General features: G+C 39.6%; 3 protein-coding genes across 5 annotated transcripts in view; all 3 read right to left on the bottom strand.

The window, feature by feature from the left end:
• LOC134211011 (GTPase-GDP dissociation stimulator vimar) overlaps positions 1–14,768 on the bottom strand; it is a 25,480-nt gene extending 10,712 nt beyond the window's left edge. The window contains exons 1-2 of one of the 2 annotated variants that reach the window (XM_062687531.1): positions 14,428–14,768; positions 3,081–3,986 (exon numbers count right to left, since the gene is read on the bottom strand). In XM_062687531.1, coding sequence (XP_062543515.1) covers positions 3,081–3,986; positions 14,428–14,434 — 913 coding nt within the window. In that variant the 5' untranslated portion in view covers positions 14,435–14,768. Of the gene's footprint in view, positions 1–3,080; positions 3,987–13,078; positions 13,110–14,427 lie in introns of those variants that run through there. The other variant, XM_062687530.1, reaches the window with a different exon arrangement.
• Positions 14,769–23,372: 8,604 nt separating this feature from the next.
• LOC134211012 (basic salivary proline-rich protein 1) lies at positions 23,373–50,742 on the bottom strand. 2 transcript variants are annotated; one of them, XM_062687532.1, is made up of 7 exons: positions 50,456–50,742; positions 50,183–50,396; positions 50,017–50,116; positions 49,773–49,878; positions 49,357–49,413; positions 23,922–24,448; positions 23,373–23,620 (listed from the first exon to the last, which is right to left on the bottom strand). In XM_062687532.1, exons 1-7 carry the CDS (start codon positions 50,589–50,591, stop codon positions 23,507–23,509), a joined length of 1,254 nt encoding a protein of 417 aa, XP_062543516.1. In that variant the 5' UTR covers positions 50,592–50,742; the 3' UTR covers positions 23,373–23,506. The 2 variants fall into 2 exon arrangements, with proteins under 2 accessions (XP_062543516.1, XP_062543517.1); XM_062687533.1 differs by lacking the exon at positions 49,357–49,413 and having other exon boundaries at positions 50,456–50,740.
• Positions 50,743–58,977: 8,235 nt separating this feature from the next.
• LOC134215266 (thymidylate kinase) lies at positions 58,978–60,245 on the bottom strand. Its single transcript, XM_062694488.1, has 2 exons — positions 59,938–60,245; positions 58,978–59,875 (listed from the first exon to the last, which is right to left on the bottom strand). Exons 1-2 carry the CDS (start codon positions 60,146–60,148, stop codon positions 59,328–59,330), a joined length of 759 nt encoding a protein of 252 aa, XP_062550472.1. The 5' UTR covers positions 60,149–60,245; the 3' UTR covers positions 58,978–59,327.
• Between the last annotated feature and the right edge of the window lie 11,844 nt (positions 60,246–72,089).

Genomic DNA, 72,089 nt, shown 5'->3' with positions numbered 1-72,089 from the left:
CATGTTTTGTTATTCTGTTCATGGTTTCTGCCCGGGTAATCATTCCATTAGGTATTAATAATCAAACTCCATAATTTCAAAAGTTAAATGTAAATATGTTACGTTTATGCAAGTCCTACGTCTACCCGCGGTCATGTCTAATTGTTATTGTTATTGTTCGTTTTTAAACGCTTATCCTTGACTAATTTGCTCAAAAAAGTTGCATTCGACGTGGAATCCGGTCTCATTGATTTCTATTGAAAATTGGTCAGAAGATCGGTTATTGGGTTCCAGAGGTTTGTAAGCGAAAATTTTCTCTAATGGAGAAAATTAGCATTTAAGCAAGATGGGTCTCTTTTTGTAAGTTTATTTCCTTTTTTCATCGGTTTAATAAATATCCGTGATAATAAAAAAAACAACTTGACTCACCGAATAGGGAAAGTGGAGCTAGATGCCCATCTTAAACGGGAACTCTTGTAAAACAGTACAATCAGGGTGGCCAGTGGATATTGAATTTCAATTTCCCAGTTTTCTCCCGATATTTTGGAAATTTTTGAAAAAAAAAATATACCCATATGAAGAAAAGATCAAAAATCCACGAATTTATTAATATTATAAATAGAAAAGAATTTTTATGTAAATAATTGCAACTGAAAAATTAAATGCAGAAGAGTAATTACTGCTCGTCAAATAACACTATTTTTTAGCGTTCTTAGTGTGTGTGTGTGTGTGTTTTTTTTTCAAGTATAGACTCATGACAAATTATTCAGAAATTGCGATTCTGCAGGAAAATATCGTGTAAAATTTCCTTCATGCAAAATCTTAATATTTCATTTGTCAGAAAAAAATCTCAATAAAAAGGCTTTTAAAATCATTCAATCCACTTTTTTTTACACAAATTTTAAATCGTAAAAAACGTAAAATCCCTGCATCGAGCAACGAATAACACCAATCATGCAAACGGTTGATCGAATCTACATAGTTTGGTTTAAATCGTACATGAGTTCTGAGATGTTCAGTTTTTATAAATTATCTTGGTTTTAAATTTTATAATTGAAATATAGAAAATGTTATCAAAAACTTGTATGTATTAAACATTTTAAATAGAATCATTCCAACTTTTTCAAATATCAACAAAGCTAATTGTTTGATTACTTTAGAAAACTTACCAACCATACTCCTAATATATTTTTAAATTCATTTTTTTTGTGTCCACCACTGTGCTATCAGAAACAGGACCTTTTAAGCTTAATTTGCATATTTTACTATGTATAACAAATGTGCGATTTTCAAACATCTCCCCTGTATCACATTTATTCAAACCACTCGACTATTTGATTAAAAAAATAATTTTCTAAAAACATATGAACAATATTCTATCTATGCATTAGTCAAACATCCATATTCATATTTTCGTTCGAAAATATAGTTCGGCCGTAAACAAGAATACGGATGAAATTTTTTTAAAAATCTTCTCTGCCGAAGCTAAACTTCATATGACGTCACAAATTTTTATAAAGTGTAATAGTGAATCAAATTTTCATCATCACAACTCTAGTGCATCTTGACGATCGTGAAAGACAAATTTGATTTTTTTGTTGAATACTATTTTTGAAAACGAAGGTGTTTAACAGCTTTTGTAATGGCTTCGAAAATGTTGCAATATTTGAAAAAATTAAAAGGAGTACTCAATATATTTATTTGGACAAATTGGACAACCTAAAAGGAATCGATTTGGATTAAGCTCGATTCAGCTTTAATATAAAATGTTGAGAATGTTCTATCGCTAAGTAATTTAATACAATAATAGGCTCGATTACACACGTGTTGTTTCACACGATCGAATGAAAATTCAGCATCGGTGATTACTGGTGAAAAATAAAACGATTGGTATATCCATAAAATTTACATTCTGTATACGGCAGTATACTATCATAAACTACGAGTGCCATAGATAATCGTAAGCTTTTTAATATTTGTTTAGTTAAGTCAGAAATTGCACTATACACCAGGTGCCCCGCCCCCGCAAATACGCCAGAAGCTGACTTATGATAGATCAAGTGTTTAATAGTATTTTAATAAATAATATCCAATGCGTTTTCTATTCAATTCAAACTCAGTTTAGTATTACCGGTCCTTAAACATTATCCGCTGATCGGGATATAAACCAGAATATGACCTTTGCTCATCAAAACTCATATATGATGAAAAGTCATATGGGACAGTTATGCGACTACAGGCAGTAGTAGGTGTTCATCAACAGATGCCTGCGGTACATAATTCGTGCCTGGTGGCTTCACAACTGGATTTCAAACAACGAGCTACATCGTCGTTGCCACCAGAGGTTGATAGCAACTGAAATTCGGGAACGGAAGTGGGCCTAAGTCGGCCACACCTTACGTAGGGGCGGAAACAAAATCAGTAAACAAGCACTAGACTGAAACCCAGTTGGACATTGCAGCAGTCTTAATGAAGAAATAAAAGAACTCGACCAAAATCTAACTTGGCAACATGTTAAGGCGATAGCCATGGACATCGCCCAGGATGAAGAACTTTGAAGTCGGCCCTTGCACCACTTGGGGTGTAAAGGAACCTATAAGTAAGTAGGTACCTAATTTAAAATTATAAGTCGATTCCCAACTAAACCAACTTAGATTCACTATTTCAAGAATTATTTAGGTTGCCAAAATGCGTTTTTCAGTTCATTACCATATATATGACATTATTGTCAATCATCCCTCGTAATGTAAATGTAAATATGATGCCCACTTGTGTCATAACACGTTGGCGATTGGGTTCGCCCTAGCAATAACCGAAAACAACATTAATAGCAAAGAATTAGACTTTTTTTAACGTGCCGAATATGGTACCTCTACAGTAACTAACATATGATAGGCATGAAAGAATTACCAAAAATAATAATTTGAGGCAGTTACATTTTATTGATATTCCATTAAAAAACCTAAGAGACTCACAAAATTGTACGGGTTAAACTTCTAAAATATATGGCATCCCATACTGAATGAATTTGATCCTGCTATACATAGATTACGCATTATAGCCGTCAATAATATCATCTTCAATCAAATCGTCATAGTTACCTCCGGTCAGTATAAGTACGATCAGATCACAGGCCAGCTTCATCAGCACTCGGGCCTCGTCCGTGTTGGCAAAGGTTTTGTACTTCTCCAGCAGTTTGTAGATCGTTTCGCACAAACCCTCCTCCGCCAGCAGCAACTTCACATCGTCGTTCTGTGCCTCATAGTGCAACAGTGCCAAACAAGACTCGGCCAAGTCCGGGTTCGTACACTTGGCCAGTATTTCCGCAATGAGCTTGTTGAGTGACGGTGTGAAATACAGGTCACTGATCTGCTCGGTTAAAATGCTCAACGGTGGCAGCGTGTTGAGCAGCAGGTCCTCATACTTGTCGACATCCACAACACAGCGTGCCAGAATCTTCTCAATTTTGCCGATCACATCCAGTTCAACAGCCCGTTCAGCAATGTCATCGGGTCCGAGAAGATAGTTGGATATCAGACCACACCGTACCCTCACGAACTGCTCCTTGTCTTCCTCGTCGGTATCCACATCCAGCTCCAACAGCGAGAATATGTTCACGTCTCCCTCAATCGATTTTATGATGCTCCGAGCGTCATCATTAGCGTAGCAAATGTTACCCAACGCTCGACAAACTTGAATGCTTAGTTCAAGTTTGCTGTTCTCACTTTCGTTGGAAAGGTAGGAGATTAGCTTCCGAATGATATCCTCTTTGGTGAACTTGTCACGCTGGGCTTCAGTTTTAGCCACCTCGGCAATGCACCGAGCTACCTGGACACGCACAGCCGGATTGTCCAATGAGAGCAAATCGAGCAGGTCGGCTTTGATGTCGTACTTATCACAGAGGTTGGTTTCCGCTTCGGAAATCTGCTTCAGTAAAGGCAGGGCCCTATCAGGACTTTTCTCCAAGGTGGCGTTCTTTAGACCGGCAATAATCTCATCCATGTCAGCTGTGGAAGAGGGAAATAGGACATTAGCTTTGGGTTGCAGTGGGTGGAGTCAATTTATAACGGGCGATCGATTAGACATACAGTGTAGCACATGATGCTGACAGTTCTTTGTACTTGGCCGCAAGCCAACAGAGGAAGAAGTTTAAAATTAAATTCTGGGTTGAATACAAGTTGGATATTCTGTGCGCTAGGGTGGTTGTAGATGCATCATAACGTTGCATTTAATTTGGTATGCTTCATTTCACTTGGTTTACTGGAGGGGAACAACCGTACTCTGGACCGAATTCTCAACACGTGAACCTTTTAAGAGGGAGGGACAGGGTTTGAAAAAGTCTACATTTGTCTATGTGATGGTGAAAAGGCGTGTGCAATGGAGGAATGGAGTCTACTTTTTTACCTTTCTCGTACAACAAAGTGTTACCGAAAGGCTATCATTTCATTCCAAAATCGAACTTTTTATAGAAGTCTTGGAGACCCATGATGTTATTTAACAAGCGACTCAGCTCCTCAGTCAAACATCCATGAGTCGATGTTCTTTGACTCGATATCGACTCATGGAAGCAACTATCATATTGAAAAAAATCTCTCTTCATGCAACTTTACAAGGATTTTCTATCCCATATCGCGGTATACGTTGAAAAATTAAAACGCCGTTGCATTTTAGTCGTGCATTTTTACATGCCACGGATACTTTGTCAATTATTTTCTGTAAACAAGCAGGAAATAAGGCCGGAACAAATAATCATTTCTTTGTTTGTCCCACTGACCTTTCGATAATGAAGGGGGTGGGAAATAAACAATAAAGGCATAAATTGTTTAAATCGAAAACTCATCCGTATTCTTAAAAAAATTTATGGAAGTACAAAATTTTATTATTTTTCCGGTAAAATTTTGAAATCACCCCTCAAATAAATAAATTTGGTAACGAAATTTTTAAGGGGGTGGTGACAGAAGAAATAATTAAAATTTGCGTGCGTTTGCAAAATTTGGCTGCAAAATGGTGGGTTGACATCAAGGAAGGAGCGCCCAACAAAGCTCTGGTCCCCACAAGTCCCTATCTCACGCTTCCACGGGTCGTCCGATGACAAAAGACCGCCAGCTAAGGGTTGTGTACTTAGCTGGTAATGCAGCCTGGGCACTGTTGTACTTCTGACATCAGCTAGAGTGAGAAGGTACGCCTCGAGCGTCTGTTCACCAGGAGGTGCGGCTCAAACAGCGTCTGCCTGGTACCCAGCGGCTGATTAACGAAATGCTGTATCGCATCATCTATACCTAAGGTGGCAGCCCCATCATCGCGATGTAGGTAACGCGACCCCGGTAAGGTAGCTTACTGAAGCCTCTCAAATACCACGAAAAATGGAGATAGAAGAAAAAGAGAATGTTATTTTTGGCAACCGACCCGGCAACGAAATAAGGACTATGATTGGAAACTCGGTACCTGGAATGTCAGGACCCTAAATGAACCTGGACGAGTGAGCCTTCTGGCTCGTGAACTGCAGAAGGTTGGAGTGAACGTGGCCGCTTTTCGAGAAGTCCGATGGCCTAGATCCGGAGAACGTAAATTCCGAGCCGTGGACCCCACGACCAACACTGCATTCAAGTATAACATCTATCACAGCGGCGGTGAAAAACAAGCAAATAATATGATGGGTTTTATAAAACGTTTCAGCTATAACTTTCATGACCCATACACAATTAAAACATTATATATTGCTTATGTAAGGTCGATACTGGAATATTGCAGCATTGTATGGTCTCCATTTTCAATAGTACACGAAGAAAGATTAGAATCAGTACAAAAACAATTCCTATTATTTGCTCTTCGTCAATTAAGTTGTACCACATTCCCTTCCATCATATGAGTGCACGCTGCAAGCTTATAAACATTCAATCTTTGAAAGAGCGTCGTGAAACTGCAATGGTTTCATTTATTAACGATATAGTTTCGCAGCGTATTGATTCATCAAACATTTTATCGAAATTAAATTTCTACACACCATCTCGACAACTGCGTCATCGACATACATTTTAATTAATCACTGCCGTACAAATTATGGAAAATTCGGACCTCTCAATCAGATGATGGCCATCTATAATCAACACTGCAAAACTATTGACTTTACAATGTCTCGGCAGAACCTAAAAAAATATTTTGTCACAATTCGAAACCTACACATCTAAATTTACATTAAATCCCAAAATTAAACACTACTTAACCAAACTATTTTTATTTTTATACACTATAATACCGTATTTATAGCATTAAGAAAATAAAGAAAAACATGTATATTGTATATGTACTAGTCTACGTCGGTTGACGAAATAAATAAATAAATAAATAAATAAAAAGCAGAGCATGGAGTTGGTTTCGTAGTGATGGGCAAGCAGATGAAGCGAGTGATGCGGTGGAAACCCATTAGCGAACGAATCTGTGTGTTGAGGATACGGGGCAAATTCTTCAATTACAGCCTAATCAACGTCTACGCACCGACAAACGATAAATCCGACGACGTGAAGGACACGTTTTATGAATGTCTTGATAAAGCCTATGGAGAGTGCCCAAAGCATGACGTGAAAATTGTTATCGGAGACGCTAACGCTCAGGTCGGTAGAGAGGACTTTTTCCGTCCCATAATCGGTAGGGAGAGCCTTCACTCCGCTACCAATGACAATGGTCTACGGCTAGTAAATTTCGCTGCTGCCAGAGGGATGGACATCAGTAGCACCTACTTTGCACGAAAGAACATCCGAAAGCACACCTGGAGACACCCAAATGGTGAAACTTGCAACCAGATAGACCATCTGTCATAAGACGAGTTTATACAATCCCATTGAATTCCACCACTTAATTGTATCTTGACAGATGCGTATTTCGACCTCGCCGGTAAGGCCGTCTTCAGTGTCTATTATGTGTGTCTATTATGTCGAAAATATGGGACAAGGAAATGCCTGCTAGCTGGTTGGACGGCCTCATTTGCCCTCTCTTTAAGAAAGGGCACAGACTGGAGTGCGCCAATTACAGAGGAATAACCCTCCTTAATTCGGCGTACAAAATTATGTCCCGTATTCTGTTCAACAGATTGAGACCGCTTGAAGAGTCCTTCGTCGGCGAATACCAAGCAGGTTTTCGTGAGGGCCGATCAACGACGGATCAAATGTTTACCCTGAGACAAATCCTTGATAAATTCCGGGAGTACATCTTGCAGATACATCATCTGTTTATTGATTTTAAGGCGGCGTACGATTCAGTGAAACGGAATGAATTATGGCAAATTATGCTTGAACATGGTTTTCCGGCGAAACTGATACGGCTGATTCGTATAACGTTGGACGGATCGAAATCAAGTGTAAGGGTTGCGGATGAAATATCGACGTCATTTGTTACCTTAGATGGATTAAAGCAGGGTGATGCACTCTCGAATCTACTGTTCAATATAGCGCTCGAGGGAGCGATTAGGAGAGCTGGTGTGCAAAGAAGCGGTACCACGGCTGGTAGCGATAAATGCCGTTTAAAATAGTGACTTAGTGACCAACGATGACGAAAAAAGTGACCAAATAGTGACTTTCAGATGCAGAAAAAGTGACCAAATAGTGACTTTTGTATGAAGTATTGAACAGTGAGCTGAGTTGCATTTGCTTTAGTTAATGTTTAGTTTCCAATCTACTACGAGTTACACAGTGGCAATGCAAATGCAACTCAGCTCATTAGTGATATGTATCATATTTTTTCCAAATCCTTATCTAGAAGGATTTCAGAAATCAAGAAAAGACAAAAATTAGAAAAGCATGAGGACTACTACTGCTGGCCGTGCCCATCTTCACCGTAACTAGGGAGAGTGATTTTTAATAATTAATAATAACAAATTTAAATCCCCAGAAGTTTGATCAGCAAGGAGTGACACTAATCTTCTTAGCAATGTCACTCCCCACGTCACCTTTTCATTTCGGTTGGTACGGATGTCCCCGTTTTCCTTTCGTGAATTCAAAACTTTTTGTTGATCATTATTGATCATCATGTTATTCATTACTGAATAATCTGATTGCCGGGGAGTTATGAATTATCTCCCAATTTCAAGCCTGCACGGTGGGCCTGGCCGTTTTAATATTTGTGTCATATTTATGATACGCTGCAAATATTAATGCTGATAAGAAAGTGCTCGGAAACAAAACCGACATTTCCAGGATGCTTTTCAATACTGACTGTGCATATGCTAAGACAAGACAAGATAACAAATTTAAATACATAAAGTGTCCATTTACCATTTGCCATTCGAGCCCCTGATCTCGGTTGCCCGTGAACCAATGTTACTAAAAAAATACCAGGACTCATATATAACATGAATTTTACCATACCTAAGTTTCGACCGGTGTCAAATCTGCGCCGACTGAAATCCAATTCGCGCCAACTACGCTAAAAATATCAATTTTTGTTATCACAATTTACTGAACGTTTTCTCTTCCAGTGCGCTTCATATAATAAAGGAGACTTTCAATACTAAGCTGGCTTGTCTCCAATTTTTTACATGATTTTACCACATTGACAAAGAGCAAAGAAAATATCAATAAGTATCACATCCCTTCTAGATGGTCCTGTTCACCTACGTTCCGAAACTAAGCAATCAAGAATGAAGCAGTCAAAATTATGTCTATAATCAACGTTTTATAGAGAAAATTATGATTGCAGCTTTGTTGTAATTGTTGATAATTAGACAAACTTACGTGAAAACTAGGTAATAAAATAATCTAAATTGTTTTTCGAAAAAAAGTTCTGTATACAAATTATTTGAATTCATATAAAATATGATAATTATTTGGATTTATATCCAGTGAGAAATAATTCAGAACCTAACAAAGTTGCTCAAGTTATGCGTAAAATGTGATAAAAATCTTGAATTTGATGCAATTACCTTTGGAAAACTTTGGAAATTTCAACAGAAGCTAAATTTTTGTGGAAATCTCAAGGATTTTTTTCCCAGAAATTGTGCGGAAACACTTCAATTCTTATGAAATCATTCTTTAGCAGTTCAAACGGAATTTTTAACAGAAATCCGATGGCGAATTTCAGCACAAAAGCTTCCGGAAATTCTTTCTTATCATAAATTCAAGGCGGAATATTTTACAGACATTCCTGTTGTCTTTCAGAAATTTCCGCATTTCCGTTAATTCTTGTAAAAACTTCGCCGAGAAATGAGAATCCATGAAAAAAAATCGTACGGAATAAAATCCAATATTTTTGTGTTTCAAATTTTTTTATAGACCCTGCTTCTTTCTAGATGAATGCTATGAAACCAATATAAAACCTCCAATAATTTAAGAAAAGGAGCTAACTCCCGACAAAAAAAAATGAAAAATGAGGGTATGTATCATGCCATGTGGTTCGTCGCAGAGATATCTCCGAATTATGTCAAAATTGACGTGACAAAAATGGATATTTAGAAACGATGAAAAATTACCACAAGTGAAGTTCTTACCCTTATAATGCTTGTTAAATGAGTGCTCAGGAGTATAATGCATTCAATAATGGGTCGAAAATATCCAAATAATTGGGTAAGCATAGACTTCAAACGTGGAGTCCCTTCTCAACAACAGCTTTATAGGTGCAATTTCTCAAATTTATATATTTTGCTAACAGATTTGCATTTGATTTAGTTGATGATAACGGTAGGTACAAATTTTTATTTTGAAGCAGTGCTGCAAAGTGTCACCGTACAAGTCACGCAAAGCGTGACAATAACAAAATCCAGGTCATGTGTCAAGTACTCAATTGTGATGCTCAATGTGGATCTCACATGCTTGGTGTAACGATCACCATGAAAAGTGACATTTTAGCAACTAGCGCTGGTCACTCACCATGTCTTCACTTCTTCTGCCTGTGATCACCAGCATGAATGATAGGAAAACTTTCCTGATGTTGTGGTTGTCATATCCATGTCATCTTGACTATCGTGATGATCACTTGACCTATGCGGTGTTTGTTTCGAAATCAACGCTCGACAGCAATGGAATAATCCACTTAGCGGAATTAATGGATTTTTGCTGTGATAAAATGCATGAAGCCAAAATAGAATTTCTTGGGAACATTTAAGTGTTCTTATTGTTTATATTGACTTTTGTGCAATATTTTAAGAGGTGCTATTAAATAAAAATACATACATAGTTTTTCCAAATTTGATCCAGACTATCTTTTTAAAAACGCCAAATTTTTTTATTGATTTTTCAAATGGATACAATTAAAAACGACGCATCCTACAAAAAAATGTTGTATGGGTGACTATCGCAAAATCAGTCAAATTTTCTAATGAAGATATCGGAAACAATTCAAATTGAGCCCTACACTGAAAAAAATCAGTTTCAACAGTTTCAAAAAATTAAAACTCGATTTGCGAAAAAACGCTTTTTTGATTTGTATGAAATTGTGTCTCAAGATAGGTGATTATGTCCCTACCAACCGTCCATACATCGCAAGCTTGCAACTTTTAAGGAAAAAGTTTTTCTAACAAAAAAATTTTCTTGTCGGAATTGATTTTTTTTCTCAGTGTCAAGGAGTGCCAGTGGATTTAACATATACATACATATATTTAAATATTCCTGTACAGTCAAGCAGAGTACAATATTTAGGTCGTAACTAATCGCAACGGATAAAAATACACTGAAAATAATTTCGACAAGAAAAAGTTTTTGTTAGAAAAACTTTTTTTCCTTCAAAGTGCCCAGCTTGCGATGTATGGACGGTTGGTAGGGAACATAATCACCTATCTTGAGACACAATTTCATACAAATCAAAAAAAGCGTTTTTTCGCAAATCGAGTTTTAATTTTTGAAACTGTTGAAACTGATTTTTTTTCAGTGTAGGGCTCAATTTGAATTGTTTCCGATATTTTCACTAGAAAGTTTGACTGATTTTGCGATGGTCACCCATACAACACTTTTTTGTGGGATGCGTCGTTTTTTGATTGTATCCATTTGAAAAAATCAATAAAAAAAATTTGGCCTTTTTCAAAAGATAGTCTGGATCAAATTGGTAAAAACTGCGTTAGAGCCATTCACAAATACGGCCCATACAAATTTCAGAACCTCCCATACAAAAATACGTTACGAGAGGGTGGGTGGGGGCTTTTCAGCCCCCAGGTCCATTTTTAGCGTTATGTAATTTGTAGAATGAACCCTTAATTTAACTATTGATTTATCCAATTTATCAATTAAAAACGACGTCAGTCCAATCAAACGACAACAAAATCAATCAATAACGGTGCTCACTCTGCACTTTTGACATCTGACCGACCTGATGCTCTTTATGGCTCTCAGTTTGTGGTTGGCAATCTGGGTGTCACGCTTACCGAAGGTACTCACGTGTCAGCTTCTACATGTCACGATGCCCTTGCAGTGATTGTCAGTAAAGAACATCGTTTTAAAAAGCGTGGTGGTTTTTGTTTTCATATCTGATCATCTGGTGATGGTCACGACATTTTGCAAGACTGTTTTGAAGTTTTTTTTTGCAAACGGCGGTGCGAAAATAGTGACTTTAGTGACCATTTTTGGATGCAAATAGTAACTTTTTAGTGGCTTGGTTCAAAATAGCCCTGCGGTACCATTATCACAAAACCGCATATGCTCCTGGGATTTGCGGACGATATCGATATTATCGGAATTGATCGCCGTGCCGTGAAAGAGGCTTTTGTGCCTTTTAAGAGGGAGACAGCGAGGATTGGACTCACGATCAATACCAGCAAAACGAAGTACATGGTCGCTGGCAGGCTTCGTGGAAGGCCGCGTACACGATGGCTTTCTGCAGTTGAAGAGGGCCTGAGGGCGCTCAATGTTCAGGGCGACTGGAAGCGATTGGCCCAGGATCGAGTCCAGTGGAGAAGGATACTCCATTCGGCGTAGGTTCATCGAAGAGCTGTAGCCCATCAAGTATCAAGTAAGTAATGTGGTTTTTTATATAATATATTTTATAATGCACGAGAAAGGCATCATCACTGCTAGGTGAGTAGGTGGATTAATTTGGGTTTTTTTATTAACCCTTCCGTTACCAGTGGATTTACCGAGTAGAAGAGAAGATTAGAGTTTGTCCGGCTAAGTTATTAGCATTTTTCTGAAGTGGGGTTTGAGTAAATTTCGTTTCCTTTACCTTTGAAAAGAAATAAATTCACCCCTACAACACTCCAGTAAAATGCTAATATCTTTGCCTAATAAACTCTAATCTTCTCGCGGTTTTCAGCATAACATTCTGTATTTAGTTCTACAAGAACTGAATGAGTATCATTGTTCTTAATCGTAAATTGTGCCGTCTAACTGCAAATCGCTGTTTTTGGATGTTTCTGCATACATTTTTCCATATAAACTTCCAACGAGTTTAGCACCACCCAAGCGTTGACCGATTTGGCTGAAATTTTGTCTAGAGCATCAGGGCATCAAATAAAACCGAATAATAGGGCGGCCCATCAATAAATTTGAAAAAGTGTCATCATGCGGCACAGCAAACTTCATGATTTTGAAAGTTATGGCATTCTATGATAGTTTTGTACTTCCTGGGTCATATTTGAACCATTTGAAGTCGGTAAACTGATTTACCGAGTACCGGTTACAAAGTAAATCTTGGTAAATAAGTAAAACATATCATGCGCACATCAAACTCCATGATCATGGTTATGCCTAATTATAAAAATGGGATATCCACACATTTATATATTTTTGCATACAAAATAATAGCCTATTCAGGTTACGCCATTTATTATAATAATTATTATATTAAATTAGAGAAAGACAATTTTATGTATGGGAAATGACATCAAGTTATTCTTTATCGTGATATCATAAACGGCGTATTCTGAATCGGCTATAGGTATGCATGACGGCCACCCTATGTACCAGATCCACGTCGTGCAATATCAACAATTTAGTCATGTGCAGTACGATAATTGATCATCTTCCTTCTACGGAGTTCCTGCCAAATAAAATCAAAGAACGGGTGTGAGTTCTTTTTATCAATGTGGCTATAAAACACAGTTAAGCCCCTCCCTCTTCCTCCGCGCACCACCAAAGCACACACAAATTACATCATATATTGGACATCAACAGACACAACTCACTCGGCACTTTGCCCATCATCGCAGACGCCGCCAACACTAATCACCATCGCAAACCAGATGTACTCGTAAAAGCTGACCGAACGTGGCGACAATCCAAACACCGAATCCTCCTCAATGATGAACCGGCGATGGTTGTTAAATTTAGAACTTTCGATAGTTTATCTTATAAAGGGAAAACGAAGTTAGTTTGAAGGATAAACATACGCATTTAATCTATGCACGCCAGCAACTAAAGCATATCAGCTACATAACACTAGTTCGCACAGTTTTTGAACCAAGTAATATGACTCACATAGCTTTAATCATTTTTACGTTGACGAACATAGGGTACCGGAGGTAAAGTTTGCCTTGGATGAAATATTGGCACACCACGTAAATTAATCAATAATTCAGCAATAATACATTGTTTTGTAGAGATATATTTATCACTGCTAAAAAAATGTATTAAGCATATTTTAGATACATTACGCTAGATTCACGCACTTAATAAACGCAATAAACTTGTGTAGAAAATCACTTTGACTCGGTGTTTTAGCAGCCACTTAGGCAGACAGGCTGTGTAAGAGTTTTCTTCTTTTATCCAATAAAGTAGTTTTCTGAATGGACTTACCTATTTTCGCACATTAGATGAACGGACAACAATCAGTCTGGTGGCATAATTTTGATTAGAGTTTCAATTTATGAAGATTTACAACGATAAATGTGCTCAAGCACAGTTTATTAGGCTAAGGTTTGAGTGATAAAAATCCGAGGATTCTGATTCTGGCTGGTTTCGATTCCTGGTCTATTTTCCTGTGCATAAAAATATCAACTTGGCTTAGTAACCGCGCAGTTAACAGTGAAAGTGTCAAACAAACACTAAGCTGCGGGGCAGTAATTTCCCAGTGGGGATGTAATTTCAATATGATTGATTATTCATGGATAAAATATGCTTCCAAAGCCCACGTTTAATATTTTGAATTTATAATTTTTATTCAAGTGTGTAAACTGGTGTATTCGGTCGGCGGGTAGGCGCTGCTGCGGAGTGTATGAGAGTTGCCGACTAGGACTCATACAACTCATCCCACTTCTTTCCGCGCCTAGTTGCTGTCGTCTCTATGTATCGATCCGTACTATTTCGTGCTCCACTGCTGTAGCAGTAGCACCTAAAGTGAACGATCTTGCAAGTGCTCATTGAAATGTAGTTGCACAAATAAGTCTGGGCAGATACCTCCACTCCATTAGCATAATGTTAAACTGCAGCTTTCTCCCCATTCTTGAATGAATACTTTGCATACCAAACAATAGTATGACATCATTTTCAATTAGAAAGGCAGGTGAATAGAAGAAGACGGGTCTGGAACATTTACCTTCCATTATTGTGATGGTGATTGTTTCTTAGTCTCGTGCAGTGGTTATTTCATTCATGAAAAGATTTCCTTGTGGCAATTTTAATTTTGGGAATTACTTTTTTGCACTATAGCAAACACTGGTACTTTAAACCTCAATCCTACAATGTCAGGAGCGTGGAAAACCTTAATTTTTCACAAATATTTTCGGACTTTATTGCAATCTACACACTATACTGAATGTATTGGCTTCCTAACTTGTTCTGGATGACTTTTCTTCAGTCGCATTCTTATTCACCCGCACCAGTAGTTCACATAGAAATATACCACCCCACACATTCAAAATGTAGAGTTTGTTGTGTACAATGTACAATCGATGCGATGCCGCGCTGCCATATTTATTTTGGTTTATTTATGTCATTGCGCACCCCGCACATGCACGCGACGTCTACTGTCACACCATCAGTGAGAAGCGCCGGCGAGAGTGTTCCAACAATGGGCTAACGAATAAATTTACACGACGAGGGGCTTTTCTATATGGGTTTTATTGAGGCATGATGAAATAAATTAGTCAATTGTGGACCCGCTAGGCATTCACATTTTGTCGTGGTTCTGCTAAACCGCCCTAAACACTTTTGCGACTAATATGTATCTTAATTGGAGTAAACCAATTTCAGCGTGTATGCGTCGATTCTTTATCTGGTCTACCTGGAGCATGGCTCCACCACCTTCATGGACCTGAAGCTGGTTGAGACCATACCGTTGTTGACTGGGAGCGATATCCTTCAGTGCACCGCGGTGTTACGCAGTGCACCAACTGTCTCAACTTGGGGCACGGAACCAGAAACTGCCGCATGAAGCCGCGCTGCAACAAATGTGGCGAACCCCACCCAACTGACGAGTGCGACAAAATGTAGGTGACCGATCCCAAGTGCGCCAACTGTGGCGACAAACACCACAAAGGGCTGCCCAGAGCGAGTCGAATTCCTGGAAATCCGGAAGAAGGCTTCCACCAGGAACCTTCCGAAGAAGAACCGTTCTCCTGTAGTCAACAAGGAGAACTATCCGGCCATCACGGCTCCACGTCGAGCGATTCCAATCCTCCCACCATTACAACCGCACAAGCGACTGGGAGCGGCAGTTGCGTCGGTTCAAGCTCCAGCACCATCCACCAGCAAATGGCCCCCGCACCCTCCTCTTGGGTTTCGTGGGCAGCTGGAGAACAAAAACGGCCCCCCTGAAGAATCTGCTCCGCTGTACACTCGGCTGCGCGGCTGCAGAACCCGTTTCGTCCAGGTCTTCACTATTGGCATGTTCATTATTTATAATGGCAGCTAGGGTGGGCCTGGTCGACTGGAACGATTGCTCGCTCAAAAGCAAAAGCATCGAACTGGCTGACTTCCTCGAGGAGAAGGAGATCGACGTGCCGTTCATCACTGAAACGCACCTTAAAACGGAGGTGAGCGTCCACATCCCGAATTTCCGCATCGACCGGACATCCAGGGGAGGTGGTGTGGCCATCGCACTTCGATATAACATCAACTATCGCCTGCTGCCAATCTTCCAGCTGAGCATCATCGCCATCGGTGTCGAAGTGACTACTTCCGTCGGCACAATCACGCTCATCGCGGCGTACTGCCCAACTCAAGCTAAAGCCGGCGATGGTTCATCGACTGCCCTTCGGAGGGACATCGTCAAGCTAACGCGGAGACAAGGCCAGTACATCATTGCCGGCGACCTGAATGCCAAACATCAAGCCTGGGGAAACAGTCGAAACGGCACCATCTGGAGCGATGACATGGAGGAAGGCCACTAAACGATCCTGAGTCCATTCAACGATAGATCTGTACATAACCAACATGAACGACCACATCTCCCAGCCGGTCGTCAGGAGCTCAGCTCGAATCACTATCCCGTGGTGGCGAAAGTGGGCTCCTCGGTTAATCGGCATCAGCTGTCCCTGCGAAAAAATCATCGAGTCGACTGGGCCGGTTCCAAAGGTGCGTGGACGACGGCATGGCCTACGAGGTGCGCCCGGAAGCGCTGGAAAGTATCGACCGCCAGCTGTGCGTCATCGAAGAGGCAATCTCGGTTGTCAAAAGAGGTTCCAACGGCTCGACAGGTAAGCAACACCCTAGCCATTGATACACTCATCGAAGATTTGATCCGTTTACGTAATGTCACCACAAAGGCAGTACCAGCGTACTGCGCTGCCTTGTCTTTAAGACACGTTGCAATCGTTTGACAAAAATCATTCAGGCCAGAATGGTAGACCTCAGAAATAGTAATTTCTCCAATAAGATCCACGCTCTCTCAGGTTGTGCTAAGCCGTTCTGGAAATTGACCCATTCCACCTTTCATTTCATTAGACGACAATGGCTCTAAGGATCGCTTGATAACTCCTGCAGATAAGGTCGCCGAAATAGGTCGTCACTTCGTCAGCTCACATAATCTCGGACAGTTGGAGATCTCAGCAGGAGGAGTTGGAGATCTCAGCTGGCGAATTGACGGCCTATATCAAATCGTCGGAAAACATGAAGGCCCCATGCTTCGATAACATTCTGAATCTCGAGCTCAAACACATGAGTGCTCCGTTCTTCGAGCATATTTCTGTCGAACAGGTGGCTATCGGATAAAGAAATAACAGTTAAACGTGTAATACAAATTTTTTAAAGAAACTTGAAAAAAGAAAAGCATGTTAACTCAACGAGCATCTGTACAAGAGAGTGAGTTACAGTGCACCCGCGTCACGAGCTTTATTCGCCACTTCCGCTATTAGCTGGTTAGGTTGGCAGCGCTTTATTCATTTACGTTTATGTGTAACGAGTAGGGATGCTTACTGTTCTTATTTACTAACACTCCTCCTCAGTGAGTAAAACTCATTTCAATTATTACCTCCGAATTTACGTTGCTTCACTGCGCCTAATGGCTTTGTTAGGATATCCGCTGACATTTCTTCCGTTGGACAGTAGATAAGTTGAACGATTCACCACGATCATCAAGCTTTAAATAACCATTATCCATAGGTGTTTTCGCCGGTTTGGCATCTTTAGATCCAAAACGTTTTGATACGGGGTCGATATAGCCACCAAGCCGGATACGATTCTGCCCGGCCGGTCTGGCAATTTGCATTCCCAAGAGATAGCTAATGTCTCCAAGACACGTTATATCAAACATTTTCTTGAGAAATTCGTACACTTTCATGCTCTCCGACTCATTTTTGAACCCTACCACAATATCATCTACATATATTACCACGTACACTACGTTTCCATCAACGACCTTAGTGTACAGGCAGGCATCCGATTGACTTTGCTTGAACTTCATTCTGGTTAGGGCTTCATGCAATTTGCGGTTCCAGCACCTCGCCGACTGTTTAAGTCCGTATATGCTTTTCTTCAGTCGGCATACAAGGTGCTCACGTCCAGGTTCCTCGAATCCGGGTGGCTGCTTCATGAAAACTTTCTCCTGCAGGTCACCATTAAGGTAAGCAGTTTTCACGTCCAGCTGCTTTAGTGGGATTCCTTCAATGCTGGATATAGTGAGAAGTGCACGAAATGTTATTTGGTTTGTTACTGGGGCGAACACCTCATCAAAGTCAACCCCGAACTGCTGTGAGTAGCCCTGCGCCACAAGCCTTGCTTTGTATCTGCTTATATTGCCAGCTGCATCCTTCTTCAACTTGAAAACCCAACGACTTCCGATTGCTTTTCTTCCGCCGGGCAGCGGCACTAACTCCCACGTTGTGTTTTCAGCATGACTCTTTATTTCCTCTGTCATAGCATCCTGCCAAGCTTTTGAATTCTGCGATATTTTTACTTCTTGTAAATATCGTGGTTTGGGCTCATCATCTGCTCGCACCACTTTCGCTTGATCACCAAATCGCTCAGGTGGTCTCACGTCCTGACCGCCGCAGTACATCTTCTTCCGAAAAACCTCTGAACAATGATTCATCACTGGAATTCCCCAGCATTTCAGACGCACTGTCATAACAACTTTCATTTATTTCAGGTAGCAAGGTATTTTCTGGATCTTCATCCGAATCCGGTACATTGCCGTCTTCATCATCTTCTTCATGTTCCAGCTCCTCCTCAAGTAGACAACCGACCTTTTGATGAGTACCACCGACGTTCACCACTATTTCAGATTTTTTCGGAACTTCAATCCCACGAACCGACTCCTGTGCATTCATTTCGGATTCCAAGAACACAGCATCACGGCTCACAATTTATTATACGATTAGTTGCCTCATCCAGGAAACGATAAGCCTTACGGTTCTCTTCATATCCCACGAACATCAGCCGAACAGCCTTCTTGTCCAGTTTCTGTCGCATTTGGTCCGGAACATGAACATATGCATGCGAACCAAACACTCGCAAATGATCATAATTAGGTTTCGATCTGTACCATAATTCGTAAGGAGTACGTTGAACGGATGCAGACGGAAGACGGTTACACAGGTAGTTTGCCTTCAGACAGCAAACACCGCATCATCTCCAATAGAGAACGGTTCTTTCGTTCAACTGTCCCGTTTTGCTGCGGACAATAGGGTGCCGTCTTTTGCAAGGAAATACCATTATCCTTTAAGAACGTCACGTCAGCAGGCTAGAACTATTGTACTCGCCACCACCATCGCAACGCAGTACTTTCGGCTTCCTTCCGAAAATATTATTCATATGGCACACATACTCACGTATTTTCTCAAATGCTTCGGACTTATGTTTGAGGAGATAGACAATGGTGTACTTACTGTGATCGTCAACCATAATCATAATGAAACGATTACCACGTGGTGTACCCACCTCCAACGGACCGGCCAGGTCACTATGGATCAAATCCAGCAGAGCAGAAGACTTGCTACTGGATGCTTTTGGGAATGGCTTCCGCGCTAGCTTTCCCTCACAACACACGGTACATACCGATCTAACTCCACAATCACGCAGTCTCAAACCATCACCAAGATCCTCTGTCACAATTCGCTTTACAGCATCCGGATGTCGATGCCCCAACCGACGGTGCCATAGATGCTGACAACAATCCGAATGCGTCACTGCCGAAAGCAACGACTGATACTGCGGCTGCTTCAAATGGTATAATCCTGCTTTTCTTTCCCCAACAAATACGGTGCAACCATTTCTCATTATACGGCAATCCGATCGCGAAAACACCACATCGAAACCTTCATCGGTTATTTTACCGACGGACAAAAGATTACTCGCAAGTTCTGGAACATACAACACTTTCTTCAATGTAATGTTCTTCTTCGCACCACTGTCATCCATCGCGACTAATTTGCCGATTCCACTTCCACCGGCAGGCAGCTTCTTTCCATCCGCTAAACACACGGAGCCACTTCGCGACTCTTCAAGATCAATAATATGTTCCACATTATTCGTCATGTGAGCACTCGCGCCGGAATCCAGGTACCATAAATCATCATTTTTATCCACACTCGCGGTAAAGCAATACTCGTCTTCTGTGCACATTTTTGCTTTTGTATGTTTTTCGTGCTTTGGAGCATTCTGCTTTTTCAATTGATCAGCCGCGAACTTGGGGCAATCGCGGCGGAAATGCCCTTCTTGCTTACAATAATGACACTGTTTCGATTTTAAACTAGACGTTGCCTTCACTCGCGTTTTAAGAACTTTTTCAGAATGTCCAGGACCAGGATTATCACTGCATCCACTTCTTCGCCGCCACTCGTCTAATAATTGTCCTTTCACATAGTCCAACCTTAGTTGATCCTCACCGCGGCTTTCAAGTGCAGTAATCAACGAATCGTATGAGCGAGGCAGACTCGATAGCATAATCGCGATTAATATATGGTCGGCCAAATTTTCACCCATGCCAGAAAGACGATTCACTAATTGCGCTATTTCACTTAGATGCTCCGACATGCTTCCACCATCCGCAAGGCGAAGCGAGTACAATCGACGCAAAACATGAATTTTGTTAGTCAGCGAACTACTATTATGATAATTCTTCAACGATCTCCACATATCATGTGCCGTAGCAGCATTCAAAACATGACACAACTGGTTGTTTTCCAGAGCAAGACCGATCGTAGCACGCGCCTTTGCATCCTTCGTCAGCCCACGGTATAGGGCACTGCACGGAAACATCTCTTTCTCTTTCGTTCTTCATAAGTTTTGACGTTTACTGGCCTTGTTGTTTTCTAATTTCTTTGCAGTGAAAAAGAGACAAAGCAGTCCGTGCAGTGCCCTATACAGAAAACGCGTCAGCCATTGCGCGTCAACCACCGCTGGCTTCGGATCTTTCACTGTATCCCAGAGCTCTTCTTTCAATAGCAGCAATTCCATTCGGAATTTCCAACTGCTCCAATTGAAATCGTTCAGCCGCTCCAGTGAAACCTTCGCCTCCGCCATTTTGTTTTTCAACACGCCCGATTCAGCTGCTTCGCACAAAACACAAAGTCCGCAACAAATCGCGCCGCGTCACGGGGCCCATAACCTGTCGATCAGGTGGCCATTGTATAAAGAAATAATCGGAAAACAGTTTAACGTGTAACACAACTTTATTTTTAAAGAAACTTGAAAAAAGAAAAGGATGTTAACTCAACGAGCATCTGTACAAGAGTGAGTTACAATGCACCCGCGTCACAAGCTTTTTGCGTGACTTCCGCTATTAGTTGTTTAGGTTGGCAGCGCTTATTCATTTACGTTGCATGTAGAATTAGTAGGGATGCTCACTGTTCCTATTTACTAACAATTTCGCTGATCTTTAATCAGTGTCTCCGGCTCATCTACTTCCCATCGTCCTGGAAGTCAGCCAAAGTCATCCCCATCCGTAAGCCTGGGAAGGATCCTTCTTCCCCTAACGGTTATCGTCTCATCAGCCTTCTCTTAGGGTTATCCAGGCGATTCGAAAAAGCTATTCATCACCGGTTACTTGAGCCGAAACTCTCAACATCTTGCTCGAAAAACAGTTTTGATTCCGATGCGGTCGGTCAACCGTACACCAACTGTCTCGAGTTACCAACGTCCTCAGACGGAACAAGTTTGTCTAAAAACATCCGCCATGGTCTTACTCGATGTTGAAAAGGCATTCGACAATGTATGGCATGATGGCCTGGTGTACAAACTACAACGCCACAATCTTCCCAGCTACCTGGTGAAAATCATCAACAATTACCTGTCGGCCAGGACTTTCCGGGTTTTAATCAGCGGAGCGAGCTCCAATGCGCGCATCATCGTTGCAGGCGTCCCCCCGGGGGCAGTATCCTCGGGCCCCTGCTTTTCAATATGTTCACCTCCGACATGCCAGAACATCCAGACTCTACAACGGTAGAGTGATCAGAGCGCTAGTGGCAAAACTCCAATGAGGCCTGGATGCTCTGACAGAATTCCTCACCAGCTGGAAGATCTGTATCAATGCGGCGAAGACCCAGGTCATCATTTCCCCCCACTCTAAATCCCCTAAACTTGTTCCGCCTGGAGACTGTAAAATCATCCTCAATGGCACGACTGTGGAATGGGCCAATGAGGCCGACTACCTTGGCTTGACCCTCGACAGCAAGCTTATCTTCCGCCAACAGGTTGACAAGACGGTGACGAAGTGTAACGTTTTGTTGAAACTACTCTGCCCATGATTTCATAGTTGACGTAACAACGTGAGTGAGTAAGGAAAGGTTTAGGGTCCGTTGCTTACCAGGCGACCATTAGGGCGCAAGTTCCAATTTTGGTTATCAAATTATTATATTATTGTAAATATTAGTGTACATAGTAGTTAGGCAGGTATGGGAAAAATTGGTTCATTTAGCGCTAATCTTTCACTCATATCTACACACAATCGCAAATTAGGCAACTGTACAGTGTACACGAGCCCTTCCAAAATTTTCAAATTCGATTGTCTGCCGTTTGGCTTCAGTTAGTAACGAATCATGCCAAAAACCAAACAGACAAAATTCATCACCGAATCTTTCCCACAGATAGCAAATGATGCATAGCCGAGTATTTGTTTACATTTGGTTCGTAAACGAATGGAATCGCAATTGAGTGGTGAGTAAGGATTCAGCAGAAAGAATCAGGCCGCAAAACGAATCGTTGAGTCTAAATTGAATCAATCTTCTGAGTCCAACTCAGTGTTTTCTGCTGCACTATACACATCGGTTCACTCTCATCTCTCGATTTCTTTTCGTACTATTTTGGTTTCACTTCTCCCTGCGGGGGCACTCAGTAGGTATGAATCGTTTGCTGGTTCGCTGTTGGGTTGAGTAGCATTCGTTTTGCAATCGCGTGTTCGCTGATAGATAGGGATTTAAAATTGGTGTGGTTCGTGTGAGTGAGTGAGTTTTCCCATAGCTGTAGTGAGGTTATCAAATTTTCTAAATTAATCAATGCCTCCTTGAGGCTATACTGATACATAAGGTAAACTTTATAAATTACATTTTAATTCCAACCATTGCTATTGAACCGAATCAAAAATGAAGAACCAAGTGGCCAACCACATTAAAATAATCCTATCATGCTTATCCCAAATCCAACAAAACCCCTCCACCGATTAAATCCACGAATATTTTGTGCAGCAAACGGAACGACCCAAGGTGGAACAAAACAGTCCGACGATCGACTGGCCACGCGCGTGGCAAAACATTGCATCCAAACAGCTGTCTTGAATCCATCGTTCCCAATTCTACCTGTTTGTGAATGGAAAGACCGAGCATCGGAAGCTACTTCATACAATGTAGCGAGTAGCAGACGACAACTGCACCCATTACAAGAAACGCACCAGCATAAATTCTGCTCTTCCGGCCGGCTTGGACGGCCCTACAGCAGAGATTAACAGAGCTACTGAATAGATGGAGAACTCTCTCGTTCGAAGACCTAGCGAGACCTGCGAGAGCTTACCTTAGCGAGCGAGACCTTAGAATCCTCCTATCTAACTAATCAAAGGTTTATTTTTCATGTGATGATGTCATCTACGACCAATAAAATAAAATATTAAACTCCAGTTTGAAGGCGAAAAAAAACCTATTATTATTCTATGGACGATACTCATATGAAAATATTAAGAACAAAAATGATGTAAAATTTCTCAGATTCTAGAACCCAACTATTGCATGACCGAAAAACTTGCCGCCCTAATAGCGATGTCTCTGATAGTGTATCTGCGGCGGTTGAGGCTGCTGCGGATTAGGGATCTGCTGTGGCCTTGCCGGCGGGTATCCCTGCGTAATACTGCCTCCTTTCGGCATCTGAATATTTTGTGCCACCAACAATACGGCACATTTGAATTTTAGGTGTGGAAGAGAACAAAAGAACAAAATACGGAATCTCGTTTGATATTATGGTACGAATGTTGATGATATATATTTTGTTGTAGGAAGCAAAGTGGTGCGTATGATGAACATTATCCCAAAACCAAAACGAAATGAAAACAATTTCAGTTAATGAATTTCCAAAGATTTCAATATTAGGAATTATGATACAGAGCTGATGAAAAAGTGCAATGAAGGCGTCTATTTAGCAATATTTGGAAAGATCAATAGCGCTTACTTGCTGGTTGGAAGCGATGGCATGCATCGGTATGCCTCCAGGGCGTAGTGCCGAATTGTACACGATCCCTTCCGGAAGATGGGTTGGCGGCTGGGGTTGTTGAGGCGGCGGCTGCGGTTGACGCATGTCCTTCCGTTCATCGTGCTTCATCTCGATGTGATAGGGTACACCGCGATCCTGTGGGACCTTCTCGATGGTGATGGCCTTCAATTGGGGAGGGGGTCCTGGATTTTGCGGTGGTTGAGGCATTCCTTGTTGGTCAAGGGTAATGTGATAGACATTGCCGGGTGCCGGACCAGGCCCTGGACCCTGCTTGATCAACTCGGGAGCCTTTTGGGGCGCAGGAAGGGCCGGCCCCTGCTGCGGCGGTATATCAACGTGGTACGATTGGCGGATTGGAATCGCCAGATTGCCCTGATAGGGTGGATAAATGATTTGCGGTTGCGGTTGACGATTGTCCGGCTGGTTGGGTGGTTGCGGGGCATTGGTCGGATAGAACAGTGTTCCCGGTGGACAGTACTGCGACTCTGAAAACATACGTAAACGAGAGTAGTCATTTGCACTGGAGTTTAGGTGAGGTAAGCGAAGCAGATAGATGACATATCCGTTATGAGGTGAAAAGCCTTTTTGTCCTGTTAAATTTTTGCGGCTAGGTTAGTTACTCGTTCACTATGGGTAGAGGGAAATATGTGTCGATCACAAACATCACGATACAGTCCGACCAGCGGGAAGGCACTCCTTACATATGTGTATCAATTATTTACAATCAGATGCAACTAATAACCATACATGTTTTAATTCTAGCTTAATATAACTTAATTTTAGAAGATTTACTGCCAGCATACTGCAGAGTTTCATTTATGCATTTTGATATAATCGTGGCATTACACAACTTGAATTACTAATCGTTTCTGCTAGGAGTATTGTGAAACATTATTCTAACAATCGAATAAATTACATCAACCCTCAAATAACACGTCTGCCAAATGATAAGTAATAACTTTGCTTGAAAAACTCGAATTTTCTCGCAGCTTTTAGTATTGAAATGAGTATTAAACACTACATATCCGGTACGTGTGCACGACAACATTAGATGCTCGGTACCTTGCATGGACGCGGCGTGCACGCAGCTTAAAAAATCGCTAGTTAGCATCAGCCCTAATTTTTAGGCTACGGTTGCGATTAGAGATTTTTTTGACTTATTTTTGGTCGGGTGATCCACATTTACCACGACTAAGTTATGGAAAATTCAGGATATTATTGATAAGGAAAAATCCATTGATTCGTGATTCAAACATGATCTTTTTCGACCCATCTCCCCCTATGTCACACATAAGCATCTGAAAAGTTTGTAGGGATCGTCACACTTTAGGCCATTTCCTTTTAACCCATCTAAGCGTGACGTTCCTTAGATGTGCGGCTACAAAGCAATACCATGCTGAAGGTGGCGCGGTTCCATTCCTGGTCCAGTCTATGATATTTTCTCGACATCCCTGGGCATAAACGCCTCATGACATACGAATGCTAAAATGCTAACTTGGCTTAGAAACCTCGCAGCTGTGAGGCGGCAATACCTTAGAGGGGAATTTTCTGCCAATAAGAAGAAAAAAGTAGCGTTACTTAATTTATTGATATTCCCTATCATAAAATGTATTTAAAAAATCACATTAGAAAGGTCGAAAAACCATTTTAGAGATCTAGATCGCATTTTCTCTAAAATTTTGAATGTTTTTACATTAATTAATATGCATTGACAATATTTTTAACAGCGATTTTTCAATGGTTCCGAAATGCAATGTCCGATCGAGCCAATTTTCAATAACAAACAATGGTTTTAATTTGACATTTCCCGTCAACATTTTTATTCGCTCAATCGATTATTTTATTTTATTTAGGGTCAACTTCTCCAAAGAACCCATATTTTGACGCCTCTAAGTATTCTTAAAATAAAAAAACACTTTTTCGGCTTTGTATCCGATTTTTGAAATTGTTAGAGGTTTAAAAATATGAGTTCTTTGGAAAGTTGACCTTAAATAAGTCAAAGCTAATTGAGACAATGAAACGAGTTGCAAATTTTGACGAAAAATGTCAATTATCACTAGCTTCTAAGGAATTCGAACCTTTAGCAAAATCTCAGAAACATCGCTATGGTCTACTCATGGCTTATGATCGTCCAAGAATTTTCCAGAGTGTTCAGGTACTATCTAGAGGCATTCCACGGGGCATGTCAGTCGATCCTGAGCGACCATTTCGAAAATATTTGAAGCTCTGCACAGTTTTTCAATTTCATCTAAATCGTCATTTTCGATATCAAATCTTCATATTGAGTCACGACTAACTTTTCAAAAGGGTGTATGTGATAATGGTTCAAAAATATTTAAAAGCTGCACAGCAAAAACCGGAATGTTCGATTGTTATGATTTTTTCAGCAAAGTTAGACAACTAAATGGGTGATTCTTAAGAAAATGTGCACAGTAAAAAAATTTTTTGCCTTTAAAAATATCATTTTTGTCTAAAACTCAAATATCTCAAAACCCTATCTTTTTCGAACGTAATTTTTTAGGAAAACGGTCCATTATATTTAGCTATCTACCATAAAATTTGGTACATTAGTAAACTAATAAACAAAAAGTTATGACATTTCAAACATTTCACAATTTTCACATTTAAGTAAAAAAATTTTTCTGTGTAAGTTATTTCCGAAAATTGCAGTTTGATGCAGATTTTTATTGTTAAGGGACGTGATTTAAACAAGTTGTTTTCATGATATTACAGTTAATTATTCATAGCATCTATAAGAAACTTAGACACGATCCAGTGTTGTGATCAAAAAGTATTGATAATGTCATAATTTTCATTGCACGTGACTGGCGAAGAATTCTTTTTAATAAGTGTTGAAACCTGTTGATAATAACGTTGATAGAAACATATCAGAAATATTATTTTAAAGACAAAAGCTGCAAAATCAAAGATTTATATACACGTGTACGTCTATAGTTTACCTGCAAAAATATACCTCTTAGAGAATAGAGCTTTCTGATCGGGGAGGAAACGGGTATCTTAACAACAACAAATGCATGATAGGTACATACCATGACAATGCTCACGAAAAAAGCAAAAAAATTACTACTACTAAGGTTGTTAAAAAGATACTTATAGTAATTTTTTCTTCAGTCAAACAAATGACACCAAACTAGTCAGTAAAAACTTAAAAAGTGATTTTGTTTATTGAAATATTACGAACAACATGAGTAGCCGCTTTCTCAACTGTTGTAGGCCGTTTGATGGAAAAAAGTGTTCAAAAGAGTTGCGAAATCTCACCGAAAGCACCATGAATAGATAAACTGAAAGCGACTGGTTATGCTCCAATGTCCACATTGAATACAAATTTACGCATTTGCACGTCCTGCCGTCTAAACGTTGACAAAAAGAGCAATCATATGTCATCGGTTGAGGCAAGAGGCGCAGGAAGTTCGAAAACGGCAACAACTGAGGAATTGCCAGATGTATCGACAACAACTGAGGAATTACCAGAAGTATTAAGTGCTGAGAGCCTTGCCACCGTACCATCAGCGAAATCTGTTTCAACAAATCAATCGGAAGGATGAGTGTATCCAAAAGGTCAACATCGAACGCTTTAACGAGGGCATAAGCTGGGATAGAAAAGTGACTCCGATTAAATGGAGTAAGATGGACTACATTTGCGGAGAAAAATACCGTAGAGAATAAACGAAGCTGTACGAAGAAACCTCTTCAAGTGGGACCTGATAATTAATGGAAAATACAGACTACGATGAGGTAATTATAAATATGAAGGAAAGGTTCTCGAATGCAGCCACGTAGGAAAAGAAAAATTATTATTGATTTTGTGTCGATGCTGCCAGGATTCATTGATCTATTCAGGATGCCATTGATGAGTTCAAAACCAATACAGAAAATACAGTAAAAAGAGGCAAAACAATTGAAGAATAACTGTCTTTCAACCAAAAAATACTAGGTCTAGTACTGCATTAACAGATGAGACAAAAAGAAATAGTAGTTCAATATTTTGAAGAAGGTGAAGTAGGTTGAGCTATGCGTGGTGAAAAGGATTGTGTTTCAGTAAAAAAAGATGGAGAGCGTCAAACAATCCAAAAACGATTAATGATGACGACTTTGAAAGAAGCGTACACACACTTCAAAGGAAATTCTGATAATATTAAAATAGGTTTTTCCTCATTTGCAAACCCTTCGGCCAAAACGATATAAGCTTCTTTCCAATTCAGGAACACATAATGTGTGTGTGCACAACCCATAAAGAATAATAATCTTATTTTACATAGTTTGAAAAGAATCAATTTAACAAAGGATATTAAAATGTTAACTGGTAGTCTTTTGTGTGAAAATACAACATCAAATTGCTATCTCCACGATCTTGTTCGGATTGTCCAGATTCTTCATCATTGGAAAATACTTTATTCGCTGAGTTTGAAAGAAAAATATATTGATCCAGTTATCATTTGAGCAATGGGTGACCACGGATAGGTGAAACATAGAAACTGTTAATAAAACCTGTAGATGAGTTTGTGTCATATTTTGCTTGGCAGAAATTAGAAAGTTTAATCCCTCACGATTTCATTAAAACAGAACAATCCAGCTTTTAAAAATACGAAAAATACATTACAAAATGGTGAATTTTTTAGTCATTACATGATTTTCTAAAAATTACAGCTTTGTATTACCAAGATGAAGTACAGTCCCATCACTGGAACTGATACAACAAGCTACAATTCATCCATTCGTTATTTATTTTAATGGAAGTACGCAAATTGAACACTTAAGTTTTATTATAATTTCCGAAGATTTAAGACACGATTCGGTATCCGTAAACTTGTTCATTGAAAAATGATTAACTTTTTACGCGTTGATAAGCATAAAGGAAGTCAAAAGATATATTTCGTATCTACGATGGAGCAGCGTCGCAGTACAAAATCGTAAGAATTTTTCGAACCTATGTCAATTTAAATCAATGTACGGAATTGATGCAGAATGGCATTTTTTGCTACATCACATGGCAAAGGTCCCTTAATGATGCTATTGGAGGAACAATGAAGCGCATATTACAAGAGCAAGTTTAGCCAAAGAACGTGAGCATCCAATTAAAACTGCGAAAGAACTTTTGATTGGGCAAATCGTAGAAAAGAAAAGATTTAGCCAAATTATCATTTTGTTTTACTACTACTGAAGAGTACGAAATAAAGGCTTCAGAGCTTAGCGAGCAATATAATAACGCGAAAACAGTCCAAGGAATTTAAAAAATTTCACTGTTTCATTCCATTGTTCGGAAAATAAATTAAAAGCAAAACTATACTCAAACTGTACTGATAATGAATTCAAAAGAAATTCGATATTTTAAAAAAAATTGAATTAAAATAAATAAAAATAAGTATTAATAAACTGTTTTCATGATATCATAACCCATACCAAAATTCTAAACCCCAAAACTAACAGAGTTTCTATAACTGCATTGTTAATAACTGCTGCACATTTAATTTAATACTTGAGGATAATATTAATTCATTTTATTTATTTATACATATAATATTTATACATATAATATACATAATATCGATGAATACATAATGCTATGGAATATCATACAAACAACTTGTTTAACTCTGGGATAGGCCCTTAACAATAAAATCAGCATCAAACTGCGATTCTTGAAGAAAAAAAAAATACACGGAAATTTTTTTGTTTTACTATATCGTGAAAATTGTATGAAATGTTTGAAATGTCATAACTTTTTTGTTTATTAGTTGCAATACCATCTTAAATTTTATGGTAGATAGCTAATATAATGGACCGTTTTCCCTAAAAATTACGTTCGAAAAAAGATAGGGTTTTTGAGATATTTGAGTTTTTGTGACAAAAATACAGAAAGTGTTTTTAAAGAGCAAAAAATTTTTTTTTTACTGTGCACATTTTTCTTAAGAATCACCATTTAGTTGTCTAACTTTGCTGAAAAATCATAACAATCGAACATTCCGTTTTTTTGCTGTGCAGCTTTTTAAATATTTTTGAACCATTTTCCACCATACACCCCCTTTTTGAAAAGTTAGTCGTGACTCAATATGAAGATTTGATATCGAAAAATGACGATTTAGATGAAATTGAAAAACTGTTTAAGTTTTTAACTCAATAGAAAATCATGAATTAAAAATTTTCTTAGAATTTTTGATGCTGTTGCTTAGCAGATCGCTCTCTAGAGGTTTTTAGAAACCTTAAAATAATTTCACCAAAAGACTTACTGTCAAACATCCAAATGTGCTACAATCATTGCCAAAACTGGATTCGGAGATGTGACTCGGCAGTCTAGTGACTACCGCGTCCTGCATTATAGACAGGAGGTGCTGCTGGAGACTACATCACATAATGTAGCATAGAATGCATAACTTTTTAAGTGAATACTTGATCTATATTTCTGGGAGTATTCTCGGTCTTTCATAGTATAAAAACTACAAACTAACATTTCTCTCCTTCTTATTTATATTTATTTTATATATATAAAACAAAGTTGACATTCATACGACCGCGCATCACTCAAAAATAGACAACTTTTGGTAATTTATATTCGTTCCCTTCTTCTATTTACGAAGAAAAATGTTATGATGAAATTTGAAGATTGAAGATCAATGCTTAATCTTTTCGATGAAATAATTTTTATATAATTTTTCAATTTTGGATTTTGTACGACCGCGGTTTACTCAAAAATAGACAGCCCAACTTTCCTTCTTCTATTTACGATGAAATTGAGGAAAGAAAAATGATGAAATGGTTTATCGTACATTTTGTATGAGAATTTCAAATCTTGATCATTTGTATATATAACACGAAGTTGGCATCATCAACCGATAATGGAAAGATCGATATGTGCTAATTTTTGTTTGTGTATTTACTTAACTAATAGGAGACATGTTATTGAAAAACTGAAACCATTGAAGAACCAATTTATTTTCTAGATAAATTATGTACGCAACAAATTGTATCAGAAAAATGATTAGTTTTTGGCGAGACTAAGTTCGCCGGGTCAGTTAGTTGATCTATATTTGAGCGCTCTGAAACGTGTATATCCAAAATAGCTGGTAAATCTCAACCTTTATTCACTTGGATCGTAGCGTTCTGATAAGTCACGGAGAAAATACCATTGACAAGTATAGTCAGTCTAAGCTAAGCTATTTGGCTATATCCTCGTTAAGATATTAAAGTTTTGGTTAATTCACCTGTCGGTCTGTTAACTATTATGAATTTTCAGAAATTTTCTGTGCCTCCTGGAAGTAGCGAAAATGTAACGTACTTCAGGAAAAATTCAACTAATTTTTATGGAAGAGCAGAAACTGGCTTGAAACTTTTTGGAATAGAAAAGAATTCCTCACAGACTCTGAGGTGCTTTTCGGAAAAAAATTCTCCTTTGCAATCCCTGAAACCTCCACGATTGTCAGTTTAGCCTCTGATAAACTATCAAATAGGGGAAAAGGCGGCTTTGGCAGGTTTTTGTTCTATTATTGTCAGGGGGTTTTTGTCGACCAAATTCTATGAAATTTGGCCACAATATTCATTGATATACAAAAGAATGTTTGGAAGCCAAGTGGTGCAGGCATAATGAATCATAAAACCCTGCCAATAATAGAACAAAGCCTAAGCTATCATTATCTGTTCATTTGGTATTTTCTTAAACCGCGCATATGCCATAATCATGGGTGGAGACAATGCTTAGAACTGTTCTACGCAGGTGACACTGTCATGCGTGGAACATCTCCTACTGGCCACCACCACTCCCAACGCCACTGATCGAATCATTGGGTTTAAAACTACCAATGTTGCCATATCTATTCGTTCATGTATGCTTAGCGCTTATTCCATTCAAAAACAGTTTGCTACTCGTATACGGAACATGTCCGTTCAAATTGGCATTAGCATTACCTCGAAAATGCTACGCATAAAAACAGCCAACTGTCGAGTTGGAAAATAAATCTAGGTTAGTGCAATTATCTCTTTCAGTTTTTTAAGATGTCATCAGAAGTTTAGTAAATGTGGCTCTTTACCCACGGCCGCTTCTTATAAAAGATGTTTCATTTCATTGCACACACATAAAGAAGTTTTATTTAAATTAAACATTGTTTTATGCTGCCGAGGATCTTGCGGTTTTTAATTCTTCTACATCCAGCGCTTCCTCAACGTTTTGGTTATTTTGTTACCAGGATCAACACGATGATGATTTGGCAACCGATCGTTATCGCAGAGCAGATTTTGAAGTTGGCGATGCTCCTTCGTGTGCACATCCTGTGTCTGGATAACCGTCAACAGGCTGTTCAGCCACGTTGAGAGTTGACGTGAAGTCAATGTCAACATCTCTCCACGAACAGCCCTAGATAGCCGTGTGGTGTCAAGCGGCTAAGTTATCTGGCTAAGAATAACATTACGGATTACCTGTTCCAGTGGTAAAAGTCCACCATACAGGTGACCCCTAATTCTCGGTGTGATGCGGCTTCCATGCTTACCGTGCCTACGAATGAAGATGGTTAAAGGGGGTCTAGTAAAAGAACCTTACCGCAAACGGAGCCTGTGAAGTACCAGGGCCCTCTTCACAGTATTTTAGCCCTCGCTGCTGGCCCCGGAGCTATGGCGTAGTTGACTTTTTACTTCTCCGAGATAATCGGCTACTCTTATTCAACCTCATCGTGAGGTTCAATAAGAGATGGGGTTATGAATATGTGTTTTTATTAGTTTTCAACAAATTGTCACCTATATGGATTCGCATTATGCGTTTTTACAATGTGCTTTGTGTATGTTACCTATATGGATTCGCATTATGCTGCGTTTTTAAAAGCGGCTTTTGGCTGCAGCTGCTCTTATTCAATCTCAACGTGAGTGCAAAACAAGAGTGGGGTTATGAACTGTGTTTTACTTAGTTTTCAACAAATTGTCACCTATATGGATTCCGCATTATGCGTTTTTCACAGTGTACTCTGTGTCAATACCGTCTTTGACGTTCGGCTTTGGCTACTCTTGTTCGAAATCTCAACGTGAGGTGTGTGGGTTATGAATATGTGTTTTACTTAGTTTTCTCAACAAACTTGCTTCCAATTCCTATATGGATTCGCATTATGCATTTTTTACAATGTACTTTTTGTGTTTGTCACCTATATGGATTCGTATTATGCGTTTTTTAAAGTGTAATCTGTGTTTCGTCTTTGATGTTTTTAGCTTCAGCTACTCTTGTTTAATCTCAACTTGCAGGGTGTGAATAAGGGTGGGGTTATGAAAATGTTTTTTACTTGGTTTTTTCCAACAAATTGTCACCTATATGGATCTTCGCATTATGCGTGTTTTTTTACAATGTACTTTGTGTATGTTTCGCTTTATGGATTCGCATTAAACGCAGTTTTTTCCCAGTGTACTCTGTGTCTCGTCCTTGACGTTTCGGCTCTTCAGCTACTCTTGTTCAATCTCAACTCGAGGTTAAACCTAAGAGTGGGGGTTATGAATATGTATTTTACTTGGTTTTAACAAATTGTCACCTATATGGATTCGCATTATGCGTTTTTCACAATGTACTTTATGTATGTTACCTATATGGATTCGCATTATGCGTTTTTCACAGTGTACCAGTGTACTCTGTGTCTCGTCCTTGACGTTCGGCTTTGACTACTCTTGTTCAATCTCTCAACGTGAAGGAAGTTAAATAAGAGTGGGGTTATGGATATGTGTATTACTTAGTTTTCAACAAATTGTCACCTATATGGATTCGCATTATGCGTTTTTTACAATGTACTTTGTGTATGTTACCTATATGGATCTGCATTATACGTTTTCACAGTGTACTTTTGTGTTTCGTTCTTGACGTTCGGGTTCGGCTACTCTTGTTCAATCTCAACGTGAGGTTCAATAAGAATGGGGTTATGAATATGTGTTTTACTAAGATTTCAACAAATTGCCACCTATATGGATTCGCATTATGCGATTTTCACAATGTACTTTGTGATTGTCACCTATATGGATTCGCATTATGCGTTTTTCACAGTGCACTCTGTGTTTCGTCTTTGACGTTCGTCCATTGTTATGTCCTCTATGTTTTGTGACACCTCTCTTTAGTCCCTAGCTGAATGCGTGTGAGTCTACATAATTGGTTTCCTATAAATGGTCCCATTCTCCTTTCCAACTTCATTTCCTCTTCCTTTCCCCTTTTCACTTCCTTTTCCGTCAGGTAAATGATGAGAAAGGCCAGTGAAGGCGATGGCACAAATCTCCCAAATTGAGGGGAACGTGCCTCCTGAGCCGACGTTCTGATACCTGATACCTGATGGGTAGGACAATGCTTAGACTGTTCTACGCAGGTATTTTCATGCGTAGGACATGTCCTACTTGTCCCACCCACTCCCAGCGCCACTGATCAAATCATTGGGTTTAAAGACTACCAATTTGCCATGTCTATTCGTTCAGGTATGTAGCGTATTCCATTCAAAGCAGTTTGCTACTCGTATACGGAACATGTCGTTCAAATTGGCATTGGCATTATCGAAAATGCTACGCATAAAGCAACCAACTCGAGTTGGAAAATAAATCCTAGGTTAGTGCAATTATCTTTCAGTTTTTTAAGTCGTCATCAAGTTTATTAAATGTGGCTCTTTACACTGGCCACTTCTTATAGAAAGATGTTTCATTTCATTGCACACATAAAAGAAGTTTTATTTAAATTAAACATTGTTTATGCTGCCGAGGGATCTTGCGGTTTTAATTCTTCTCTCCATCCAGCGCTTCCTCAACGTTTTGGTTATTTTTGTTACCAGGATCAACACGATGATGATTTGTAAACCGATCGTTATCATGAGCAGATTTTGAAGTTGACGATGCTCCTTCGTGTGCACATCCTGTGTCTGGATAACCGTCAACAGCTGGTTGTCGTGGGCAAGATGTGCTGTGATCTCCTTTTTGGTGTTTGTTCCTCCCATTTTGTTCAAATGGTTGGTATAAGTAGATTGTTGATTAAGTGCGGGGTTGTGGGCTGTGGGTATGTGGGCTGCCAATTTGTTTCGATTGCTTTGATTATACAGCTCAACAAGATTTTGTTCCTAACACCAAATAATGTGTCCCTAGTAGATTTTGTTTTACTGAATCCGAATCTTACTTCAGATTTGCTCTAACACGTCGAGATTTTGAAGTATACCTCAATAAATGTCGTAAAATCATTGATTTTGAGCATTTTGGAACGGCCATCGTTAACTCTTCAAAAAGAATTACTAGTCAATCAATATCCAAAATGGACCACACACATTTAATCTTTCGAAATGTGGTGAGTTTTGAGCAAGTTAAACATAATAAGAGTGATTTATCTACAATTTTAGTAAGTGAAAGTTATTTGAAAATATGTTTTATGCAAGCCGCCTTCGAGGACTTGTATACAAGCCTGGTTATTTTCTGTTAACGGTTTTGAGAGGAAAGTAACAAGAAATCAATATAATAGTTTGTCCAAGCAAAAAAATAATATGTTTTCATTGAAGTAAGTTCTGTTGAATGTAAATATGATGTTGGACTTCCTCTGGGACGACAAACTGTCAATAATTGTTCGAGAAACCGGAATACGTGAACAATCTACTCGTGCGTGGACTTTTTGTTTGATTCGCGTTAAAAATGCTGCGTGAATGTTGCAATAATCCTAATGCATTTTCTTTGATCTGTGCTCAGCTTATGACAGTAAAACGGAAACAAGTTCACTAGTTTTATCAAGCTTTGTTATGTGCTAAGACGCAAAGCTTTAGGCCAGAAAAAAAGCTTGGGCTCCCCTCTAATTGTATGCTGTTCAACATGTTACAGGCTTCCTGCTGTATGAAATTATGGTAAGTTCGTCCAAAAACATGGAAGCATCGTTATCACCGTTATTGCAGGAGCATATCATTAAAACTTAAGCAAAACATCAGTTACTCGAGCATATGGTTAGTTGATCCGCATTCTGATGTTTCTCTAATTTAACAAAACAACTTATTTTCCGAGGCAATGTGGCTTGAATGATCTGGTAGGGGATCTAGTAGAGTATTTTAATTTGGCTAATCATGAGGTGAACCGGTCAAGGGCCTAAAACCTCATTAATAAAGAAAAAAAAAAAATTGGCTAATGTTTTTTTTCGGTTTTCGCATACACACATACACACGGACTGACAGACATGTGTTCAGTTCGACACGCTGAGTCGATGGATATATAACATCATGGGTCTCCTATACTTATATAAAAAGTTCGATTTTGAAGTTAAATGATAGCCTTTCGATGTTGTACCAGAATAGCACAAAAAAGGCAAAAAATATGTTTTAAAATGTGCTGAATTTTTTAGAACGAGTTATAAATTTGCCTAAATTATAAGAAAACTTGAATCACAACTCGTTAAGTCTATATTTCAAAAATAAGTTACGTTATCGAAACACGTTTCTCAGTCTCTCTTGCACTTATTATTAACCCTCCCCGGTAATAGTAATTTCAATAAAATGTTAACCGAAACAACGTTGGCTATCTTGCCCTGTATGGCGATCTTTCCCCACTTTCTCCTTTTAGATGGCTAATAAAAAATAATGTTAAGTAAAATATCAAAAGACAAATGCGAAAAGAGCAGTAGGGTGGAATTATTGATTTCCTGTGCCAAATCCTTTTGTCATGAATATAAGTGGGAAAAAATCTGCGGCTAAGAATAACACAGGGTGTCGACTCAAATTTGAGAATAAAATTCCCTGACTTTCCCTGACTTTCCAGACCATTCCTCGAAAAATTCCAGGTATGAAAAATATTCCTAGAAGCGCATGAAAATATCTGCATGTATAAACCCTTGAAGTCCATTATGAGTTCCTGAGCTACTGGAAGCCTAATCACCTCTAGAAACAGAACATTGAGGATTTGGAGAATATCGTAGGCAATTCTGGTCGTTCATAAAGATTCAAGTTATTGCGCAGAACTCCTGAAAATTTTTCATTGTTCACATCTTTCCTAAATTGGCTAAATTGTTATATGTTTTCTAGTGCCTTCATCCACCATTGGGAATTCTCACGGACTCCCTGGTGTCGTAATAGACCTCCAATACTACTGACGGACTTCTTCAAATCATTTTCATTATCTTTCTGGAAATTTGTGTGAAATCTTGTATCTTTTGACACGACTTTTGAACTCTTTCCAAACCATTGTGGAAGCTTTTAGAAATCCTTCTAATGCCGTTAAAAAATCTTACGGAACATCGAGAAACCTCCATGGCTTTCAAGTATACTTGCGAAGTAAGTACCTATTCTTATTCACTCTCTGTGGAGTTTATGGACTTCTAAAAATAGTTAAGGACTGCTTGCAATCCTCCAGATAATCATGAATGCAATCCCTACAAGCTCATATAAATCTTTGCAGCACTTATAGTAACCCTAGCAAAAAATTCTAACCACTGCAATACTTTAAATAACTTGGTTTGAACACAGTCAGGTCGTTAAATTTTTGTCGATTGTAGCCTGCGGTTTAAATAAAGCAATGGTCCCATGGAAAAATATCCAAAAATATTCAAAAATATCCAAAAATATCCAAAAAAGGGGCATAACTAGTCTCAAATGCTAAAGGGAGTTACACCTACTCTATTTATTTTATCGATTTTTAGTTGTTTTTCAAAAACGGTCTTGGAGTTCCAGCATTGTTTTATTTATAGAGAGTTGCAACAAGCAATGAAACTTAATAAGGAACATCTAATAGAGTTTTTTGAAGAACTCGTGGAAATATGTTAGAAGATTCCTTTGCATATTTTTTATATGAATCCCTTCACGAAGACATTCTATTCAAATTTGATTAAATACCATACCAAGTTTTTGGAGCGGAGCTTTTCAAAAAATCTACTGAACATCCATCGAGGAGCTCCAGGATAAAAACTTATCCAGACAGCTTTTTTAAATCCTTTGGGATTTTTTTATGTTTCAGTGAGAATTCTGAAGTAATTTTTGGACAAAATTCTCAAAGATCAACCAGAATACTTCTTGATAAAATTGTTTTATAAAAATCAAAAGCAGCGAATGTAAAACTGAAACATTACCATTGACAACAACATCATCCTCCTCTTGCGTCCGAGCATAATTATGGAGTATCGAGTAACGTTTAATGTGGTTTAGTTGGACCCATCGCCATTCATTTTCTCTACATGACCATTAATTTGACCACCTAAGGACGTGAGGATCGACCAATGACTTTATAAGCCCATCATCAAATGGAAGTTCACGTAATGTTTTTAAAATATTACCTTCAGAATCATGCTTGGAGATGAGGCTGATGCTGTAGAGTGCCGTCACAGGTCAAAAAAGAAACTATTCGGGGTTTTCGTTTTCGAGCTTTCAAATATCTAATTGTTGATTGTAGGTTGAACATGTTTGATGATTGTTTGTTGAACTGTTCTGAACTATTGCCTATTTCAGCCATTTGATTCAGTTTCGACTGCTTTCACTAGATAATTTTTTGGGCGTCACATTTTATCAAAAGGAAATGTACTACATTAGATTTTTCATTAGAGTTAGTAGAGTTAGAGTATTAAATAAAATTTTTGCTATATCATAGGTACATCAAATTATTTTATAAGGAATGACTCTTGCGATTGATATTCATCATCAAAGTATTTGAACGAACTTTCAGAACTTTTTTTGTTTGATGGGAACATGACTCAAACGCTACTAATAAGGTTTATTTAGTCTAAAATATTAAAGGGGGCTTAAAAAAACTATTTGGATCAGGTCTCAACAGTTACATTACCACATGGCTTTGGAACCTCTGTTATTGTTTAGTGATTAATAGAAACAAACTCGATTACCATGAGGAACATTAAAAGGGCAATAAATATGCAATATTGATTTTTGTGATTTTTTCCCTGACCTCAATCAAATTTCCCTGACTTTCCCTGACATTCCAGGTCCAAAATGAAATTCCCTGACTTTCCCTGACTTTCCAGGTTTTTCCAGGTAGTCGACACCCTTAACAAGAATCTCTACAAGAAAAGAACATCCACACATATGGTAGCGAAATTTGCAGAGAAGCTTCTGTTGTGTACCCTAGTCATAAAGTACGTGAGGATCTTAAATGTAGCCTTTAATCCGACCAAATTATCGGTTTGAAATTACTTTTTCATGCCGTAGTTTTTTTTAACAGTGGATGATTTCGAAAAATTCAGACTTATTTAGAAAGACTGAATGATTTTTAATGTTTCGAAAAGAATCAAAAGATTGAAAAACACTTTTATATCAGATTTGAAAAAAAATGAGTTACCTACTAAGAATAATCGAAAATGAGCTTAATCTGAAAATTAGAATGACTGTCCTTGCGCATCATTTTATTGACTTGCCTACCAAGTTCTTAATTCCGTACGAAATTGGTCAAATTTTAATGCCTCCGGAATAAGGAAAAAAATCATTGAAATGAAACTGTACGAAAAAATCTCCCGGAGAAGCACCTGTTGCCTTGTTAAACAGTTAAAAACCTTTAAAAAAAAGTCGATCAAAGGAATATACAGATGCACAGATAGAATTATTTTTCGAATGGTCATGGGTTCGATTCCCAGCCCCTCCACCAAACCCTTGCCATTGCCAGTCGGTCAGAAGCGCAGTCCATACGGTGGCCTAATGACAACTGACAAATCTGTTCTTCTCGGAGGCATCCAGGTATCTGGCACACCCAATCCTACCCACTACGTTGGCAATAGCCAACATCTTTGTGTTTCCCATTGTGTTGGGTTTCCCATTGGCAATTCTATTTTGTAAACAAAACACTATTCTGAATTGATTTTTTCAAATAGACGTAATTTTTTTCAGCATTTTCAAGAACTTTATCGAAACTATGAATGCGAGGTGTATTTCATCAAGAAGATTGATACCTTCAATAAATTTTCATTATTCAATCAACACCAAGCGCACTACTTAACCAAAATATCATGATTTTTAAAACATATTTTCAATGGCAGGTTTTCGATGACTATGATTACGCTTTAGTATTAAATTAGTCGATGATTTTGATGCTGGCATCAGAAACATGGCTGCTTTGCAGACCCTGCAGGCATCCCTCCAACGTGCTTCGTTTAATGGCAACCGAACAAAGCAACGATCACTGGATTCACCACATGGACAAATGAACACAATGGAGTCACGATGATATGGACTGGCAACGACAACAATAACGAATTATGGACATCTAAAAATAGATTCTGTGTGGACTGCAGAGTACCACAGTAGATCACGGCACAGTAGCGGTTAAGAACACAGAGTGCCTTCCAAATAAATATACGAATAAAAAAAAAGAATTCTTTTAAAAACACCACCAATAACATTACATCTCACACTTTTTTGATGGGTTTCGTCTACTTACTTTGTTGAAAGATGAGCCAGTCGTACACTTTCTATGTATTTGATTTTGAATAATATTTTGGAGCTCTTCGGAAAAATCAATGAAAAACGGGACAAATTGATGATTGTTAGGATTACGACGGTACAGCACAATAAGGTCTAATAAACGGGATTGTCCCGTTAAATTCGGTACGTATGGTCAGCCTAGACAGATCGGAATATGGACTTGGAAGTTATGGCTAAAATATTATTTTTTACAAAAAAATCAATTAAAAAATTTGTTACTCATTTTTTTAGCACTTATCCTTAACCGATTTACATTCGACGCAGAATTCCGTCTTTTTGTTTCCTATTGAAAATTGGCCTGATCGGACCATTGGCTCGGAAGTTATGAATAAAATACAATTTTTCATTTGCACAAGAAAGGCACCATCACCACTAGGTGGATTAATCAGGGTTTTTTTCCGAAAATCTGTTCATGCCGAATGCCGTTTGTCCGAATAGTTGAAAAACCTTAGAATGCGAGCAGCAAAAAGTGAGTAATGAGAAGTGAGCAGTGAGAACTAACTAAAAAACTAACATTAGAGGTTATTTGACCAAAAATAGTCTTCATCGGCTAAAAAACAACTAAAATTGTTTGTTGGAAAATGAGAAGTGATAAATAAGAAGTAAGAATTGTCAAGTGACAAACGACAAGTGAGAAGCGAGGAGTGAGAATTAAGAGGTTAAAAATAAAAAGTGAAATGAGAAAGATGAGAAGTGAGAAGTAAGAAATGAAAAGTGAAATATGAGAAGCGCGAATTAAAAACTCCTTCTCCCTTTTTTCTTCTCCCCTCTTTCCTCTTTTTCCCTTCTTGCTTCTTTTTCTTGCTTCTTCCTTCTTGGTATTTCCTCCCCCTTCTTCTTTCTTCGTTCTGTCTCTTTCCTTCTTCTTATTCTTGTTCTATATCACACCTCTCGCTTCCCATTTCCCAATTATAATCTATTGATTCTGTTTTTCGCATTACCCCCTCCTACTTCTCCCTACTCAATTATCACACCACTCCTTATTCACTTCTCATTTCTCATTCCTAATTTGTTATTGCACACATTGTATTTACGTCGAACATCTCGTTTCATATTTTTCTTCTCTCATTTCGATATTGAAGGGATCATATCGGGAGAAAGGGAGAAATCAAAAATGGCCTAGTAGCCTAAAAATTTGAAAATAACGACATAGGGAGAGTGAATCCTTAACAAAATATGATCAGAACATATTGATATAGAGAGTTATCGAGATATGAAGGTTATCGAGATGTTGAGTGCCCAAATATATGTAGATTGAAAGGAACTGAGGAAACCATCGACATAGGGAGAGATATCGAGATATAGAACATCGAGATGTAGAGAGTCAACTATATCTCATTTCTCGCTTTACTTAAAAAGGAACCAAATTTCAACTATTTGACCGAAAGGCATTCGGCCAAATAACCCTAAACCCCAGAAGGAACTTCCAGAGATTGTTTAATGCTTCTAAAAGCTCACGCCGATCACCAGTGGCGTGACGCCGCCACGCCCCCGCCTGAAAATGATTTATCGATGTCTCTGCCGATAAAATTTTAATCGACGCACAAATCTAGTAAGAATAACCATTTCCAGATTCAGAACACGTATTAGATACGATAAATGCATTGTTGTGCATTGACCGATAAGGTTTCAATTGAATACGGCCTTCAATGATGACGAGATCTTACTTTTGAGGTCAGAGTCCATATCTGTACAGTTACAATGTAATGAAATTGAATAAAATTGTACTAACCGTACTAACGGTACTAACTCGTCGTATGAAATTCGGAGCATCGCTTTTTCCCATGGAACAGCGTACAAAATCATTGCGGGTCTCTGGGCCCATTCACAAATTACATTACGCTTTAGGGGGTGGGAGGGTGTCTGTCCAAGCGTTACGGCCCATACACATTTTAGAACCCTTCCATAAAAAAACACGTTACGAGGGGGTGAGTGGGGGTTGAAAATGGTCTAATTTAGCGTCTAATTTAGATCTAAATGAAATGGTTCAGTATCTCAGTCTATTTGTTAATGCTTGGAAAATGAAGGGGCACTACGAGTGGCTCCAGTCCATTTTTAATAAAATATAGGAGATTTGTTACCTCAGTCTATTAAATAAAATACATGAAATGCAGGGACACCATGAGTGGTTCCAGTCCATGAATCTGTCCCATATGAACGATGTACACATTGAAAAAAGCAGGGATTATCGTGGATAAGTTCCACTAATTTCATAACTGAGATAAACTACGAGTTCCGGAAACGGAACCAGAAATTTCTCCAAAACAGCTCTTTGTCATGACTACTCAGCAAAATTTTTAATTAGGATTACGTTTATATTGGTTGTTTGAGTTGATTCAAATACTTAACTTATACAACGCCTTCAGAAAAGGACAATTACCGGTACTTCTTAGGAGTCTTGTGTGAAACAATCGGCAAAATCGGACAGACATTGTTGCAGAGGCAACGTTATAGCTGTTACGAACGGGAAGCAAACGTGTGGTACTGGCAGACGTCGGCGTTGCCTTGACTTCATCAACGACACCGAAGCATTTGAGTTCATATTGAGTGTTGATGCACGAACTGGTGTAAGCTCGCAGGTTTCAGAGTTAGCACTATATAGAAAATTACTAACCTATTTCGAAGAAAGAAAATGATGAAGTTTATCAGAATTATAGTTCTATATTTTCTTTACAGAACATGACGAAGTATACAGGGCAGAGCATAATCGCATTCTTCAGATCCCGAATTCGAAGGTAAATTTTGTCTAAAACTAATTCGTGTTTAATGGACAATGTATAATGCATATCTTCACTAAAATACCCAGAAAAATAGTTACATCACTACCATCAGTCACACATCCATTTTGGAAAACTTAACACTTTCCTTGTTGAAATTACACAACAATAAGGCAAAGACAAAGGTGCTGTTTGAACGAGATGGCGCCACAACATTTAAAGTAAAATGAATTTCCTTGTATGGACAAATCATCCGTTCTCATTAACTACGCATCGCATCAATATGAAAGCTAGGTCAAAAGCAACAAATAATTTTTAGATGTTTTGTACCCACGACTTTTTTCAGTTCTAAACAATAAAAGACATTTCATTGTACCTCCATACTAAATTCTAGCTGTATACTTTCAATTTCTTCAAGACTGTTCTCCACCTCGTGTGTGTGGAACGAACATTGAAAGCTTATGATATCGAACAGCAGATGTCACTAGTGTATATGCAATATTACATTGACACAAACACATAGCAACACCACCTGTCGCCTGATAATGGAAATATTGCAATTATACCATCAGGTGTAGTGGCTGTTGTTAAAATATTTAGGAAGGGCCTCAAGCGGAATTTTTGCTAGAATGCAACTGACGATCTCCTATAAGGCAAAGACAAAGGTGCTGTTTGAACGAGATGGCGCCACAACATTTAAAGTAAAATGAATTTCCTTGTATGGACAAATCATCCGTTCTCATCAACTACGCATCGCATCAATATGAAAGCTAGGTCAAAAAGCAACAAATAATTTTTAGATTTTTTGTACCCACGACTAGTTTTACAGTTCTGAACAATAAAAGAGATTTCATTGTACCTCCATACTAAATTCTAGCTGTATACTTTCAATTTCTTCAAGACTGTTCTCCACCTCGTGTGTGTGGAAGGAACATTGAAAGCTTACGATATCAAACAGGAGATGTCACTAGTGTATATGCAATATTACATTGATACAAACACGCAGCAACACCACCTGTCGCCTGATAATGGAAATATTGCAGTTATACCGTCAGGTGTAGTGACTGTTGTTAAAATGTTTTGAAAGGGCCTCAAGCGGAATTTTTGCTAGAATGCAACTGACGATCTCCTGAAGGACATTGACATTATCAAACAGATCTTGACATTATTGAACGTAGTTGAGGTTTTTTTAAATATGATATTGAACACGCATTTCAACGATTTTTTTCTTCTGGAGTATTGTTGCTATATTACAACATTCGTAGAATTATTATTACGAAATTATTTCTAAATTGTATTGCAACCACATTGGCTTTTCATAAAAAAAAATCACGGATTTCATTTTAATGCAAGCACCTGATAAGGAAATTCAAGATTGGAGTTTTCTAATGTGCTTATTATATAATACTTCTATCAATATTACTAGCGCTTATAAAATAAGTAGAAATTAGATTACAACCAAACTTGTCATAAATCACTTGTTGAAATGCATTGAAGTTTTGAATGAAACTATTGTGTTTAATAATTGGAGTTTCTTGATTACCACTTATCTTACACATAAGGTGGTAAAAGCAATATATGAAAAACTGGATGCTATTGCTAAAATTCGTAAAAGAAAAACAACTAAAGAAGTACAAAATTGTTTTAGGTCTAATCATATTCCTTGTTGATAACACATACCGAACTTGTTTTGCAAATTTCAAATTAGAAAACATTGATTAGAAAGCTCTCGACAAATTGAAGTTTCCTTAGCCAACAATGAAATCATGTCGTTCTATGTTCCAAGCTTAGAATAATTTGTGGCAACTGCTACAACTCCAGTGGCCTTGAATGCAGTATCATCCAGTTAGAAAATCTAAATCTAAATTGTAAAATCATTGCGTAAGCTGGAAAGAGCGCTTTGCACAAAAGTTATGACAAATACTGCGAGAGAAATATTTGTTTAATATAAAATTGGAATTGAGTCAACAGCTATAGCGTTGTTTATTGAGAAGAAAGAACGGCATTGGTTACGCTAAATATTTAAATATCCAGAAGATTTACTGTAAGACAATGAACACTCCTCCGAAATTGAGGATTTTTCTGCTACTAACTCTTCTAGCTGATAATTCCAGGAGGGTGAAACGCCTGTCATCCGCGGTACAATGGCACTCTACCCAACATCGTTTTTGGTACTTATGTTTTTGGTACCCAGTTTCTGGGTAGTGTACCCGAATTCAGCGCTCATTTTGGGTGATTGGTTCATACGCAGTTAGTGCTAATTATCGGCAATTAACTTCTCCTGGCAAAAACTTGCAATTAGTTGATGTACATCGAGCCTTTTGTGTTTGTATGGCTTCTTTATGTCGAAAAATAGCTCGTCGGTACTTCCGGAATTTTGTTATCATGAATTAAACGAAATTAAAACAAAAACATCGTACGCCATATTGAATGAATGGTGGGTAGGCGTATTAGCCATCTCTTCAGTCCCCTGGATAATTCCCACCAAGCATTAAGTACCTAACCCACCTTCTCAAAATAAACTAGTGGAACGTTATTGAACAACATAAAACTATAACATTTTTTTTTTTCAGATGAATTTGAAAGAAAAACTTTCAGATATAGCTAACCCAGCACTTAACGATTCAGTAAGAGAATCGGGTTTTTCAAAATAAGATAAAAGAAAAAAGTATGTGGATCATAAACAGAACGCCAAGAATTCTAAAATTGATGTCGGATTTTATGAATTTGCTAAACATTTCATCAAACGTATATTCCATTAACAACCACATGTTGTGTTGAAATTTGACTAACGGACATGAAGAATCGGATCAGAAACAAACGTGTACTCCAGAGAATCGTTACAGTCGTAAGAATCGGAGGAAGTAATTGGAAGATTACGTTATTTATAAATGCAATTGTATGAAATAATGTTAAGGGTTAATTCTGTTAAATTGGTAAACTGTCATCAAAATATTTTTAACGTAAAGGAGAGATGTAGTAGGCTGTAATATATGTAGAACGTTATAGTACACGGTATACAGAAAACAAGGTAGGCTCGTTAGAAAAATGACACTTCGAATGTGACGCATATTTTATCGCCACATGTTGGAGTACAAAAGTAAGCATGCTGCGACCATAGAGCATCGTCTCGGTCCAGCTTGTGCGAAGATAGCAGTGACGTCACATGTTTACATTCAAACTGAATGTTTACATACGTGATGAGCCTGCCTTGTTTTTTGTATGCCGTGGTTATAGTAGACTTTTGACACGAGTAAATAAATCACTTCGACTTTGGTATCGCTCCCGAAAGGATGTCCTTCATTATAGAAGCGAATCTTTACATGGCGCTGAAAAACGCTCCAGTTTAAAAAGTGGTATTGGAAAGAATCAGTTCTCGCACTTAGTTTCATAGGGGCGTAACTGTATTGATCGATTTCTCTTAATCGATTTTATATTTTGTTAATAACTCAATTGTTTCGAAAGCTACAACCGTGATTATTAATTCTGGTACAAGATACATTCATCCTTTATCACACCAAACCATTAAATCATCAACAAACTAGCGCAATTCGATACAATAATAAAAAGAAAACATCGACGAAGAGAAATCGATCTAGACAGTTACGCCCCTATGAAACTAAGCGCGAGAGTTTATTTTAACAATTTGTGTTTACAAACACAAAAAACATGCAACAAATTTCACTGTAGTGCTACTGCCACCGATGATGAGTGTTTCTTTGGAGCAATTTATTCTAAGTCATCTTTCATTAATATAAACTTTAATTAATCAACTTATTTCGACCCTCTCACAACCAGTACTTACACGCTTAAAGTCATTCACACAATTTTGTGTTTCGTTCACACAAAACGGGCCTAACCTGGAACAACACATATTATGTGTAACTGCCACGTTACTCATTTTAGTGTAATTGACGATTAACAATTTCCGATGCGTTCATTTCACACAGTGAGAGAGCGGTCGGAAAACGGACCTAACCTCAATTATATTTTTTCATGTAAATTGAAAATTATCCCAACACGTTTATACTGTTTCAGAGGAGTCCCCATTTGCTTCGATATGACCAAACTAAAGTGCGATGTTTATAGTTGCACATTTTAGTTGTATCATATCGAAACATGACGAAAATCCACAGGAAAAGTCATTTTCGTTGCGATGCGTGCCGGACACAACCGCCATCATGGCGATCAAAATGGACTTGACAGTTCGAAGCAAAGTTTCTTACACATATTAAAAGAATAAAACACATTACACAGCGACTGTGCATGTCTTACACATAATTTTCACACAGATTGCTATTCTCTCGTGTCATCGTCGTCATGTGTGAAAGTTATTCATGCGATGTGTAATTTACTTTAAGCGTGTAGAGAGAAAGAGAGAGTTCATATGAGAGGAACTTTTCTTTAAGTACAAATAGAACCACATGGTGACAGAAAATTAATGTAATGGTCCAATGCACTGAATGAATGACAATGACGTTTGAGACGGGCGCTGTTTACTAAAAATGAACACTTGCATGAACTCGATGAATGAAAAAGTATTCATTCTAAGTAAATAGCGCCCGTCTCAAACGTCAATGATGAACTTGGTGCATTGGACCATGATGGCCCCAATACGCTAAGAGATGAATGAATTCTGTCATCAAAAGAAAAAGTAGAATCATGAAAAAAATTTCACAGCGAGGTATGGAATGCAGCTTTCAAAATAATTTTCAAAATTTCAAAATAAAATTTATTTATAAATAATGTATAGCATGAGGTTAGAATTTTTATTATCCACATTATACATATATTAATTTGATTGTTAATGACAATGAAGTTTTTTTTTTAAATGATTCCGGAGATGGTACTACTTTTAATCTTAATTGAATTTCTAATCCCGCCTAATAAATCATTTTCAAAAAAATCTCTGTTTGTAATTTTTAAAATTATTTTCAATTCCATTGGCTATACCTTGCCGTGTTAAATTTCAGTGATTCAACTTTTCCTCTGATGACAGCGTTCATCCACTTCTCCTCGCGTATCACGGTCATCGGTAGTGATTGCTGCGAAAAAAAAAATCGCCACGGTGGCATTCGTAGCCATTTTGCAACAAATCTTCGTCGTTGGTGGCGGCATCACCAAGTGCAATTTTCTCGTGAGATTCACATTATCGTTTGGTCGCTATTAGTGATTAAAAAGGCGGATCACTGAAAATAAATTGGATCTTTTCAGGATCAGTATTTTATACCAAAGAGGTTACTGGTGACTGCAAACGATGTTCAGTCGTTCACTCTTCGTTAGCACACTATAGTTCCCAAATGCAGGTCCACGACGTTAGGCATAATTCTGCCTCCTTTATGTCATGGGCAGTTATTTGGGCTATTTTATGCCTAACGTCCTTATGCCTAATTGGGCAGAATGAATCTCAAAGACAACGTTCTTGCACCAGGTGGATCCCCAACAATGCCTGACGCCGACTATACAAATCCATTACATACAGTTACTTAATCCTACGTCACCCTTGCGTACAACCCGATTGGGATGCACCGTTGAGTTTTTTTGTTTTCAAATAAGTTTGATTGTGTCTTTTGATTAAAATCGGATGCAGAGAATTGTTTTTTTCTTCAAAACTAGGTATGTCCAGGTCTGTTAGGAAACAAATCAGTTGATCTATAGAACATTTTTAAAATTGTAGACCAAAAGGAAAAACAAGTGCTTTCCATTGCGATGTAGATAATTTATAAGGTCATATTTTGTAATAACTTAATTTCTTTGCCTTGAAAATACACCATCATCACTTTGCCATCGTCATTAGTTTCGATGGTTTTCTGTGGTATTGTTTTCTTTAGGTGCATGCTAAGAAATAAATTTGCAACACATAGTGTTATTTGTGCATGTGGGAAACTCAAAAGATAAGGAAAAGAGTGCAGGATTTAAAAAAATAAGCACAACGAAAGTACTATTCATTCAACTGTGCATGTAGTAGGAAAAGAGTAACTTAATGTTTTCAGGAGAAATCTAATATCTAATACACATTAAAACACTTAAAAACTAGCCAGTAGATGATAGAAAAGAAACTAACTAACATAGACAAACAGTGTAAAGTAAAAATGAGTTATATCGATATTAGCTATGAAAGAGTTTTGCCACGTAGAAGAAAAATCCGTCAAAACACAGTAGACACTAATACGGTTCAAAAAGTAAGTACTGGAAGTTGTTATTAGAGGATAGGGCGAAAGTAAAGGACAGAGAAAAAGAGATGTAGAATAAAGGGCAAAAAAGATAGTAAAAAAGTTAACTCACTGTTCCACAGAACGGCACGGGCCACTTCACCCGGGCCTCGTCTGCCCTCCTCGAGCTCTGTTTTATTTGTGTCAAATTGGTTTAAGTTTTTGTTTAATAGGTAACAGTTTATGATTTTGGGTAGATTCGAGAAAAGAAGGAAAACGATTTGCAGAAGTAAATATATAACGAAACACAAAGTACTCAAATTAAGAATACACTAGAAGTAAAAGTAGAGAGGATTGCAAAAATTTAGACAAAATAAGTGATAATAGTAAACCTGAGCCGAAACAAATGCTTAACTTCAATATATGGAAGAAAAATGCTGTTTGCAAAAGTATTCTACAATCATAAGAGTGAAATCTTCATTCGTATATTGGTTTTACTCGGCAGCATTAAAGATAATCTGAAAGGAATATAGCAGAAGGTATACATACTTTGGGGCTGAGGCGGAGGGTACGCTGGAGTAACGTTCGTCGGTTTATAGTAACCTTGCGGTGACGGGCTGTGCGTCCGTTTCGTTACATTCACCGGTGGTGTGGCCTGAAAAAGTAATCTTTCAATATGTGCAAATAATATTCTCTGCGCAGATCAAAGCCAATTTTCAAAATTTCTGAAAAACGATTAGTCGCAGGGTTCTTCATTATGCATCATAATAATAGATCAATAGTGAAAACAAACCTTGTGTATCAAATGCTGTTGATGTGGGGGCATTGCCGTAGTCGTCCGCTGTGGCAGATAGATTTGCTGTTGTGGAATATTATGCACTGCAAACATTTCCCTGCAATTAAAAAGAACTGTATATTGTACCATTGCAGATGTAAATGAAAAATTCATTCAATCTTACACTGACTCCTTCATTTGCCTTTTCCGGTTGTCATCCTCATTCAGAACTTTCTTCAACTGGAGAAACAGCTGCTGCTTTTCGTTGCGCAGTTCCTGCAGTTGTTTCTCAAGCATTTGGATCTGCTCCTTGGTTTCCCCCAAAGTCATTACATCTTGTTTTTCGCGAGCTTCTCGCTCCTTACGGAGTCGTTCCTCTTCAACTTCCGCTTCCAGCTCTAAAAAATCAAGTCAATCTTTATAGTTTTTATGCGTATTTACAAAAAATCATACACACCTTGTTTCTTGCGTTCCCGTTCCCTCATGATGTGTCGTTTGAGTGCGTTCCATAGTTGCTCCTCTTTTTCCGTCTTTGCTACAGGCTGCGCTGGAGGTTGTGGAGGCACCGTTTTGAGATACTTTTTTGCACTCATTGTTCACTTGTGGATTGATACTTATTAGCTGGCAAATCAAAAGTGAAAACTGACTGAAAATTCGATATTATTTACGGAAGCGTTTCAGTCAAGCAAACTTTTTCCAATCATTTTGCGAACGATCGCCAAACTGCAAGTTTATGACGTATAGTTGGTGCTGACCGTCTATCCCGTCACTGAAACGGTTAATTGAATAAAATGACTATGACGCACACCCAAAAAAATCTACACGTTGTTTCCACATGAAAAAGTACGTAGATTTTTTCCACCTGAAATTCACGTAACTTTTACCTGATTTTTCGATAGAATTTGCATTGTACACTGAAAACAAGAGCATAGCAGCCTATAATGCAACGTACAGAACATTGTCTCTGCCCCCAAGAAAACGCTTCGGTTGCTTCTTTGTTTGAACGTGTGTGAAGTTCGAACGAACAACCATTTGACAGTTGGTGGCTCGGTTGGAAAAAATTAAAACGGTTTGATTTTGGTTTGAGTTGTCGGGGGTGGAGTCAAGGTTCGCCGAACTGATTGCAGTGAGAAATATACACTGAAAGAAGCGGCATGGTAATATCTACCGAATCGAGGGTAAAATTAAAAACATTTTACGACTTGATTTGTGCAGACTACATCTTATATTTAAATCGACCATGACTGCGATTGATTTTACTATGGAGTCTTTTTGACACTTCTTGTCGAGTTTTACTATAATTTCAGTTGAAACTACTATGTGCAGCAGTAAACATGGTCCAATGCACCGAGTTCATCATTGACGTTTGAGCGGTGCGCTGTTTACTTAGGCTCTGTCTCATTTGGAGAATTAAACTTAAACGTGACAGTTCGAAAATTAGCAAATAACCCAATCATAAGAATGGTTGATGCTACCCAGAAATTCCAATAAGACATCGATGCAAAATGAATCGATATCTGTCAAAAGTAATCTTGCTCTGTGAGCAGGGTTATTTGATAATTATTGAAATGTCACTTTTAAGTTTAATTCTCCAAATGAGACAGACCCTTAGAATGAATACTTTTTCATTCATCGAGTTCATGCAAGTGTTCATTTTTAGTAAACAGCGCCCGTCTCAAACATCATTGTGTTCATTCGGTGCATTGGACCATTGCAGTTGATTTTACCATGCCCGTTTTCGATCCATAGTAGTATTAACAATCTATATGGTTATTCATATTATGGTAAATGAATAGGTTTTTTTTTATTGATCGCAAATTAAATTTATTGCCATTTATTAATAAAGATTCGAATTAAATATGTATAGCGGAAGTAAATGTAAGTTTGAAGTATTTTAACCTTGTAACATTTTCCCCTAAGATGCTCAATATTAATTATTTCAAAGGAAACATTTTGAAATATCCCAGAAAAAGTCTTTGGAATGCCCAAAAGATATTCTTTGGGACTTGTAAAGGGAATTTTCCGAAATTTCCGCGAGAAACCCTTCACAATATTCACTGGAGATTTTCTGGGAAGTCCCCGAATTTTCGCATAATTCTTTGGAAATTTCTTCGGCAGTTATAATGCAAATTCTTTGGAATTATCGATGGAAAATTTTCGGAATTTCTAAATAAATTTTTGAAAACTTCCACGAGAAAATTATTTGAATTTCCCACCAAAAACAGTTTGAGTTTCCACAACAAAAAATTTGCAATTTTTGTAAATGAAAATGAAAATTTATTCGATTTTTTTACGAGAAGTTCGCAAAAATTTCAACTGAAAATTCTCCAGAATTTCCACCAGAAATTATTCAGAAAATTCTTTGGAATGCTCATAAGTTCAATCAAAGTTAATTGCCTATTTCCGGGGATTAAACCACCCGACTTGGACGTTAATTTACAATGTTATGGAAACTTATATGTGAATATGTACGTTATGTGGAAGATATTGATTTGAAAAATGTATTGGAGGTAACCACTTTCCCTTCGATGGGACTGAACCCATGACCCTACATACGTAGACTGGTGCTTTAACCAATCTTACGGACCTCCGTCGGCCTTCGCAACCTAGCGGCTACTGAACGAGCTCGAGATCCCCATATTGGATGCATAGTCAAATCACTCGCAATCGAGCTCGTTCAGTAGCCGCTAGGTTGCGAAGGCCGACGGAGGTCCTTCGTAGCTTAGTTGGTTAAAGCACCAGTCTAGCGTACTGTAGGGTCATGGGTTCGAGTCCCATCGAAGGGAAAGTGGTTACCTCCAATACATTTTTCAAATCAATATCTTCCACATAACGTACACATTCACATATGAGTTTCCATAACATTGTAAATTAACGTCCAAGTCGGGTGGTTTAATCCTCGGAAATAGGCAATTAACTTTGATTGAACTGAACCTGAGTTGCGTGCTCTTGCCTACGCAATGCGGTCGGGTCTGAGCTTGACGACCGACTGGCAAATGCTTACACAACCTCACTTGATCAGTACCGTTGCTGATGAAGAATGTGTATAGCCGCCAGACATTCTAAATACTCACGCTCCTCTAATGTGGACGTGTACAATACACATGTGGAAGTATTGGCTTGAGAAATGGATTGCGAGTGATTTGACTATGCGTCCAATTTGGGAATCTCGAGCTCGTTCAGTAGTTGCTAGGGTTGCGAAGGCCGACGGAGGTCCTTCGTAGCTTAGTTGGTTAAAGCACCAGTCTAGCGTACTGTAGGGTCATGGGTTCGAGTCCCATCGAAGGGAAAGTGGTTACCTCCAATACATTTTTCAAATCAATATCTTCCACATAACGTACATATTCACATATGAGTTTCCATAACATTGTAAAATAAAATGCTCATAAGATTTATTTAAATTTCTTAAAAAAATTGCTCCAAATTTGCAAGAGAAATTAAAAAATACCGTAGGAAACTATTCTAAATTTCCACGGGAAATATTTCGGAATGTCCGTTTCGAGGTCCGTTTTAACTTAAAATTCAGTAGCGTCCCGTAACCTCACTTTTTACCTGTGCACTGACCCAAAAAATGAAAATTATGATATTTTGACAGCTCAAATAAGAAATTAAATTATCAGACTCGTTTAAACTAATCAAAATCTAGTTATTGTATGCATTTCCGCAAACCTATTCCTCAAATTTAAGCCCAGTGCACAGGTAGATTGAGGTTAGGGAAACGCCACTGTTAATATTACCTCGGGAAAAATTCCTAAGTTTCACGGAACATTACTCGGGGTTTTTAACGGGGAAACTTTTGAAATTTAGAAAAAAAAATCTTGGAATTTCAACAGATGATTATTCAGCGGGATATCGCATGGATTTTTCAAGAGAAGCATCGGAATTATCACGAATATGTAGTTCTTTGGAGTATTTTCAGGTTATCAATTAGGAAATTTTACGAAATTTCCACGCAAAACTTATTGGAATGTAGAATTGACATTCTCGTAATTTAAACTCGATTTTTTTTCCAAATTCTAAAAATTCTTCGGTTTTCACAGTTTTGAACCGGCATTGAGAATTATAGGTCAGATGCGCGACAGATTTTATCAGTGGCGCGCCAATGCAAAAGTATCACACCTCTAGGAGAAATTGAATTCAACAGTAATTAAATTAATTGGTTTTGAGATTTGATGTCAGGAGTTATGGACAGAGGCAGAGTGTATGTATTGTCGGCGTAGCACCAAGTTAGAATTCGGAAGTCGGGACTTCCGAACCGAAGTTTCTTCCAAAGTTTTATTTGTCAAACTAATTGATGCGTTGTTTAGCGCATCTTTAGGCGAATCCAGCGCACTATAGTATACTTCCGAAGTTGGGAAAGTTGCCTGTATCCGGAGAAAATTCCAACTTCGGTATAAAAAGCGGTATAAATTTATTCCGGATACACAATAATTAAGAGTGGCGACATGTGCCGCATTTGACAGGTCTCCTGCTCGTTTGGAACACGATTTTGTATGGGAATGACAGATGAATTTTTTTCCAATTCTGACAGTGTCGCCACTCTTAATTACATACACTCTGGACAGAGGATTAAATTTGATTTCGTTTCAATTTGATTTTTGTTTTGTTGGATTTTGTTCAGTTTGATTTTATTATGTTTGAAATTGGAATTTGTTTATAATGTTTACATGGAAATTAAAGAATTAAATAGCTGAATTGCTTAAAAGGTGGTTGATTTCCATATTTTTCCAATCACATATAAGGTTTTGTAAAATTTGGAAAAGTCCACGTAGACTTCAAGGGGTGGGGGGAGGGGTTTCGGAAAAGTCTACGAAAGTCTACTACACTCAGAATAATCTGCACGTAATATATATGTGTACACTAATAGATTGTGATCAGCTAACTACACACTTGTGTTTCATTCGTGTTGCGCTAATGAAATATATGTGCAGCTGCTAATGATATATATTACACTTATATGTTTTAAGTGCGTCCTGGGATAGTGGATGGTTATGTGCGCACTTATAAATCTTAAAATTAAAATTTATGGACTTTCGTCGATAAAAATGTGCGGATTATGTTCAGTGTAGGGGGGACGGGGGGTTTGAAAAAGTGGAATTTCGGTCTACGTGGTTTGTGGACAGCCCCTTATGATAAACTGCAAAATATTAATTATATTTTTATTATAAAATTCGCAACAGAATCAATCAATTGAATCCTTTCAATCTTGATTCAGGAAGTGTGAATGCACTTCAAATATTCGTATGATACATATGTATCAATAATGCGGGGCTTATTGTATACAACTATTTGGGGGAAGCAGGGACTATGTCCAAGGGCTTGACGATCCCTCCCCAGGCCATCTGCGAGTTGTGGCGCATGCCTAGGATGTGGTGGGGTTTGACAGTGGGCCCTGTTAAACCTCTATAAAAAGCTGCATGTATCCGCAAGTAGGCTCCGCCAAAGCGACCGTGTGCCGCTCAAAGCGCACAAGCCCAAGTCCTGGTGTTAGGTGGGACGCTAAACAGCCCTGACACGACGGCCCTCCGGCGAGGCAGGAGGTTTGTGCAGGCCCAATAAGCCGCCTGGAAAACCAATAATTACGAACAATATAAGAGATAATGCGACTCGATGTAATCGGCAAAGACCTAGGCGACGAATAAAGGATCACGATTGAAAGCTTGGAACGTGGAACTACAAGTCGCTAGGTTTCGCAGGTTGCGACAGGATGATCTACGATGAATTACATCCCCGCAACTTCGACGTCGTGGCGCTGCAGGAGATTTGCTGGACAGGACAGAAAGTGTGGAAAAGCGGGCATCGGGCGGCTATCTTCTACCAAAGCTGTGGCACCACCAACGAGCTGGGAACCGGCTTCATAGTGCTGGGTAAGATGCGCCGACGCGTGATTGGGTGTCAGCCAATCAACGCAAGGATGTGCAAGCTGAGGATTAAAGGCCGTTTCTTCAACTATAGCATCATCAACGAGCACTGCCCACACGAAGGGATACCCGACGACGAGAAAGAAGAGTTCTACGCACAGCTGGAGCAGACATACGATGGATGCCCACTGCGGAACGTCAAAATCGTCATCGGTGACATGAACGCGCAGGTAGGAAGGGAGGAAATGTATAGACCGGTCATCGGACCGGATAGTCTGCACACCGTATCGAATGACAACGGCCAACGATGCATAAACTTCGCAGCCTCCCGCGGAATGGTAGTCCGAAGCACCTTCTTTCTCCACAAAAATATCCACAAGGCCACATGGAGATCACCCAACCAAGAAACGGAAAACCAAATCGACCACGTTCTAATCGACGGTAAATTCTTTTCCGACATCACGAACGTCCGCACTTACCGCAGTGCGAATATTGAATCTGACCTGCGTTTGCCTGCGCTCAAAACTCTCGACGGTGAACAACACGCGTCGGACGCCGCGGCTTAACATTGGGCGGCTACAAGACGGTAGACTAGCCCAACAATACGCGCAGCAGCTGGAAGTGGCACTCCCAACGGAAGAGCAGCTAGGCGCAGCGTCTCTTGAAGATGGCTGGAGAGATATTCGATCCGCCATTGGTAGCACCGCAACCGCTGCACTTGGCACGGTGCCCCCGGATCAGAGAAACGACTGGTATGACGGCGAATGTGAGCAGTTAGTAGAAGAGAAGAATGCAGCATGGGCGAGATTGCTGCAACACCGCACGAGGGCGAACGAGGCACGATATAAATAGGATCGGAACAGACAAAACTCGATTTTCCGGAGGAAAAAGCGTCAGCAGGAAGATCGAGACCGTGAAGAGACGGAGCAACTGTACCGCGCTAATAACACACGAAGGTTCTATGAGAGGTTGAACCATTCACGTAAGGGCCACGTGCCACAGCCTGATATGTGTAAGGGCATAAACGGGAACCTTCTTACGAACGAGCGTGAGGTGATCCAAAGGTGGCGGCAGCACTACGAAGAGCACCTGAATGGCCATGTGGCAGACGAAGATGGCGGTATGGTGATGGACCTGGGGGAACGCGCGCAGGACATAATTCTACCGGCTCCGGATCTCCAGGAAATCCAGGAGGAGATTGGGCGGCTGAAGAACAACAAAGCCTCTGGGGTTGACCAACTACCAGGAGACATATTTAAACACGGTGGTGAGGCACTGGCTAGAGCGCTGCACTGGGTCATTACCAAGATTTGGGAGGAGGAAGTTTTGCCGCAGGAGTGGATGGAAGGTGTCGTGTGTCCCATCTACAAAAAGGGCGATATGCTGGATTGTAGCAACTACCGCGCAATCACATTGCTGAACGCCGCCTACAAGGCTCTCTCCCAAATTTTATACCGTCGAATAGCACCAATTGCAAAGGAGTTCGTGGGGCAGTACCAGGCGGGTTTTATGGGCGAACGCTCCACCACGGACCTGGTGTTCGCCATTCGCCAAGTACTGCAGAAATGCCGCGAATACAACGTGCCCATACATCATCTATTCATCGACTTCAAAGCCGCATATGATACAATCGATCGGGACCAGCTATGGCAGCTAATGCACGAAAACGGATTTCCGGATAAACTGACACGGTTGATCAAAGCGACGATGGATCGGGTGATGTGCGTAGTTCGAGTTTCAGGGGCATTCTCGAGTCCCTTCGAAGCCCGCAGAGGGTTACGGCAAGGTGCCCAAACAACCAGAAGTTCGGATAAGAAGGGCTATTTTGGCTTAATCAGCTCTCATTTTAAGTAATTTTTTGTATGGTGGGAGCGTAAAAGTGAACTTTAAAGTTTCGTTAAGGATGCTTGGAACTTGATGTGAACCATAGTGAACCAATTAGTTCGGTTAAGAGTAAATTTAAGTAAAATCTGAACTTCTGGTTGCTTGGGTGATGGTCTTTCGTGTCTGCTATTCAACATCGCTTTGGAAGGGGTAATACGAAGAGCAGGGCACAAGAAGGCGAGGTGCTCAGCGGGCAAGGTGGATCGATCAGGTGGAAGATGACTTGCGGACCCTCCGCAGACTGCGTGGTTGGCGACGTGTAGCCATGGACCGAGCCGAATGGAAAAGACTTTTATATCATTGACGAATATGTATTCGTCAATGTTTATATACCGCACAGGCCACTTCGGCCTTAGTCTGAATAAATAATAATAATATTGTATACAACTATACTACCGTTGTATGCATAATGTTATTGAGTTCTCCAAATAAATAAAAGTGTGCGTGACTTCGCTGTATTCCTGTCAATGTATGCTGTCTTCCTCCAAAAGTATTCGTTATATTTTTGCCGCAACGAGATTACCACCCACTTTTATTTTATATATCTTATACAGTGACGTTAGTGTGCGAGAAATTGTGCTTGGAGAACTCAATATGTTATATGCAGAGTAGAATCTATAGATGAGCGAAAGCATGGCTGAGTCGATTTTTTTGCCCGTGCAAACGCGCATATGACGTCACAGTCCTTAACGTTTCCATTGAAATCGGAGATGACAAAAGTGTATGGAAAAATGACCCCCGATAGAACATTTTAAAAATGCACTAACGTGAAAGAGGAAAACCTATACTTTCGTGTAGTGTTTTAGAGATACTGATTTTTTGAAAATAAGCCTCTTCGGACAAACACACCGTGCGTTTAACAGTTCGTTTGGAGACAGAGGATTTATCTTCGCTCATCTATATATTCCACTATCTATAATTTTACCTTTCCAAGGCATAAACTAATTCATATTTGGTCGGGGTTCAGCCAAAACGCACAAAGCGCCAATGAAAATTTACCAATTTTTCTACTCAAACTTTCGTTTAGCAGATTTAATTGATCGTAAATCGTATCGGATATCCCTCAACCCCATAACTGAGGATATCCTACTGCAAATGTACGTTTAAATTGATATGAAACTATTTCCGTTGTCCTTCACGAACAAAATATCACAAGTCAGTCGAAAAGCCGCTTGGTGCGGTTTGGCTGAACCCCGACCATTTGTAAAACGAATTAAAAAACCGAAATAAAAAATTTCTGAATTTGTCACATTTCCTATTTTATCACCCCAAAACTCACCAGGGGGTGATAAAATCGGGGTATTACTGTATTTATATTGAATTAAGTAACGAAAATAAAGAAAGTCTAAATTCTTTTGAACTTTGTCGTTTGAAAGAGGTTGAGCAACTATGATTATAGAATCTTATTTCTACTTTTATCTAACAAATTTAAATGCCTCATACATCTTACAGGAAAGCCAAAATATAAAACAACTGTTTATTTGGTATGATACACAAAATTACTCGACCAAGTTCAATACCACTTAATTTGCGGTGATAAAAATCCATTGCTTTATACATCAAGGCTGACCCAATTATTCTAAATCACCAAAGTGTCCTTAGCGGTTTGGTACCACACAACGCAATCGATTCCATGACCATTTCGCAAAGCTCCGTGGTCAAAGTGTCTTCCTTTTTGTCAGCATCGATCACTCTCCAATAACTATCGTCCTTCAATGTGTGGAACTTCTCCATAACCTTTTTCTGTAGTGTGGGCACTTCGTATCGTTCATTACCGAAACCGCCACGTTTGGCCATGGCCTCCGCCGTCAACGTGAGCAGCAAAACGAGATCCGGTTTGATAAGACCGGCTTCCGGCCCCTTGCACCAGTCCATGTTTAAACCCTTGGCCGCACTAAATGCCACCCCGGAATACGAGTAGCGATCGACAACCAACGAAACCCCACTCTGCAACAACTGTTCCATCTCGAGCTTTGCTTCCCATCGGTTGAGCGTAAAGAGCAGATGAATTCCTTCGTCGGTAAAATTGTCTTTATTGGTCAAATAGGAATTGATCAATGCTCCACACTGTGTCGTTCTATCCGGGAAGTTCATAAATTTGACTTTGTAACCCGATCGTGTGAGGGATTCCACTGGAAATGTTACAGGAAATCAGATTTCGATTTTTGCACCAAGGATGTTTCCGTTTACTTACCTATCCTTTTGCATTGTGTTGTCTTGCCGGCACGGTCACAACCTTCTAACACTATCAGGGCACCTCTTTTTTGCATTACGGACATTGTAGAGAACAAACTTCGGAAGATATTCGCTTTATAACGTGAAATTCCGTGGTTTGAACGAGTACTGATTTCGTTTTGGCGGTAAAAGAAGATTCGTTTCGCGTGTTGGTGAGCCCGGTGAGCCATATGAATGATACCAAAAAGAAGCTCCTGTTTTTTGTTTTCGATTTTTGATTGTTGCACGGGTGCCGGGTGGGTGGGTGATCAACAAAACGTCAAACCCTCACGCGGTGATCGAGCTAATTTTTGCTGAATCAACAGTTTTCCCTTTCACTCTTCCGATGACCGTCTGGAGAGTGAAAGAGATATCTTGTACCAACAGAGCTAGACAGAGCTGAGCAATTTGGATCGAAAAAAGATATTAACTTTTCATGGTACCATGAACACAAAAAGGAATAAAAAACCCAACTCAATAAGCCATTTTATGAAAGCTCAAATGACAGGAGACCAAACACTAATATTTACATTTTACAAGGAACATTTGCGAAAATGAAATGAAATGATGATGATGATGACGAAATGATGATGGTTTACATGCAAATTTACCAAAACAAAGACCGAGCCGTCCACTCAAAATAGACCAATGCAAGATCTTGACCTAACCTCACTTATTTGACAGTTCACAGAGCTTGTTTACAAGGTGTTAGAATTAAAATCGATCAGCCGGAAATAAAAATCCGTAATTTTCGCTCAAAATCATTTTGATCCGAATATTCTAGTGATATGCTTTAATTCCTACCATAAATCAATCACGAAAGACATCAATATTCTTAATCAATCGCAAAGCAGTTTTTCCGAAAGCTGCTCCAGAGACTAAGTCCCTGTAAACAAGCTCTGTGAACTGTCAACCTACGTCATCTTGCACTGGTCAATTTCGATCAGCCCCCATAAAAAATTTGACAGCTCCGAGTTTTCGGGCGCCGTCAGGCGCCCATACTCGGATTCTGCATAACTTATCGTTTTTCTGTCATTTTGTAAATCTTACACTGATGTACATTGGTGTATGTGAGAACTTTTTGTTTTTAATCGTTCGTGCAGCAATTTGAATTTCCGAATTGTTGTTTATATATAAAAATCGTAACTTAAAAAAAAACGTTGCACCGCAGTCTAGAGAATTTTTTTAACGGCGGTTTTTTTTTGTGATATTTCGTAGTGTCTAATTTCAGCAGGTATTTCGCAGGTGCCTGGTGTGTATAACCCGGTCAGAAAGCACAAAAACTTACAAATCTGCTACGGAACATGGGAAAGGTTAGTAATACAGCACCACCCTGTAAAAATACCTACGACCAAAAAACCAAAATAGTTCCGGTTAAGATGTTGGTCTCAGCAAATTCCAGCACTTGCAGTTCGAAATCCGTCTCACCCAGGGGAGGAGCAGCGAGAGATTTCATAAATAAACGGTTCCCCGCGTGTGATTAAGAAAAGAAAATAGGTAATATGAAAGTCAAATCAGTTCAGGATTGGAATCGCTTCCGTGACAAATTGTTTTAAAAAATGAAGAACGATTCAATACGGCAGATACCGAACGGCAGCAGCTGCGAGAATTAGTAAGATTTCTGCAGGAAAAATCCTTTGCTTAGCAGCAAAACGGAATTCTACGAGAAGATAATGACAGAAACTTCGAGCCAACATTGAAACGACGGATGTTTGCAACACAATCATGGATCTGCGGGGGATTATTTGGGTGTTTTGCCGAGTATGGCCACCACTAGCAACCGTGGCAGACCGATTGGAGTGTGCCTGGAAGTATCTGAACGAGCAGTCACTGTAGATCGTCGCCACCGATGGAAGCAATAAGCGTATGGAGTTCACTCGAGAACAACGCAGGAGGTCAGTGGAAATTTCATTCAATTATTGTAGATTTAAATACCCAACCTGAGTTTTATTCTTAGGACTATTTTCAAAAATTGATGTAAGCGCATAAAACTGTATAAGACACTAGGTCGAGGTCACCAACCTCGCTCGCATCCACATATGCACCTGGGTACCGGTCAGTGGAAAATTCATTCAATTGTAGATTTAAATACCCAACCTGAGTTTTATTCTTAGGACTATTTTCAAAAATTGATGTAAGCGCATAAAACTGTATAAGACACTAGGTCGAGGTCACCAACCTCGCTCGCATCCACATGTGCACCTGGGTACTGGTCAGTGGAAAATTCATTCAATTGTAGATTTAAATACCCAACCTGAGTTTTATTCTTAGGACTATTTTCAAAAATTGATGTAAGCGCATAAAACTGTGTAAGACACTAGGTCGAGGTCACCAACCTCGCTCGCATCCACATGTGCACCTGGGTACCGGTCAGTGGAAAATTCATTCAATTGTAGATTTAAATACCCAACCTGAATTTTATTCTTAGGACTATTTTCAAAAATTGATGTAAGCGCATAAAACTGTGTAAGACACTAGGTCGAGGTCACCAACCTCGCTTGCATCCACATATGCACCTGGGTACCGGTCAGTGGAAAATTCATTCAATTGTAGATTTAAATACACAACCTGAGTTTTATTCTTAGGACTATTTTCAAAAATTGATGTAAGCGCATAAAACTGTGTAAGACACTAGGTCGAGGTCACCAACCTCGCTCGCATCCACATGTGCACCTGGGTACTGGTCAGTGGAAAATTCATTCAATTGTAGATTTAAATACCCAACCTGAGTTTTATTCTTAGGACTATTTTCAAAAATTGATGTAAGCGCATAAAACTGTGTAAGACACTAGGTCGAGGTCACCAACCTCGCTCGCATCCACATATGCACCTGGGTACTGGTCAGTGGAAAATTCATTCAATTGTAGATTTAAATACCCAACCTGAGTTTTATTCTTAGGACTATTTTCAAAAATTGATGTTAGCGCATAAAACTGTGTAAGACATTAGGTCGAGGTCACCAACCTCGCCTGCATCCACATATGCACCTGGGTACCGGTCAGTGGAAAATTCATTCAATTGTAGATTTAAATACCCAACCTGAGTTTTATTCTTAGGACTATTTTCAAAAATTGATGTTAGCGCATAAAACTGTGTAAGACACTAGGTCGAGGTCACCAACCTCGCCTGCATCCACATATGCACCTGGGTACTGGTCAGTGGAAAATTCATTCAATTGTAGACTTAAATTCACACGCGTAGTCTTACGCTTAGGACTATTTTCAAAAATTGATGTAAGCGCATAAAACTGTGTAAGACACTAGGTCGAGGTCACCAACCTCGCTCGCATCCACATGTGCACCTGGGTACTGGTCAGTGGAAAATTCATTCAATTGTAGATTTAAATTAAGGTTGGCCTCGATTGTTGAGGCCACTTTCCGCGTGCGCGTTTGTTTACTTTATCATCGTAGAATTTTTTCGGAAAAGTACCGAATCTAGGTCGTATAATTTAATTACCGGTGTACAACGACACGGTTCGAGTGCGTTACAGTGTCCCGGCGTTGTTGAGTCACCATATAAAGCGATTCTTTTCGACGCGGGCATTGTTTTCTTTATCGGTCACCCGCCGCTGCCGAAGCCGCACAGTGAAGCACTTGACATTCTTTCTCCTACAAACGTGAAGTGTGTATAGCAAGTTATAAGTGCATACTAGCATTTTGTAATCCGGGCTGCCCACGATGGAGTGGGCTCCGGATCCTTTTCCTCCAATCGGGGATCCAGGAGGTGGATCAACGACGGTCTTCTTTGACAACGATTACGCCGGAGCATTACTACCAGCATACATGGACAAGGATGGAACAAAAGGGCCTATTCAAGTTCTCCGCATGCAAGCCGTTGAAGGAATACTGCCAAAGGATCCTTTCGTCATTCGCAAAACAATCGAGAAATGTGTGGGCACAAATATAGACGGTGCCTTTCCCGAAGGCAAGCAAGGTACCAGTTACGCTTTGAAGATCCGTAGTACAAACCAAGTTAAACAGCTATTGAGTCTGACAACTTTGATCGACGGTACCAACGTTAAAGTTAGTGAACACCCCACTCTAAATATCTGTCGGTGTGTAGTGAACTGTAGGGAGGTAATTGATATCACCGATGATATTCTAAAGGAAGAACTGGCAGATCAGGGTATTCGTGATATTCGGCGTATAACCAAGCGAATAGGGAACACGAGAACGAACACACCCACTCTAATACTGACGATTGCAGGTACTATTATTCCACCGCATATCGACTTCGGTTACATCCGATGTAAGACGCGTCCTTACTACCCGGCTCCAATGCAATGCTACAATTGCTGGAGCTTCGGGCATACTAGTAAGCGATGTCAGGAAACACGTCCAATCTGTGGAACTTGCTCAAAAGACCATGATATCGATAGAGACAGCCCATGCGGATTAGAAAATTACTGCAAGCGGTGCGATAGGTATAGTCACTCACTTTCCAGCCGGAAATGTCCAGTGTATTATCAAGAAAATGAGATCCAGAAAATTCGTGTCAACCGCGGCATCTCGTACCAAGCAGCTAGACGGCAATTCGAACAGGCGAACAGCCAAAACACTTTTTCGAGAATCACCACCGCAGGCAAGGACCAGCAGATCGCAGACCTTTCTTCCCAGATGAACCTTCTTCAAAGGGAGATGGAGAAGAAAAACAAGCAAATAGAAATTCTTGAATCTACTCTAGGAAGCAATTGTGAACAGTCTGGCAGAAGCACAAGGACCGCCGAACTTTTACAAAAAGTTGATGCAATGACCCTAGAAATGAAGCAAAAGGACGAGAGAATTCGTACTCTTGAAGCAACAGCTCAAAATAGTTCCTGCATGGAAATGGTCCGCAAACATGGTACAATTGAAGATTTAGTAGAAAAGTTGCTAATCTCGAGTGCCAACTTCAAATAAAAGAAAGAGAAGTCTACACTTTCCAAAGCCTTTCCAGCACCCAAGCGCTTCAGGAGCAACACAGCAAAGCCAGAACCAAACGAAAACCAAAATAAGGACAAGAAGAAACAGAAAGATAACGAATGGAAGGAAACACCCATGTATCTAAGTGACACCAGCCCAATCTCATCCCACCAATCCTCGGTGGAGAAAACCCTAAGAGAGATCATTCCGAGACAGACTCCGATGATGCATACGGCAAGCCTAAACATAAACTCTCCACCCCAAACTGCAATAGTAGCGCAAACATCTCTTCGCCAAACGGCGACGGGAGCATGTCAGAATAGCATCGAACACCGTCCAGTATTCCTTGGACTACAGCAGAGAAGATCAGGAACGTGAGAAAAAGAAATAAAAATGTATCCCAAACACCCACTTAACTGCCAGCCAGCAACAAAGGAGAAAAATACTGGACATCCCACCATTACAGATAACCAGACACGCCAGAACGACCGAGACGACGCGGTAGACAAGCCATCTTTTAGTAACGTTACAGAACCACCGATTAAAGACCTTGAGGGACTAAACTCTCCTCAATCCAACAATGAATCATTCCACGTTTACATCTCCAATGCCGCCGAATATGATCGAGTTCAATTTCTTCGTTATGGACCCGCCGCGGTCCCTGTTGCCAGTAGCTCTTCTGCTCCCGGCCCCGCATTTTCCGACAACCAGAGTCATCGCACGAATACTGGAACGTCCTACATATCGCCGCCCGTTGGCCCCGAGAAACGTTCAAGGCTCGTGCTTCAATGGAATATAAACGGCTTCCATAATAACATCAGTGATCTAGAATACCTCATCCGTGACAATCCACCTATTGTGCTAGCAATACAAGAAGTCCACCGTACCGACGTAAACAAGATGAATCGAATGTTAGGAGGACGATACACTTGGGTATACAAAACCAATACAAATGTATACCATTCGGTTGCTATCGGAGTTCTGCAATCGATCCCTTTCTCCACAATACAAGTGAACACCGACCTACCTATAATCGCCGTTAAATTAGAATACCCGTTCCCTGTGTCAATCGTCTGTGCATACCTCCCATGTGGCAAATTACCAGACTTGAAGAACCAACTTCTTGGATTTTTGAATCCTATACCAGATCCGATATTGATGCTTGGGGACATGAACGGACACCACGTTGCATGGGGTAGTCCCAGTACCAATGCACGAGGTTTCACCCTTATGGAAGTTGCGGAAACATTGGACCTAATACCACTGAACGATGGATCTATCACCTTTAGAAGTGGCCAACACGAGACAACTGTGGACGTCTCTCTGGCCAGCTCGAACATTGTTAGTCGGCTACTTTGGAATGTGGATGAAGATCCACACGGCAGCGACCATCACCCAATATCGATATCCCTTCACGAACATCCACCAGAAACATCTCGCCGCCCACGATGGCTATACGAGCAAGCGGACTGGGCCTCTTTTCAAACAAACATTGACGGGTCTCTAGCAACATCCGAACAAGATGATTTGTCGAGCTTTGTAAAAGCAGTCCATCAGGCAGCCGTCGCTTCTATCCTGAAATCCAGTCCTACTCCAGGCAGAAGAGCTCTTCACTGGTGGTCACCAAAACAAAACAAGCAACCAAGGCCAGGAGAAAAGCCCTTCGGGCCATGAAACGTCTTCCTGATAACCATCCTGAGAAAGAGGCAGCTAAAGCCCATTACAGAGCAATGCGAAACGAATGCCGACAAGTGATACGCGATGCTAAAAGCGAAAGCTGGGAGAACTTTTAGATGGAATTAACTTTAACCAATCATCATCCGAATTATGGAACAGGGTTAATGCTCTTAGCGGAAAGCGAAAAACCCGAGGCATAGCTCTATATCACGATGGCGTCCTCACTAGAGATCCCTCTGTCATTGCCCATGTACTGGGTGATTATTTCGCCACTATTTCGGCTTTCGACCAGTACAGCTGCGCATTCAAGAAACACAACGAATCATCAACCAGCACTCTTGATAAACTGTACATTCCGGAAGATACAACACATCAACCAATCAACGAGCCGTTCCGTTTGTTCGAGCTAGAATTGGCCCTTGTCAAATGTAAAGGAAAATCGGCAGGGGTCGACGAAATAGGCTATCCAATGTTAAAACGTCTTACTCCGTCCGCTAAAACAACCCTCTTGCGTGTGCTGAACAATGAATGGTCCAATAACACATTGCCACATGATTGGAATCACAGTCTTATTATCCCCATTCCAAAACATGGTTCTGCCGTAAAAACACCTGCAGATTTTCGACCAATCTCTTTGACATGCTGTATAAGCAAAGTCATGGAAAGAATGGTGAACCGCCGATTGGTCCATTTTCTGGAATCCAACGACCACCTCGACCACCGACAGCATGCCTTCCGACCAGGACATGGCACAGGCACCTATTTTTCGACCCTAGCGCAAGTGCTTCAGGATGCCAAAGTGAAGGAACAGCATGTCGAGTTAGCCACATTAGACCTAGCGAAAGCCTATAATAGGGCATGGACCCCAGGTGTAATCAATCAGCTCTCAAACTGGGGTTTATCTGGACATATTCTTCATTTCCTTCGAAATTTTCTTCGTAATAGAACTTTCCAAGTGTGTATCGGCAACTATCGTTCGAACACTTTTCCGGAAGAAACAGGCGTGCCACAAGGCTCCGTAATTGCTGTGACTATCTTTCTGATAGCAATGAACGGAGTTTTTATGAACCTCCCGAAAGAAATATATATTTTCGTGTATGCGGACGATATATTGATCGTAGTGGCTGGCTACACTGAGAAGGCTCTTCGCCGAAAACTACAAGCATCTGTAAACGCTGTTACCAAGTGGGCAGACAAAGCTGGATTTCAACTATCACCTCAAAAAAGCGCTATAATGCATATTTGCACATCTCGTCATCGACCAATTCGTTCTGTGGCGCTCGCCAACGGACAAGCAATCCCAATGAAAAACTCTGTTCGGGTATTGGGAATTCATCTGGATCGTCATTTAAGCCTCATCAAACACTTCAAGGAGATCAAGAAAAATTGTCAAACCCGGTTAAACCTTCTACGCACCCTATCAAAACGTCATCATACAAGTAACCGTACCACCCGCCTCCACGTTGCGGAAGCAATTATCAACAGTAGGCTACTCTTCGGTATAGAAATCACATGTACCTCAATTGACGCAATGGTCTCCATACTTGCTCCCGTTTACAATCAATCTATTCGCATTACTTCCGGTTTACTGCCGTCAACGCCCGCCGATGCGGCCTGTATAGAAAGTGGTAAACTGCCATTCCAACATGTTGTCGAAGAAACCGTCTGCAAAAGAACAATCAGTTTCCTAGAGAAAACTGCACCTTCCAGTGAAAGAGTCTTTCTCCTCGACGAGGCGAACCGACTCCTACAGAGACACGTCAACCAGGTGCTCCCATCAGTGGCCGGGGTCCATTGGAATGGAGCCAGGTGTTGGAACCTACCTCGCTTGAAGTTAGAAACAACTATTAAAAACAAATTTCGAGCGGGAGACAATTCACCAGCACTTACAAAATCTGTAACTGAATTACTCCGGACCAAATATCGAGACTACATACATCGATACACAGATGGTTCCAAGACTCATAATCGAGTGGGTATCGGTATTAGCGACACTAATATCAGCCGATCTTTGCGCCTTCCGGATCCGTGCTCTATTTTTTCAGCAGAGGCCGCAGCAATTCTTACCGCTTGTACAATTCCATCTCCGAAACCCATTCTCGTGCTAACTGATTCAGCTAGCGTCATTGGAGCGCTAGCCTCAGACGTGTCTTGTCATCCGTGGATACAAGCTATTCAATCACAAGCACTCCCCGACACGGTATTTATGTGGATCCCCGGGCACTGCGGGATTCACGGCAACGACGAGGCGGACCGCCTAGCAGCGGCTGGTAGGGACGAACATCTTCATACAAACGAAATTCCTGGACAGGATTTGAAACGATGGATTACTAATTCATTTAGAATGTCGTGGGCATTAACCTGGCATAACTCACGGAACCTGTTTATTCGGAAAGTTAAATTTGATACTTCACAATGGGATGATCCGAAAACAACGTGACCAAACAATTTTGTCGCGACTCAGAACCGGCCACACAAGAGTATCCCATAGCATGGTAAATGAAAGACCATTCCTCAAAACTTGTCCAGCCTGCAATGTGTTATACTCAGTGGAGCATTTTATCATCGACTGCCCCAACATCAGCAAGCTCGCACGTTACATGGCATAACTGACAATATCCGTTGTGCTCTCGGCAACGATCCAAGTAGTATCGCAAGGCTTATGGATTACCTGAAAGACATAAATCTCTACGAACACATTTAACATCGACAACGAATATGGAACATTTCGGATAACAACATCCATCCTCCCAACCACTCCAAGGCTACTCAACAGATGTATATGATACTATATAATAAGTTGACTTAAACCTATGTATACTATTACTGCCCGGGAGGGCTTGTCGCCCTCTTCTCCTATGGAGATGAACCAGTCTCCGGCTGAAAATCTCCCAAATAAAGATAATAATAATATAATAATTAAGGTTGGGACCTGAGTTTTATTCTTAGGACTATTTTCAAAAATTGATGTAAGCGCATAAAACTGTGTAAGACACTAGGTCGAGGTCACCAACCTGCCTCGCATCCACATATGCACCTGGGTACTGGTCAGTGGAAAATTCATTCAATTGTAGATTTAAATACCCAACCTGAGTTTTATTCTTAGGACTATTTTCAAAAATTGATGTAAGCGCATAAAACTGTGTAAGACACTAGGTCGAGGTCACCAACCTCGCCTGCATCCACATATGCACCTGGATACCGGTCAGTGGAAAATTCATTCAATTGTAGATTTAAATACCCAACCTGAGTTTTATTCTTAGGACTATTTTCAAAAATTGATGTAAGCGCATAAAACTGTATAAGACACTAGGTCGAGGTCACCAACCTCGCCTGCAGCCACATATGCACCTGGGTACCGGTCAGTGGAAAATTCATTCAATTGTAGATTTAAATACCCAACCTGAGTTTTATTCTTAGGACTATTTTCAAAAATTGATGTAAGCGCATAAAACTGTATAAGACATTAAGTCGAGGTCACCAACCTCGCTCGCATCCACATGTGCACCTGGGTACTGGTCAGTGGAAAATTCATTCAATTGTAGATTTAAATTAAGGTTGGGACCTGAGTTTTATTCTTAGGACTATTTTCAAAAATTGATGTAAGCGCATAAAACTGTGTAAGACACTAGGTCGAGGTCACCAACCTCGCTCGCACCCACATCTGCACCTGGGTACTGGTCAGTGGAAAATTCATTCAATTGTAGATTTAAATACCCAACCTGAGTTTTATTCTTAGGACTATTTTCAAAATTTTTTTTTTTTTTTTTCTTTATTATAGAGGTTTTTCGCCCTTGGCTGGCTCACCTCTTTTTTTCAAAAATTGGTGTAAGCGCATAAAACTGTGTAAGACACTAGGTCGAGGTCACCAACCTCGCTCGCATCCACATATGCACCTGGGTACCGGTCAGTGGAAAATTCATTCAATTGTATATTTAAATATCCAACCTGAGTTTTATTCTTAGGACTATTTTCAAAAATTGATGTAAGCGCATAAAACTGTATAAGACATTAAGTCGAGGTCACCAACCTCGCTCGCATCCACATATGCACCTGGGTACCGGTCAGTGGAAAATTCATTCAATTGTAGATTTAAATTAAGGTTGGGACCTGAGTTTTATTCTTAGGACTATTTTCAAAAATTGATGTAAGCGCATAAAACTGTATAAGACACTAGGTCGAGGTCACCAACCTCGCCTGCATCCACATATGCACCTGGGTACCGGTCAGTGGAAAATTCATTCAATTGTATATTTAAATACCCAACCTGAGTTTTATTCTTAGGACTATTTTCAAAAATTGATGTAAGCGCATAAAACTGTGTAAGACACTAGGTCGAGGTCACCAACCTCGCCTGCATCCACATATGCACCTGGGTACCGGTCAGTGGAAAATTCATTCAATTGTATATTTAAATACCCAACCTGAGTTTTATTCTTAGGACTATTTTCAAAAATTGATGTAAGCGCATAAAACTGTGTAAGACACTAGGTCGAGGTCACCAACCTCGCTCGCATCCACATGTGCACCTGGGTACTGGTCAGTGGAAAATTCATTCAATTGTAGATTTAAATACCCAACCTGAGTTTTATTCTTAGGACTATTTTCAAAAATTGATGTTAGCGCATAAAACTGTGTAAGACACTAGGTCGAGGTCACCAACCTCGCCTGCATCCACATATGCACCTGGGTACCGGTCAGTGGAAAATTCATTCAATTGTAGATTTAAATACCCAACCTGAATTTTATTCTTAGGACTATTTTCAAAAATTGATGTAAGCGCATAAAACTGTGTAAGACACTAGGTCGAGGTCACCAACCTCGCTCGCATCCACATGTGCACCTGGGTACTGGTCAGTGGAAAATTCATTCAATTGTAGATTTAAATTAAGGTTGGGACCTGAGTTTTATTCTTAGGACTATTTTCAAAATTGATGTAAGCGCATAAAACTGTGTAAGACACTAGGTCGAGGTCACCAACCTCGCTCGCATCCACATGTGCACCTGGGTACTGGTCAGTGGAAAATTCATTCAATTGTAGATTTAAATTAAGGTTGGGACCTGAGTTTTATTCTTAGGACTATTTTCAAAAATTGATGTAAGCGCATAAAACTGTGTAAGACACTAGGTCGAGGTCACCAACCTCGCTCGCATCCACATGTGCACCTGGGTACTGGTCAGTGGAAAATTCATTCAATTGTAGATTTAAATTAAGGTTGGGACCTGAGTTTTATTCTTAGGACTATTTTCAAAAATTGATGTAAGCGCATAAAACTGTGTAAGACACTAGGTCGAGGTCACCAACCTCGCTCGCATCCACATGTGCACCTGGGTACCGGTCAGTGGAAAATTCATTCAATTGTAGATTTAAATACCCAACCTCAATTTTATTCTTAGGACTATTTTCAAAATTGATGTAAGCGCATAAAACTGTGTAAGACACTAGGTCGAGGTCACCAACCTCGCTCGCATCCACATGTGCACCTGGGTACTGGTCAGTGGAAAATTCATTCAATTGTAGATTTAAATACCCAACCTGAGTTTTATTCTTAGG

Source organism: Armigeres subalbatus, chromosome 2 (assembly GCF_024139115.2).
Source record: "Armigeres subalbatus isolate Guangzhou_Male chromosome 2, GZ_Asu_2, whole genome shotgun sequence".
NCBI lineage: Eukaryota > Metazoa > Arthropoda > Insecta > Diptera > Culicidae > Armigeres > Armigeres subalbatus.
The sequence above is the reverse complement of the archived record's forward strand: the minus strand, read 5'-3'. Positions and strand labels throughout refer to the sequence as shown.

What these genes read in the sequence shown, in the direction of transcription:
- LOC134211012 (XM_062687532.1), bottom strand. Translation starts at nt 50,591, where the DNA reads ATGAGTGCAAAAAAGTATCTCAAAACGGTGCCTCCACAACCTCCAGCG. An exon ending in AGGCAAATGAAGGAGTCAGT is followed by an intron (nt 50,117 to 50,182) that starts GTAAGATTGAAT and finishes TTTTAATTGCAG; the next exon opens with GGAAATGTTTGCAGTGCATA. An exon ending in AACAGCATTTGATACACAAG is followed by an intron (nt 49,879 to 50,016) that starts GTTTGTTTTCAC and finishes TTACTTTTTCAG; the next exon opens with GCCACACCACCGGTGAATGT.
- LOC134215266 (XM_062694488.1), bottom strand. Translation starts at nt 60,148, where the DNA reads ATGGCTCACCGGGCTCACCAACACGCGAAACGAATCTTCTTTTACCGC. An exon ending in AACACAATGCAAAAGGATAG is followed by an intron (nt 59,876 to 59,937) that starts GTAAGTAAACGG and finishes TAACATTTCCAG; the next exon opens with TGGAATCCCTCACACGATCG.